The sequence below is a fragment of the Triticum urartu genome, chromosome 4A (assembly GCF_056163025.1).
Source record: "Triticum urartu cultivar PI428250 chromosome 4A, HENAU_Tu73, whole genome shotgun sequence".
Taxonomy (NCBI): Eukaryota; Viridiplantae; Streptophyta; class Magnoliopsida; order Poales; family Poaceae; genus Triticum; species Triticum urartu.
In genome coordinates, this window is record NC_141876.1 from 268,962,519 (window position 1) to 269,034,607 (window position 72,089).

A 72,089-nucleotide genomic window follows, 5' to 3' on the forward strand; every position below is an offset into this window, starting at 1 on the left:
ACAAATATGGCAGGTTACACACGGGGTGTTATAGCTTCTTTGGCGCATCATAGTTTTCATGCTTTGCATTGAACACATGTCTTTGATTTTTTGTAGGACACGGCTTGTACATGGCAAGGAAATGGTGGTGTCCAATGGAATAGATCTTGCTAAATATTGCGTATGACAGCAGATTCTTATCACAGCGAACACATGCATTCTAACCACACGTCATTCACCCTGACATAGTGCCCAAAGCTAGATAATCATGGCCGCACCAAATTATAACTGCACGCAGAAAGAAATCAACAGGTGGGCTGCTATATAGGTCTCGAGTGAGAACACCCCTCGATAACTGTTGAAGTTCCTCCACAAGAGGCTCCATGAATAAATCAAAATCCTTTCCAGGACTTTTTGGACCTGGGATGAGCAAGGCCATCATGTAGTTTGATTCTTTGGTGCAGACATTTGGTGGCATGTTGTAAGGGATAACAAGAACTGGCCACATGCTATATGTAGCGCTCTGGTGGCCAAATGGGTTGAATCCATCATAGTTAAGACAAGTCTAATGTTTCTTGGCTTAGCACCCAACTTTTTGTGTTTGTGATTGAAGCTTATCCATTCACTACCATGAGATGGATGGCTCATTACATTCTGATCTTTGTACTCCTGGCTCCTAGAATGCCACCGTACATCCTCTCTTGCTTCAACATCATGAAACAACCTCTGCAATCTTGGTATAATTGGAAAATGTCTCGGAACATTCTGAGGAATCCTCTTCACAGCATCACCATCTTTCCATCTTGATGATTTGCATTTTGGGCATTTACTTAAGTTGGCATAATCCTTTCGGAACAAAACACAATTATTCTTACAAACATGGATCATATCATATCCAATTCCAACTGCACGAAGGAAATTCTTCATTTTATTGTAGGTGTGTGGCAGCTTAGACACATCTGGGTAAGATTTGCGGGAAGCAACCAACATTGCATCGAATAATTTTTTTGGTCATCCGCTCAGACGTCTTCACCTGAAGATAGGTGACCATAGCTGAGAATACTGACAGCTTATTTCCACGGGTGACTACCATGTTGCATTGTTCCAACATGCGGGCCCACTATTTTTCTTGTTCATGTTAAAGTTCACGAAATGCGCAAGCATCTCGTAGCATTGTTTAAATGTTCGTCAAACGCACTATCTTCCTCCTCTTCCTCTTGAGCATCGGGCAGATTAAGATGGTGATCTGCTGCTTCCACATAGTCAATAACATTAACGTTCATAGGTTCACCACGATGAACCCACCTACTATATGTGACCGACATCCCATACAAGTGTAGATGATTTTGCATAGTTGACTGGGGTCTTGAAACTAAATTCATACAAATGCTACACGAGCAGACCACATCTGATTTTGGACCATCGTACTCAGCTCTAATAAAGTTCATGAAGTTTTCAACCCTCTCAACATATGCTGGGGAGAATCTTCGAGCAGAAGTTATCCAAGTCCTATCCATCTGTTAGACATACAAATTAGTTCTTCTACTAGATATTACAGTAAAAGCATATATGATTTTTTATGAAGTCCAGAGAAAAAATACCTAGGTCGATGTCTAAAGCTATGGCAAGATATTTGGACAAGGAAATCTAAGTAACGAAATATATGTAAAGCTAATTCAGCAAACAAATTGAGTGCTAAATTATGGCAGGCTATTTTAGCAACCAGTGAGGCCGAGCACATAGCCATCGAAGGCCATCTTAGCAACAAAGAGTGAGTATAAAACGGTGTCGAGCTATTTCACCTAACAGATTGGCTACTAGAATATGTCAATCTACTTCACAATACATACATGGTCCTAATACATGGCACTATGGTAGGATATTTTAGAAACTAATCGGGCATGGCATACCATCTCAACAAAGCAGATTGAGTGCAGATCAAGGCAAGGAAGCTTCTTAAGCAAAGCATATTGACTGTAAACTATTTCGGCTAGCAGTGAGATTAACAGTGTCTATCAGCTAATATTCAGTGCTACTCCGACATGCATGGGTCCTCATTCTGGAATGCGCGTACCATGGGAGAAGCTGACCGCCGTGCGTCTCCACAAGAACGTCGCCAGCAGTGGTGGCACGGCTGGAGGAGGGCAGTCTACGAGAGCATACTGTGGGAGCGAGAGGATCACCGTGCATCCCCTCGACGAACCGCGGGGCTGAAGTATCGGCGTGGTGGGGTGGCTTTGGCCGAGGGAATGGAGTGGACGGGGCAGGGGGTTTGGGTAATATTATTGGCTAGTTGGCCAAAGAGTAGTTGAATTTGGGATTTTGGGAGATTTTCACGTGGTGGGCGGGGGAGTTTGGTGCATGCTTGGTTTCTCCAAATGCGGTCCCATGTGTCTGTGAAGTGGCTGGTAAGCCGTGTGCAGGACTGACCATGTGAGGGGTGCAATGTGACCGCGACAGGCGTGCTGTGAGTGTACCACCTTTTTCCTTTCAAACTTGGTGCTTCACGCGATCCATCGATACTACTAGTAATCCGGTAATCCAAATGGCGGGGCCAGGTCTTTTCTCGCGCGATATGCTGGGAGGTTCACTTATTGGGTTTTTAGGACTTTATTTTTAGGACAAATCTTAGTTGGTTTGACATACAAAGCGAGAGAGAGATGTGAAATGCGTGAATGTGTAGCGGACGTACTATTGGAGTGACTAAGATAAATTGTGTATGTAGACCCTATGTGTTTATTTACTTCGCATGTTAGCTTTGTCTCAGGTCAAACCTTATAAACATAGATGAAGTTTATATGCACAAAAACAAATCATCATTCAATATATTTTCATACAATATATCTTCTATTATTGTGAAAGTTCATATACACCGGACGAGGTTCATGCAAACATGGTAGATTTTGATTACATTTCAAACTTTTATACGATAGAAAAAGAAAAGAAACCCAACCCTAAACCTATTCTACAGCGGTGACCGATGTCCACTTTCCTTTGTACTTCTGCATTGGCGACGACGTCCTCCATATGCCGTCTCCATGAACAGCGGTGGGGTTCAAGAGCCGTGAAGTGAAGGTGCGGTCTCCGGTGAGGAAGAGTAGAACACGGGGGACAGACTGGCTAGTTAGCTCACCATGCCCTGACGCCCCCCATGCCCTACTCATCCTCGGAGAAGTTCCCGGCCTCTCGGCGGTGTAGGTGGATGTGAGGTTGATGATGATGGACGTGGACGGTCCGTCACTTCACCTGCCACATGCGCCACCGAACTTCGGACAACAACAAGTAGGACGCGTGGATGGCGGTGCTCCCGTCATCGGCTGCCAGCGTGGCCACTGCTTGTGCGGTCGCGCCCGCGTCCGACTATGCCGGTATTGCATTGCGAGTGGCGAGTTGAGCAAGGACGGTGACCTCCAGCTTCATCCGCTCTCCTACAGAGTGTTCCCGCTCGCGGTCATGGTGGATCTGGTGCCAGGTAGGAGGATGCGTTATGGTGTGGAGTTTAGCTGGGGGTTGCCGCTTTAAGTAGCACATTCTGGTGGGGCCAAGCATCCAGGTGTGTCAATAAGTCACTGGAGTTGGTTACTCGGGCAGCGAGACTGCTTAATGACGGCATACGGACGGACGGCATGAATGCGGGCATTTGGCGCCGGATGGGAATGCACACGCGCGACGGCGCGAGGGACGGGGTTTTTTTGTGTGCCAGGGTAGTCAGTTGCGGGCATGGCAATGTTAGAGATGCACTTTCCTCACATGTGATCCCACATGTCATTGAAAAAGAAAGACGACCCGGCATGGTCTCAGGTCCTGGGGATGCAATTGGCTGCACCGTAACACTCTACGGACTCGTCGTAGCGTGCGTGCACTTCGGCGACCCGTGCATCCTCGACGAGCCAAGTGTTGATCTGCTGGTCGTGCCACAATGGTAGCGCCACCCTCGGCACCCTGAAGCTGAGCTTGTCCAACGATGATGAGCTTGTCGCTCACCACGGTCGCCGTGTCCAGAGGCGGTGCGAGAGTAGCGTCACATTGCTAGCTCCCATGACCCATATGAATGTTTGTCGGTGGCGAGGAGGTCGTGGGCTAGCTCCTCCATTGGACTAGTCTGCGCCACATCATCCCGACAGGTGTGACCCACATGTCGTTTTCCTTATTTTCCCGGCCAAATTCGAGCGTCAGTGCTTGATGACCCACAAGTATAGGGGATCAATCGTATTCCTTTCGATAAGTAAGAGTGTCGAACCCAACGAGGAGTAGAAGGAAATGACAAGTGGTTTTCAGCAAGGTATTCTCTGCAAGCACTGAAATTATAAGTAACGAGTAGTTTGATAGCAAGATAATTTGTAACGAGCAAGTAACGATAGTAGTAACAAAGGTGCGGCAAGGTAGCCCAATCCTATTGAGGCAAAGAACAGGCCAAAACGCTCTCTTATGATAATCAAAGTGTTCTTGAGGGTACACGGGAATTTCATCTGGTCACTTTCATCATGTTGGTTTGATTTGTGTTTGCTACTTTGATAATTTGATATGTGGATGGACCGGTGCTTAAGTGTTGTTCTTACTCGAACAAGCCTCCTACTTATGATTAACGCCCTCGCAAGCATCCGCAACTACGAGAAAAGTATTAAGAATAAATTCTAGCCATAGCATTGAAGTTTTGGATCCAATTGGTCCCTTACGGAATAGCGCATAAACTAAGGTTTAAGCTTCTATCACTCTCGCAACCCATCATCTAATAACTACTCGACAATGAATTCCTTTAGGCCCAAATGTGGTGAAGTGTCATGTAGTCGACGTTCACATGACACCACTAAGGGAATCACAACATACATACCATCAAAATATTGAGCACATATAAAATTCAAATGATTACTTGCAAAAAGATTTCTCCTGTGACCTCAGGAACAAAATTAACTACTCACAAATGATAATCATGCTCAAGATCAGAAGGATATTAAATAGAATAATGGGTCTGAACATATAATCTTCCACCAAATAAACCATATAGTAATCAACTACAAGATGTAATCAACACTACTAGTCACCCACAAGTACCAATCAATAGTTCTGGTACAAAGTTTGAACACAAGAGATGAACTAGGGTTTGAGAGGAGTTGGTGATGTGGAAGATGTTGACGGAGATTGCACTCCCCAAGAAGGGAGAGTTGTTGGTGATGATGATGACGATGATTTCCCCCTCCGGGAGGGGGGGTTCCCCTGGCGGAATCGCTCCGCTGGAGGGCAAAAGTGCTCCTACCCAAGTTCCGCCTCGAGATGGCGGCGCTTCGTCGTGAAAGTTCTCTCCACATTATTTCTAGGTCAAAATGACTTATATACCAGAAGATGGGCACTGGAAATGGGCTGGGCTGAGCACAACCCATCAGGTCGTGCCTGGGGGGCCTGGCGCGCCCTGGTGTCTTGTGCTCACCAGGTGGCCCCCATCCGGTAGTTATTTTCTCTAGTATTTTTCATATATTCCATAAAAAATCCTCGTGAAGTTTCAGCTTATTTGGAGTTGTGCAGAATTGGTAGCCTGACGTAGCTTTTTCAGGTCCATATTTCCAGCTGCTGGAATTCTCCCTCATTGTGTGAACCTTGCATATTATGAGGGAAAAGGCATTAGAATTACTCCAAAAAGCATTAGTATGCATAAAACATTATAAATAATAGTAGGTAAACATGATGCAAAATTGACTTATGAACTCCCCCAAGCTTAGACCTCGCTTGTCCTCAAGCGAAAACCGAAATCGAAAAACATGTCCACATGCTTAGAGAGAGAGGTGTCGATAAAAACAAAAATACGGACATAGAAGCATCATGTAAATTATTATAACAACAACAAACTTCAACATAAAACTTCTATCACTTTTATCATACACTTCTCATGAATAAGTAACAATTCATCACAACATCGAAGTATAAAGCATAAACTCTATTGGAAACCAACAAACTATGTTCTCAGTCAACTTTGCAATTACAATTCATCATCTTTTCAAGAAGGATCACGTATCGGAGTCTTTAGGCAAGTCCACATACTCAACCATCATATAGTCTTCTATGATTGCTAACACTCACCGCATACACATGAGCAAAACATTTTAATCAGACACATAAAAAGATAGGGGCTTATAGTTTGCCTCCCAACGTATTCACCTCAAGGGTGATGTCAACAATAATAACTCATGCTACCCATATCCAACTGGATATATGTGCCTAGATCTTTCCTCACCACATGATGCTGGCCAAAAGAGAAAATAAAAAGGAATAGAGAGAAGAACTTTGACTCTTGCATAAAAGTAAAAGATAGGCCCTTCGCAGAGGGAAGCGGAGGTTGTCATGCGCTTTTTGTTTGTATTCTCAACCCCTTAGTGCAAAAGAACGTCACGTTATATTGCCCCTTATGATAGCAACCTTTATTATGCAGTTTATCACTTTTATTTTTTGCCATCACAAGTTCATACAATGCTCAATTTTCTCTTACACTAAATGATCTAACACTATTAGAAACAATTTTTATTGCCTTGTTACACCGATGACAACTGACTTGAAGGATCTTACTCAATACTTAGGTAGGTATTGTGGACTCTTGAAAATAAGATTTTGGTTTAAGAGTTTTGGATTCACAAGTAGTATCTCAACATGGTGCAGAATTTTTGGCTAGCAAAGATGGGGGGCAAGCACCACATGCTGAAGGATCTATGAAAATATAACTTCTATGTGAATATGAACAAACATAAATCATTACGTTGTCTTCCTTGTCCAACATCAACAATTTTGGCATATAATATTTTGATGGGGGCTCACAATCACAAAAGATTCCCAATATAGTGTATTTGCATGTGAATCTTCTCTTCCCTTATTAATTATTTCATGAATTGCATGATTGACCAATGCTATGTTTGTCAATCTCCAATAAAATTTTCTACTTATACTTTTCCTTATGTGGTGTCATTACTTACCATAAGATTAGCATATGATCTTTTTCATTTATTTCCTTTCTTTTTTATTGAACATGAAAGTAAAGAAAAGAAATCTCCAACTAAACTTTATTATATATGTCGCACATGATTACAAAGATAGATCACTAAGCAAACTCTCGAAAAGAAAGGAATCGAAGTAAACTTTTATTCATCTAAAGCAAAGGATAACTATGGATAGAACTAAGGTAAACAAAGGCAAAAGATAGTGGAGGTGATACGACAATGGGGCACCTCCACCAAGCTTGGCACAAGCCAAGGGGAGTGCCCATACCCGATACTCAATTTTCTTTTGGTGATGAAGAAGGAGGTGGTGGTGATGATGTGGTAGTGATCTTGTCGTCGGGTTTCCATGGCAGATGCTCACCATCATAAGAAGAGGAGTGAGTCTTGCGGGTCTTGCAATTGGCAGCCAAACTCATACCTTTAAACCTTGCCTCATATTCAAAGACTTGGTTTCGAAGGTCGTAGATCTGGCTCTAGAGGAAGTTGATTTGCTCATTGAAGGATAAGATGATGTCCTTCATGGACTTGTCATCCACCTTGAGATCACGGGTGTAGTCCGCGATCATGAGGTGATTGGCATTGAGTCCACGTTCCACCATCCTCTTGCACCGGAAGACTTCTTGCTCCATAGATTCAAGCCTAGCCTCCACAGATCCAGTCCCCTTGGGGCCTTGCACATCGCGGATGTGGAGCACCCCCTCGCACATCTGGATAGCTTGAGGGTTGATGTAGGGTGGAACCCTATACGACCAATCTTTCATGAAAGGAGCGGATCCGAACTAAGAACACGAAGAACACGGGGAAGATCGGAGAGAAATCACAAGGGGAAACACTCAAGAACAAGTCCAATCACACATCCACTAGACAATCAACAAACAAGATCCACAAGGTACATGAACAACAAAGGGAAAGATACAAGGTAAGGTTCATCTCCATGAGGATGTCTTGAATCCACGAGGGGATCTTCCCGTGAGGGGTCTTGAATCCAAGGTGGATCTTCTCCGTAGAGGGGCCACGGTCTCTCTCTCGTGAAGTAGATCCGTATGGATGAGCAAAGCTCTATCTCAAATGAGCTAATCCTTTGCTAACCCCAACTAGGAGGAGGGGGAGGAGTATATATAGTCTAAGCCACGAAGGCGTAAGTGGGAAAGGGATACATGGGCCTCTGGCCTGACTCTGCACGCAGGCAGGCGCCGGATGTCCGGGCTGGGGGCCGGATGTCCGGGCGTTCGCATGAGGCCGAATGTCCGGGGCATGGGCCGGATGTCCGGCCTGGAATAGGCCATTCCAGTATTCTTTGGATAGTCGTCGCCGGATTTCTGGGGTTGGCCGCCCGATGTCCGGGCGTTGCTGAGGCGCCGGATGTCCGGGCTGGCGCCGGATGTCCGGCCACTGAAGCTCTTGGCCGTCTGTTGGTGCAGCTCCTGGGCGGCTGCACAGGCGCCAGATGTCCGGCCTCTGGCCCGGATGTCCAGCCGCTGTAGCTTCAGCAGCCCCGTCTTCTTCCGTCGTCGCTTCCAGGCTTCCCTCACGGATGGTGTAGTTGTTCCTTAGCGCTTGCACTCCTCCTTAACATCCATGACGCTCCGACAATACCTATTCATGCACGCGTGAGAAGTGTCAAGTAGTATACCATCCTCGAAGGTGTCAAGTGAGCACGTGTAAAGGAGATGATTCACCTTTGTGTATGTTAAGTAGAGGTCGCTCGTGTCACTTGCCAAACGGACTCTTGACATGGTGATGTCCATAGGATGCTCCAGATCATCTCCCCTCCCTTGGGAAAGATCTGACCTCGGATCGAAAACCAAATCACCATGGGAAAGAGATGGCTTCACCGTGTAGAAGTGGACGTTCACTAAGTACTTGTCATCTTGAAGCTCGAAATGGGAACTCTCCAATGTCGCACCGTCTTGTGAATCCTTCAAAAGGAGTAAGGACAACAAACACTTGGAAAAACAAATGTGGTTAGCGTTAGTTCAAAACCAAGCATTCGATAGGTGAGTCACCCAAAAAGTGTCATCATCATGCAAAGCATATGATGTGACAAAGGATTGTGACATGGCATCTAAGCATATCAATCGAGCACAAATAAAGATATCATGGGGACAAGCATGTAAATGTGAGGTAGTGATGCAAATATGTGTAACAAGAAAATAAACATCTACCTCAAAGTCATAGCAAGCATGGGCAAAGCGCTCAATGAAAGGTTTATGGTAGGCATAAGAAGCATTCACAACTCCAAATAAAATGAAGTGTCTAAACACATGGGTCAAGTGCAAGACAATCCAAGCATAATGTGCATGGGGTGTAGTGAATATCGTGTGGCACTCAACACAACGGAAAGATCAATTGTTCATCATGTGTGAGGCAATGAAGGCAAGCATGTAGCAATCAATGGGACATGGCATATGTGAAGTCATGACATTGTTGCAACCAAACATATGAGAGGAGCAAGCAATCCAAGAATTGGCTGCAACACACATGGCATATATATCATGATGCATGGAATGGTGGAAATGACAAGTCAAAGCAAGATCTCTAACATGTGAGCAATCAAGTTGTCCAATATGAACAAGAAGTCTCATGGTGCAAGCAACACAAGTAGTATGATCCTCAATATCCATGCTCAAGAAAGATGTCACCTTGAAGGTGTGTCCTTGTGCATTCTTCACAATGCCGAAGTGGTAGGAAAGGTGATGTAGAAGTGAGTCATGGTCGAATGTATGAGGCTCACTCTCAAGAGCTTGAATGGTCAACTCACGTGAAGCGGAAGTTGACACAAAGTCCAATTATCCTACACATGCACAAAAGAAAGCAAAGAATGTATGCGCATGGTAGATAAACATACCATCCATCATGATGGTTCTCTTCTCTTGCACATAACCATTAGAAGCACAAGTGTATCAATAATATGATGCAACAATGGCAATATTCATGCACTAGGTATATGGTGCAAAGAGGTAAGACAAGCATGCTTCACAAGAAAATTGTCAAAATCTCCAATCATATGTGAGAATGCTATGGGGGCAAACTCATGAGCAATACTATAAGCATTGTTGCACTCAATATATGTCAAATCATCTAGCATGAGTGAGGCAACATATGGATATATATATATATATATATATATGTGACAAGAAGCAATAACAATCATGTGTAAAGCATGTAGATGGTTGTCATCAACCACATGAAATGAGCAAGTATGAATCATTGGTGATGCAACATAAGCAAGCATATCAATCATGTCGTGCAAACTAGTGGAGCAAAGATGCAACACTCTAGAGGAAATCATGGCAATGATGTCATGAGAGCAAATAATAGGCATAGGCAGTGCACATGACATATCACAAGCACGAACACAAAGCAAGATCATAGTATAATCATAGGCATGGGGCACAGAGCAAACATGGCAATAACAAGCAATATCTCCACCAAGTTTGCAAATACACATACAAGTACTAGAATCAATCATCATGTGTAATGCAAAGCATGTGTAGCGACCAGATCTCAAACAGTTTGATCTCTGTGCATCAGTGTCATCCCTGGATCGGTATTGCTGACACGCACAATACTTGAGGATTTATAACAGAGTAGCAATCGCACACTTATTACATCGAATGTCTCAAAAGAGAACTTATTACAATAAATATGGCTTAAGGCCATCGAATACGATAACAGCGGAAGGCTTGGAAGATAAAGTGAGTCCATCAACTCCAACAACATCACTGAGTGAAAGACCACGACCTAAGGCACCTTACTCGTCGTCTGAAAAGTCTGCAACATAATACATTGCAGCCCGAAAATGGGTCAGCACATGGAATATGCTGGCAGTGTAACACAAGAGAGTAATGAACATAGTAAAGCTATCACTACATGCATATATGGCTGGTGGAGGCTGTATGGTTAATGTTTTGCGAAAAGCCAATTTTTCCCTACTACAAAGGAATATATTTTATTTAACTACAAAGTTGGTTGAAAAACATTCAGAATGGTAAACCTCATCTCAATCCCAATTAAAAGTAATTAATAACCCAATCAAATTATGTTTAAGAGTGATGAGATCCACATGATAATCCAAGGACTAGATACTCAAGATGTCCATAACCGGGGACACGGCTAACCATGATTAGTTTGTACACTCTACAGAGGTTTGTGCACTTTTCCCCACAAGACTCGATCTCCTCCGTTGGATTTCTCGCACTACATAATGTTTGAGAAACTGATGACCGAGACACAGTCTTTCCGAAGAGGTCCCCTTAACCGATAGATAGGTCGGTACACCTACAATCCCCTACATCTGCTAGCCCATCATGGAAAGGTTTCACACAACTTACTCAACTATGTCAGAGCCCATAATGGCATGTGGCTGCACACGGAAGTTTCCAGCATGAATAATCTTATGATCCCTTTGAGCCTGGGTGGCAGTCCATAGGAACATCACACGGTACCCCAGGATTTCCCAAATATACAGGCAATCACTGGGTTCCCCAGGTGCCTCAATCCACCCAGCTGTGTATTAAAGTTGCCACCTTAAGTTAACCGTTAATTAACAACCCACATCTGTCATGGATACTCTCAAACCCAATCCACGTCTACGAGCATAGCATGGCAATATAAGCATAACGTAGAAGTATCTCCAAAGGGTTTGATAATAAACAGGTGAATAGGTTCTACCTCATCTACTTCCCAACCCACAATTTATTCAGATCCTAACCATGCAATTTTTTAAGGGTTGAACTAATGCAACAAAACCGGGTAGTAAAGAGGTATGATCAAAGTGTTACTTGCCTTGCTGATGATCCATGAAACCTAGAGACTCGTAGTAGCACGCTTCGCACTCCGAGTACTCTATCGTAATCAAACAAGCATACAATAAGCAATCAAGCAAGGGGCATGGGTAAAACTCAAATAAGAAGATCTAACCAGAAAGTTCAACTTAAGAACTCCGGTTTGCAAAAAGAAGCAAATCAAACAAAGCAACGAAACTCAAACTACGAAAGAAACAAGCTTCGTTTACTAATCTGGACTAAAGTCAAATTTGCAGTAGCAAAAACTTGTTTAAGTCGGTTAAACAGAAAGAGGGCTTCGAGACGAAACTCTAGGCGCTTGAATCGCCTGATTCCGACAAAAGAGCGGAAAGTAAACTAAAATGAAAATCGGATCAGAAATCGTGATTGAAAATAATCGCGAAAAATCCGAGAAAAAGAAAAACTGACGAACAGGCTAACAAACGAACGCTCGCTATCTGTGACTAAACGGTGAAAACCGTTCGTTAAAACGAACTTCCGGACAAACGTCCGCTAAATAAGAAAACCGAAAAAATAGAACCGGATCTAGGGTTTCGAAAAAAAATCGATCGGTTTTCTTGCAAAAACCGAGGCGGCGGCGGCTACCACCTACGAAGTCCGGCAAGACAGCGGCGGCGGGCGGCTCCGGCGAGGTCGGGCGGCGACGGGTGGTGGTGCGAGGCGGCGGATGGCGGCTCCGGCGGCGCGGCGTGGGGCGGCGGTGGGGTCGGGTGCTAGGGTTTCGACGGCGGGCTTGATGGGCTGGCGGGCTTCGGCCGGCGTGTCTTATAAAGCCCCCCCCCCCCCCTGGGCGGAGTCCCGCTCGGGTACGGCCCGGAGTCGGTTTCTCTTCTTTAAAAAAAATATTCCGTGAAGAAAAACAAACAAAAGAAATACTAAACGGACACCAAAAATTCCGAAATAAATTTTCCCCGTCCTCTAAAAATCTACCGGACAAGGTGAACATTTATTTGGGACTCTAATGCAATTTTCAAAAACGTGTATTTTTCCTAATTCAAATAAAATAGCAATAAAATTCCAAATAAAAAATCATATTTGATTTTAATATTAAATCTCCAATATTTCTTTATTTTGAGGAAGTCATTTTATCCTCTCTCTCTTTTATTTTTATAAAAGAAATATTCAAAGATAAAATGATAAAATCAAACGATCCTCTTTTCAAAATTCGAGAAAAACTCAAATATGAAAATAACGAAATCCCCAACTCTCTCCGTAGGTCCTTGAGTTGCATAGAATTTCTAGGATCAAGCCAAAATGCAATAAAATATGATATGCAATGATGATCTAATGTATAACATTCCAAATCAAAAATTTGGGATGTTATAAACCTACCCCCCTTAAGATGAATCTCGCCCTCGAGATTCGGGTTGGCTAGAAAATAAGTGAGGGTGATCTTTCTGTAAGTCTTCCTCGCGTTCCCAGGTGGCTTCATCTTCAGGATGATGGCTCCACTGAACTTTACAGAACTTGATAACTTTGTTGCATGTAACCCGGCTGGCAAACTCGAGAATCTTGACTGGCTTCTCCTCGCAGGTCAAATCGCTATCTAACTATATTGCTTCCAGTGGCACTGTATCTCTCAGAGGGATATCAGCCATCTCTGCATGGCACTTCTTCAACTGAGAAACATGGAACTCGTCGTGAACTCCGGACAATCCTTCGGGCAATTCTAACTTGTAAGCAACTTCTCCCATACGTTCCAAAACTTTGTATGGTCCCACAAAACATGGTGCTAACTTCCCTTTAACTCCAAAACGCTTCACTCCTCGAAGTGGTGATACACGAAGATACACTCTGTCTTCGACTTCGTAAACTGTCTCCCTGCGTTTAGAATCTGCATAACTCTTTTGTCTGGATTGGGCTATCTTGAGCCTATCGTGAATCAGCTTAACCTTCTCTTCACACTCTTTAATCAAATTTGGTCCAAACAACTGTCGGTCTCCAACTTCATCCCACAACAACGGTGTCCTGCACCTCCTTCCGTACAATGCTTCGAAAGGGGCCATATTTAAACTGGATTGGTAACTGTTGTTGTAAGAGAACTCTACGTAAGGCAAATTATCGTCCCAACTAGATCCATAATCTAGTGCACAAGCTCTCAACATGTCCTCCAGAATCTGATTGACTCTCTCAGTCTGTCCATCCGTCAGCGGGTGAAAAGCTGTACTGAACTCTAGCCTGGTTCCCAAAGTTTCATGCAACTGATTCCAAAACTTTGAGGTAAACTGGGTTCCTCTATGTGATACAATTTTCCTCGGAACTCCATGCAAACATACGATCATGGTCATGTATATCTTTGCCAACTTAGCACTAGTGTAAGTGGTCTTCACTGGGATAAAATGAGCTACTTTCGTCAAATGATCGACTGCAACCCATATCGAGTCATAGCCTGTACGAGTCCTGGGTAATCCCGTGATAAAATCCATGCCTAGCTTATCCCACTTCCATTCGGGTATCGGCAATGGCTGTAGCAATCCTACTGGCTTTTGATGCTCTGCCTTCACTCTCTGACATACATCACAAACTGCTACATAGTCCGCAATATCCTTCTTCATTCCAGTCCACCAGAAACTATCCTTCAAATCCAGATACATCTTGGTATTTCCTGGGTGAATCGAATATGGCGAATCATGGGCCTCCTGTAAAAATCAGCTTCCTGATCTCCTGATCATTTGGCACATATACGTGGTCCTTAAACCATAAGGTATCATGCTCATCCTCACTAAATCCCTTGGCTTTTCCTTTGCTCATCATTTCCTTTATCTCGGCAATCTCCTTGTCTGTCCTCTGAGCTTCTCTGATCTTATCCATCAAAGTAGATTGAATCTCCAAAGCTGCTACATAACCTCTCGGAACTATTTCCAAACATAGCTCATGAAGGTCTTCTGATAACTCCTTAGGTAACTCTCTGGTCATGAGTGTGTTGACATGACTCTTGCGGCTCAACGCATCGGCTACTACGTTAGCTTTTCCGGGATGATAATGCAACTTCATATCATAATCCTTAATGAGTTCCAACCATCTCCTCTGTCTGAGATTCAACTCCTTCTGCGTGAAGATATACTTCAAACTCTTGTGATCCATGTATACTTCACAATGGTTTCCGATGAGAAAATGTCTCCAAGTTTTCAACGCATGTACTACGGCTGCTAACTCCAAATCATGCATAACATAATTCAACTCATGGGGTTTAAGTTGTCGTGACGCATATGAAACAACTCTTCCTTCCTGCATAAGCACTGCTCCAAGTCCTCGACGAGAAGCATCGCAATACACTTCATAATCCTTTCGTTGATCTGGCAGGATCAATACTAGTGATGCAACCAAGCATTTCTTCAACTCCTGAAAACTAGCCTCACATTCCTCAGTCCAGTTGAACTTAATGTCCCTCTTCAACAACTCAGTCATAGGATTTGCAATCTTCGAGAAATTCTCAATGAACCTCCGGTAGTATCCTGCGAGTCCAAGAAAACTCCGAATTTCTCCAACTGACGTGGGTGCCTCCCAATTTGTCACAGTGACGACTTTGGTGGGGTCTACCGCTATTCCTTCAATCATGAGAGCTCTATCTACCAACTCCTAGTAGTTATTGAAATTTCCCACCATCAACTGCATGCTCAGCTCATCATTCAGTCCTTCTAGGAACATTCTCCTGCTTAGTTGCATCTATAGCGACGTCATCTGGGGCATAACGTGCTAGTTTACTAAAGTCATCAACATACTGGCCAACTGTGCGTCCTCCTTGGCGTAAGTTGCGAAACTCACGCTTCTTCATGGCCATAGCTCCTGTTGATACATGGGCAGTGCAAAAAGCCTGCTGGAACTGGTCCCATGTAACAATGGCTATAGGATAGGTGACAGTGTAATTCTCCCACCATGAGGCTGCTGGTCCATCTAATCGGTGTGCGGCAAAATGCACCTTCTCAGCATCTGTGCATCCTGCAGTGGTTAACTCCCTTCCAATCTTGTGGAGCCAATCATCTGCTACTATTGGCTCAGTGCTACTGGAAAACACCGGCGGCTGCAACCTCAGAAAACAGGCTAAGTTGTCAACTTGGGGTGGTGGTGGTGGGTTGTTGTTGTTGTTGTTGTTCCCTTGGTTCTGAACTAACAACTGCATCAGGGTATTCTGCTGCTGGATCAATTGAGTGAGCTCCGGTGGAAAGGTAAATCTGGGGTCACGTCTTGGAGGCATCTGAGGGTTTAGAGGGAAGAGAATAGAATAGAATGAGGTCTAGTGAGAAAACACTACCCATATGCACATGAGACAAACACAATCATATCACGCAATCAATCAAGCAAGGGCATACAATCGGTCTAGAACTATCGTTACAGAAGTGCTCGGACTATACTATATACATGGTGGAATACTACTACTGATATGGTGGTCGACTCGAAATATTGATCGGTCGAAGACTCCATGATATCTGCTCCAGCTTCATCAACATAGTCATCATCGCTATCGTTGGGGTCCGAGTCGGTATCGTCGATGATGATGTAGTCTTCAGAACGAATCTCCTTGGGTTCATCGTCTTCTCCTCCTGGCGCGGGGTCTTCCATGAAAACTCCCAGCTTCCTTGTCAGGTCATCATTCTTCTCCACTAGTATGACGATTTCCTCCTCATAATCTTCGCGAGTAGCCTTGAGTTCTTCCTCCAGCTCCGTGATCCTTGTCACTGCCTTCTTCAGATCTACCATACATGCGCACATCTGATTCTCCTGGCGGCGAATATGCTAGTTTAACTCATGGATGAAAGCTGCAATGGGTCTATCCTTCCTGGTGCTGATCATCTCCCATTGCTCATCTCGGCGCCCACAAATCTGGTAGATAGTATCCTTAAGCTCCTTATGGTAAACTTCTCCAATGCGTCCCATGGTGATGTGGGTTGCCATACTCTTTCCTAGACTGCAGGTTGGTGCATCAAAGGAAAACTCTATGGGCTTAGTGACTGGCGTAAATGTCCTTCCTGGACCTTGAACTTGAATCATCCAGCGCTCCTCTTCTGGTAAAGTGGTGTTGTAAGTCCCGGTGAAGCTTGGTATTCCAATGTTCAGGTACTTAGTGACTTCCTTCAAGTGTCGTCCAAAAGGTGCTTCTTCATCCGGTTGTGCACACTTGTTCCTTGCGTCCGCCATCCTAAAGAGTAGAAAATGGAGAGGGGTCAGAAGTGAGGAGAGAGTAGTGATCTAGGGATTTATCTTAGTGGTCATGTCCTACAGTCAACGTGTGCTCTGATACCATCTTGTAGTGACCAGACCTCAAACAGTCTGATCTCTGTGCATCAGTGTCATCCCTGGATCGGTAATGCTGACAAACACAGTACTTGAGGATTTATAACAGAGTAGCAATCACACAATTATTACATTGAATGTCTCAAAAGAGAACTTATTACAATAAATATAGCTTAAGGCCATCTAATACGATAACAGCGGAAGGCTTGGAAGATAAAGTGAGTCCATCAACTCCAACAGCATCACTGAGTGAAAGACCACGACCTAAGGCACCTTACTCATCGTCTGAAAAGTGATGAGGACATGACTACCTTGGATACGACCAAAAATATTGCATACATGCATATTTGTCAGGTGATTTCTAATGCAAACTATTCAATAATCTATTTATGTTATCTAGAACAAAAATACTTCACACACTTTTGTGTTTTGTCTAATTGCAGGTGTATGGGACATTTGAACAATCCACATATGAAGACAAGGGAAAAGGAGAAGTTTAGGTTGTGTTCAAAAAGTCCTCTCACGTCACTTTTGGGCCAAGAGAAGATAGAGTCCAAGTCTCTCACGTTCTGGATTCAGATTCGGACTGCACAGACATACCTGACTCAAAACGCCAACAACTTTTTCATACGGACTCCGAATTGGGTGATTCTTTTTTTGTTGGAAACTAAATTTCGTGATATTTCCAACCCAATTGGATTCACCTTCAAATTCGTCCGGAGAATTGAGTTACGGACGAAACAATCTGACGTTGCAGCAGAATTCGAGTCAAACTACAAGCCCAAAGGTGTTGCATCACCTCCACTTGGGCCCATGAGCCTTGTACGACCTAGGGTTAGTTTTAGGATGCCTTGGGACATCCTCCCACCTCCTTGGCCGCCACCCCTTGCTCCTATATAAGTAGATCCATCTAGTAGCTTTTTCCTTGGGATTTGTTTAGTTAAAAGTTAGCCATTGCAACTTCGTGTACTTCGTTTGTGTCCAACGACCAGACCAAGACCGCTTACGGATCCCCACCATTATCAATACCTCATATATATTTGCAATATTCAGATTGCTTTATCATATTCTTGCTCGTTCTTCGATTGCTTGCAGGAATAGACCTTCATGGTCAGGCTGACCGTGCTTCCGGCATCGTCAGTAACCTCAGGAGATTGGTTTAGCGATTGCTAAGGCGCAACGTCGTGCACGTTTGTAGTCGGATCGTCAAAGTCGTCTCCACCAAATCGATAGATATCATCTCATCGGAAGATCGGGACACCCTCGCCTCTATCAAGTGGTATCAGTTTTCAGGTTGCTCGGTGAGAATTTCCAGTTTTCCTAGATTAGATTTATTTTCTTACCTATTGTCCAAGAAAAAGCCACAAAAAAGAGTTAGATCTATTCATCCTTGGTCCAAGCCAGTCTGAGCCTTTGCAATTTTCTTTTCATTGCTTGCATAGTTGAATTATCGGTTGCATCGTCGTGTCGAGTTGCTGGTCTTAGTGTCTAGTTCGTTTAGAGTTTAGAGTTCTGTTCACATTAGTCACGCCACCGCTGCATCATTATCTCTTCTGCTGTCCACCACCCATCCATCAATTTCCACCACGTGCTACCCACCATTCATTGTCATAATAATAGTTGAGATCGTTCACATCTTCACTTGATCCAATCTGCATCTTATCTAGTTTGTTTTGGAAAGAGGGAGAAAAAAAGAGAGAAAAAAACGAGAGAGAAAAAAGGAGAAAAAAAGTCAGAAAAAAGGAGAGAAAGAAAAAAAGTGTGAGGAAAAAAAAGAGAAGAAAAAAAAACAAAATTTGGATCTTTTTAGACTCAATCTCGTAGTTGAATTCGGATTGGAATCTGTTTTGTGCACTGTTCAGTAAAACAGGCATAACTTCATCATACGAAGTCTGTTTTGCCTCCGCGAGTACTCAAACGAAAGCTAGCGATGAGCCGCATCTAAATAGTTGAAGAAGCTAGTTAAATATTTGGCACCTCAAAATCGGCTTCTAAATAGGTCTTTTTGCCCTCCGAAGTTCATGAACACAGCTTATTCCAGTTTTTCAGGACAGTTTTCGAATTTTTTGACTCCTCATATCAACTCGGAATTGAGTGATTCCTTTTGTGTTTGAAAGCTTGAGTCAATACCATTCTTAAAAAAAACAAAAAAAATCGGCACAAACTTTTTCAAGGGGAAGTTGGAGACAAAGTTGTTGATATATCCTGCTTGGCTTTTCTTTCACATCATTATCTTTACTGCCGTTGTGATCTTCACTTATATCTTGCTGTCCAGAGCTACTTAGTATCCTTCATTGATGCTAGTTGTGCTACGACGTGACCTCATTAGTGTTCTAGGCTTGCGTCTCTAGTTCGGTCTAGCCTGGGACCAGCACAGTACCGTCGTTGAGCGTTTATTCAACATTGCATCTCTGGATTGATTATTGCTAATCTTTTGCTACCATATATAGCCAACCCAGCTCCACATATTTCTACATCGTGTATACGCATGTTTCCCTGGCAATCACTTTACACAATCTTCGGAGTTATTTGACACCGCTAGTTGCCTCTCACCACCTGCTGCATGGTAAGAACTTGTAAGATATTGATATTTGCTTTACTGTGAGCACTTTACAACCACATCCTAGTAGTTCATAGGAACATTATTCTCGAATTTTGGTTCTTGTTTCTACTAATCATGATAGGTTCCAGAGATAGAAGTTCTTGGACGATGGACACATCTTCACCATCACGAGAGTTGGGACAACACACACAAGCATATGGTCAGGTTATCTCTTTACCATCATTTGAGGGTAGATTTAATCCTGCTATTTATCTAGCTTGGGAGCTTGAAGTAGAACAAGTTTTTAGTCACCATGATTTTTCTGAACTTGAGAGAGTACGAGCTACCATTAGAGCATTTACTGGTTTTGCTTCTGTTTGGTGGAGTGTACATTGTAAGAAAAACATTGATAACCAACCCACAACTTGGAAAGTTTTGAAAGCTGTAATGAGACAACAATTTTTTCCTCCTTACTATCGTCGTGAATTGCGTCGCAAATTGGAGCAATTAAAACAAGGCAATAACACTGTTCATGCTTACTACCAAGAGTTCAAATCTTATATGCATCATTGTGACATAGAAGAATCTGAGGATGATACAATGAATAGATTTTTTGGTGGTTTGAACCATGATATTCAGGCAAGATTTCAGTATATTTCTCGTTGCATTACTGGTATGTATGTCCGTGCTTGTACCTTTGAGAGACAGATACAGGAGGATGCATTGGGTGACTACAACAACTACTATTCCAGTTCATGCTCACCATCGCCGGTTGGTTACTCCACTATTGCACCTACTAGAGCAGCCCCACCTCGGATTGTGAGCGCAATATCATCTCAAGAGTATGGTACATTGTCAATGTCCGTACCTACATCAGCTACATCTCTGCGAGGTAACAGTAAAGGTATTGATGATATAACTACACATGAGAATGAAGCATGCCTAGTTAACTTGAATGCATCATGTGTTGAGTTACCTGTTGATTTAAGCACACCACCTATTTTAGAGACTCTTGTTACTGTCATGAATGCGTCATGTGATCAAGTTTGCAACGTAATATGTTGCAGCCCGAAAACGGGTCAGCACATGGAATATGCTGGCAGTGTAACACAAGAGAGTAATGAACATAGTAAAGCTATCACCGCATGCATATATGGCTGGTGGAGGCTGTATGGTTAATGTTTTGCGAAAAGCCAATTTTTCCCTACTGCAGAGGAATATATTTTATTTAACTACAAAGTTGGTTGAAAAACATTGAGAATGGTAAACCCCATCTCAATCCCAATTAAAAGTAATTAATAACCCAATTAAATTATATTTAAGAGTGATGAGATCCACATGATAATCCAAGAACTAGATACTCAAGATGTCCATAACCGGGGACACGGCTAACCATGATTAGTTTGTACACTATGCAGAGGTTTGTGCACTTTTCCCCACAAGACTCGATCTCCTTCGTTGGATTTCTCGCACTACATAATGTTTGAGAAACTGATGACCGAGACACAGTCTTTCCGAAGAGGTCCCCTTAACCGATAGATAGGCCGGTACACCTATAATCCCCTACATCTGCTAGCCCATCATGGAAAGGTTTCACACAACTTACTCAACTATGCCAGAGCCCATAATGGCATGTGGCTGGACATGAAAGTTTCCAGCATGAATAATCTTATGATCCCTTTGAGCCTGGGTGGCAGTCCATAGGAAAATCACACGGTACCCCAGGATTTCCCAAAAATACAGGCAATCACTGGGTTCCCCAGGTGCCTCAGTCCACCCAGATGTGTATTAAAGGTGCCACCTTAAGTTAGCCATTAATTAACAACTCACATCTGTCATGGATACTCTCAAACCCAATCCACGTCCACGAGCATAGCATGGCAATATAAGCATAACGTAGAAGTCACTCCCAAGGGTTTGATAATAAACAGGTGAATAGGTTCTACCTCATCTACTTCCCAACCCACAATTTATTCAGATCCTAACCATGCAATTGTTTGAGGGTTGATCCAATGCAACAAAACTGGGTAGTAAAGAGGTATGATCAAAGTGTTACTTGCCTTGCTGATGATCCATGAAACCTAGAGACTCGTAGTAGGACGCTTCGCACTCCGGGTACTCTATCGCAATCAAACAAGCATACAATAAGCAATCAAGCAAGGGGCTTGGGTAAAACTCAAATAAGAAGATCTAACCAGAAAGTTCAACTTAAGAACTCCGGTTTGCAAAAAGAATCAAATCAAACGAAGCAACGAAACTCAAACTGCGAAAGAAACAAGCTTCCTTTACTAATATTGACTAAAGTCAAATTTTACAGTAGCAAAAACTTGTTTAAGTTGCTTAAACAGAAAGAGAGCTTCGAGGCGAAACTCTAGGCGCTTGAATCACATGATTCTGATAAACGAGCGAAAAGATAAACTAAAACGAAAATCGGATCAAAAATCACGATCGAAAATAATCGCGAAAAATCCGAGAAAAAGAAAAACTGACAAACAGGCTAACGAATGAACGTTCACTATCTGCGGCTAAACGGTGAAAACTGTTCTTTAAAACGTACTTCCTGATGAACGTCCGCTAAATAACTAAACCGAAAAAACCGAACCGGATCTAAAAAAATGGATCTAGGGTTTCGAAAAAACCGATCGGTTTTCTCGTGAAAACCGAGGCGGCGGCGGCTACCTCCGGCAAGACGGCGGCGGCGGCGGGCGGCTCCGGCGAGGTCGGGCGGTGGCGGGTGGCGGCGCGGGGCGGCGGATGGCGGCGCGGGCGGTGGGGCAGCGCGACGTGGGGCGGCGGGGGGCGGGGGGGGGGGCGGGGGTCGGGTGCTACTTTTTCGGCGGCGGGCTTGATGGGCTGCGGGGCTTTAGCCGGCGCGGCTTATAAAGCCCCCTGGGCGGAGTCCCGCTGGGGTACGGCCCGGAGTCAGTTTCTCTTTTTTTTTAATTATTCCGCGAAGAAAAACAAACAAGAGAAATACTAAACAGACTCCAAAAATCCTGAAATAAATTTTCCCCGTCCTCTAAAAATCTAGCGGACAAGGTGAACATTTATTTGGGACTCTAATGCAATTTTGAAAAATGTGTATTTTTCCTAATTCAAATAAAATAGCAATAAAATTCCGAATAAAAAATATTATTTGATTTTAATATTAAATCTCCAATATTTATTTATTTTGAGGAAGTCATTTTATCCTCTCTCTTTTATTTTTATAAAAGAAATATTCAAAGATAAAATAATAAAATCAAACGATCCTCTTTTCAAAATTCGAAAAAAACTCAAATATGAAAATAATGAAATCCCCAACTCTCTCCGTAGGTCCTTGAGTTGCGTAGAATTTCTAGGATCAAGCCAAAATGCAATAAAATATGATATGCAATGATGATCTAATGTATAACATTACAAATTGAAAATTTGGGATGTTACAGCATGGGTCACAAATGCATGACAAAGGCATAGGAATGAGCGTATCATGCAAAGTGAACATGGCAAGACGGGCATAGAGTATGAATGGACAATAACCCATAGCCAAGTGAGGGCCTTGTAGAAAAAATGCACGAAGTCTTTGCACGAGGAGAGCGGTGGGAAAGGCAATCCATGGGATCCCAAGTCATCATTGCTCTCTAGAGCTCGTTTTGTCAACTCATGGGATCGTGAGGTTGACAAGTATTCATGGGTACCTACACAAAAGAGACACAAACGAAAGAAATTGTGTGTGTGGTAAATGTACACATCATCCATCATGATGTGCATGTGCACATGAGAGTTAGCACAAGATAAGCATCGCTCAAAGAGATTGGAAGCATGGTATAGGAACATGTCATCCATCATGAAAGAATAGTTATTGTGTATAACACGATGGGGACACAAATTGAGCGTGCAAGTATGTGGCCCAACAATGGCATGGCTATTCATGGGAAACATATGGTGCACACAAGTATTGGGATCATGCAATGAATGGGATGAATCAAAATCTCCTAAAATGTATGAGGAAACTATGGGGTCTCCTCATGAGCAATATTGGAAACATCATATGGAGAAAATGGACAACATCCAAAACAATGCATATCCGAAGCTAGATGGTCATGGCATGGCATATGAGATAAATGATGCAAAGGGAGCATATCAATATCACCACAAGAAAACACAAATGCCAATAACCATGGGCTTGTCATCTATGCCATATGTGCAGATTGGGTTTATTTGAATAGCATATGCATAGTCACTATGAAGAGATTGTAAATATGACATATGATTGTGTTGGGGAACGTTGCAGAAAACAAAATATTTCCTACTCGTTTCACCAAGATCCATCTAGGAGTTCATCTAGCAACGAGCCATCGGATGCATCTACATACCTTTGTAGATGGCGTGCGGAAGCGTTCAAAGAACGGTGATGATGTAGTCGTACACGACGTGATCCAAATCACCGATGACCAAGCGCCGAACGGACGGCACCTCCGCGTTCAACACACATACGGGACGGGAGACGTCTCCTCCTTCTTGATCCAGCAAGGGAAGAGGAGAGGTTGATGAAGATCCAACAGCACGACGGCGTGGTGGTGGATGCAGGGCGTCACAGTAGCAGGGCTTCGCCTATACTACGAGGGAGAGACGTGACGGGGAGAGAGGGAGGCGCCAGGGGCTAAGGTATGAAGTCCCTCCTCTCCCCCACTATATATAGGGGTGCCACGGGGGCGCCGGCCCTAGTAGATGGCATCTACTAGGGGGGCGGCGGCCTAGGGTGGGGGGGCTTGCCCCCCAAGCAAGGGGGCGCCCCCCTTTAGGGTTTCCCCCAACCCTAGCCGCATGGGCCCTTGCGGGGTGGCGCCCCAGCCCACTATGGGCTGTGTTCCCTCCCACTTCAGCCCATGGGGCCCCCCGGGATAGGTGGCCCCACCCGGTGGACCCCCGGGACCCTTCCAGTGGTCCCGATACAATACCGGTGACCCCGAAACTTGTCCCGATGGCCGAAACAGCACTTCCTATATATAATTCTTTACCTCCGGACTATTCCGGAACTCCTCGTGACGTCCGGGATCTCATCCGGGACTCCGAACAACATTCGGGTTACTGCATATACATATCTTCACAACCCTAGCATCACCGAACCTTAAGTGTGTAGACCCTACGGGTTCGGGAGACAAGCAGACATGACCGAGGCGACTCTCCGGTCAATAACCAACAGCGGGATCTGGATACCCATGTTGGCTCCCACATGCTCCACGATGATCTCATCGGATGAACCACGATGTCGAGGATTCAATCAACCCCGTATGCAATTCCCTTTGTCAATCGATATGTTACTTGCCTGAGATTCGATCGTCGGTATCCCAATACCTCGTTCAATCTCGTTACCGGCAAGTCACTTTACTCGTACCGTAATGCATGATCCTGTGACCAGACACTTGGTCACTTTGAGCTCATTATGATGATGCATTATCGAGTGGGCCCAGTGATACCTCTCCGTCATACGGAGTGACAAATCCCAGTCTTGATCCATGTTAACCCAACAGACACTTTCGGAGATACCCGTAGTCTACCTTTATAGTCACCCAGTTACGTTGTGACGTTTGGTATACCCAAAGCACTCCTACGGTATCCGGGAGTTACACGATCTCATGGTCTAAGGAAAGATACTTTGACATTGGAAAACTCTAGCAAACGAACTATACGATCTTGTGCTATGTTTAGGATTGGGTCTTGTCCATCACATCATTCTCCTAATGATGTGATCTCGTTATCAATGACATCCAATGTCCATAGTCAGGAAACCATGACTATCCGTTGATCAACGAGCTAGTCAACTAGAGGCTTACTAGGGACATGTTGGTGTTTGTTATTCACACATGTATTACGATTTCCGGATAACACAATTATAGCATGAATAAAGACAATTATCATGAATAAGGAAATATAATAATAATGCTTTTATTATTGCCTCTAGGGCATATTTCCAACAGTCTCCCACTTGCACTAGAGTCAATAATCTAGTTACATTGTGATGAATCGAACACCCATGGAATTCTGGTGTTGATCATGTTTTGCCCTAGGGAGAGGTTTAGTCAACGGATCTGCTACATTCAGGTCTGTATGTACTTTACAAATCTCTATGTCTCCATTTTGAACATTTTCACGAATGGAGTTGAAGCGACGCTTGATGTGACTTGTCTTCTTGTGAAACCTGGGCTCCTTGGCAAGTGCAATAGCTCCAGTGTTGTCACAAAAGAGTTTGATTGGCCCCGACGCATTGGGTATGACTCCTAGGTCGGTGATGAACTCCTTCACCCATATTGCTTCATGTGCTGCCTCCGAGGCTGCCATGTACTCCGCTTCACATGTAGATCCCGCCACGACGCTCTGCTTGCAGCTGCACCAGCTCACTGCTCCACCATTCAACATATACACGTATCCGGTTTGTGACTTAGAGTCATCCAGATCTGTGTCGAAGCTAGCGTCGACATAACCCTTTATGACGAGCTCTTCGTCACCTCCATAAATGAGAAACATTTCCTTAGTCCTTTTCAGGTACTTCAGGATATTCTTGACCGCTGTCCAGTGTTCCTTGCCGGGATTACTTTGGTACCTTCCTACCAAACTTACGGCAAGGTTTACATCAGGTCTGGTACACAGCATGGCATACATAATAGAACCTATGGCTGAGGCATAGGGGATGACACTCATCTCTTATATTTCTTCTGCCGTGGTCGGACATTGAGCTGAGCTCAATTTCACACCTTGTAATACAGGTAAGAACCCCTTCTTAGAATGATCCATATTGAACTTCTTCAATATCTTATCAAGGTATGTGCTTTGTGAAAGACCTATGAGGCGTCTTGATCTATCTCTATAGATTTTGATGCCTAATATATAAGCAGCTTCTCCAAGGTCCTTCATTGAAAAACCCTTATTCAAGTAGGCCTTGATGCTGTCCAAGAGTTCTATATCATTTCCCATCAATAGTATGTCATCTACATATAATATGAGAAATGCTACAGAGCTCCCACTCACTTTCTTGTAAACGCAGGCTTCTCCATAAGTCTGCGTAAACCCAAACGCTTTGATCATCTCATCAAAGCGAATGTTCCAACTCCGAGATGCTTGCACCAGCCCATAAATCGAGCGTTGGAGCTTGCACACCTTGTCAACATTCTTAGGATCGACAAAACCTTCCGGCTGCATCATATACAATTCTTCCTTAAGGAAACCATTAAGGAATGCCGTTTTAACGTCCATTTGCCAAATTTCATAATCATAAAATGCGGCAATTGCTAACATGATTCGGACGGACTTCAGCTTCGCTACCGGTGAGAAAGTCTCATCTTAGTCAACCCCTTGAACTTGTCGATAACCCTTAGCGACAAGCCTAGCTTTATAGATGGTCACATTACCATCCGCGTCAGTCTTCCTCTTAAAGATCCATTTATTTTCTATGGCTCGCCGTTCAACGGGCAAGTCAGTCAAAGTCCATACTTCGTTTTCATACGTGGATCCTATCTCGGATTTCATGGCTTCCAGCCATTTTTCGGAATCCGGGCCCGCCATCGCTTCTTCATAGTTTGAAGGTTCACCGTTGTCTAACAACATGATTTCCAAGACAGGGTTGCCGTACCACTCTGGTGCGGAACGTGTCCTTGTGGACCTTCGAATTTCAGTAGGAGCTTGATCAGAAGTATCTTGATCATTATTATTAACTTCCTCTCTAGTCGGTGCAGGCACCTCAGGAACATTTTCTTGAGTTGCGCCATTTACCGGTTCAAGAGGTAATACTTCATCAAGCTCTACTTTCCTCCCACTTACTTCTTTCGAGAGAAACTCTTTCTCTAGAAAGGACCCATTCTTGGCAACAAAGATCTTGCCTTCGGATCTGAGGTAGAAGGTGTACCCAATAGTTTCTTTTGGGTATCCTATGAAGACGCATTTTTCCGACTTGGGTTCGAGCTTCTCAGGTTGAAGTTTCTTCACATAAGCATCGCATCCCCAAACTTTTAGAAACGACAGCTTAGGTTTCTTCCCAAACCATAATTCATACGGTGTCGTCTCAACGGATTTCGACGATGCCCTATTTAAAGTGAATGCGGCAGTCTCTAAAGCATAGCCCCAAAAAGATAGCGGTAAATCGGTAAGAGACATCATAGACCGCACCATATCCAATAGAGTGCGATTACGACGTTCGGACACACCGTTACGCTGAGGTGTTCCAGGCGGCGTGAGTTGTGAAACTATTCCACATTTTCTTAAGTGTGTGCCAAATTCGTGACTCAAGTATTCTCCTCCACGATCTGATCGTAGAAACTTGATTTTCCTGTCACGTTGATTCTCAACCTCACTCTGAAATTCCTTGAACTTTTCAAAGGTTTCAGACTTGTGTTTCATTAAGTAGACATACCCATATCTACTCAAGTCAACAGTGAGGGTGAGAACATAACGATAACCACCGCGAGCCTCAACACTCATTGGACCGCACACATCAGTATGTATGATCTCCAATAAGTTGGTTGCTCGCTCCATTGTTCCTGAGAACGGAGTCTTGGTCATTTTACCCATAAGGCATGGTTCGCATGTGTCAAATGATTCATAATCAAGAGACTCCAAAAGTCCATCTGTATGGAGCTTCTTCATGCGTTTGACACCTATGTGACCAAGGCGGCAGTCCCACAAGTATGTGGTACTATCATTATCAACCTTACATCTTTTGGTACTCACACTATGAATATGTGTAGCAATACGCTCGAGATTCATTAAGAATAAACCATTTACCATAGGAGCATGACCATAAAACATATCTCTCATATAAATGGAACAACCATTATTCTCAGATTTAAATGAGTAGCCATCTCGTATTAAATGTGATCCCGATACAATGTTCATGCTCAAAGCTGGCACTAAATAACAGTTATTGAGGTTTAAAACTAATCCCGTAGGTAAATGTAGAGGCAGCGTGCCGACGGCGATCACATCAACCTTGGAACCATTCCCGACGCGCATCGTCACCTCGTCCTTCGCCAGTCTCCGTTTATTCCGCAGCTCCTGCTGTGAGTTACAAATATGAGCAACGGCACTGGTATCAAATACCCAGGAGTCACTACGAGTACTGGTAAGGTACACATCAATTACATGTATATCACATATACCTTTCGTTTTGCCGGCCTTCTTGTCCGCTAAGTACTTGGGGCAGTTCCGTTTCCAGTGACCCTTCCCTTTGCAATAAAAGTACTCTGTCTCAGGCTTGGGTCCATTCTTTGGCTTCTTCCCGGCAGCTTGCTTGCCGGGCGCGGCAACTTCCTTGCCGTCCTTCTTGGAGTTCTTTTTACCCTTGCCTTTCTTGAACTTAGTGGTTTTATTGACCATCAACACTTGATGTTCCTTCTTGACTTCTACCTCCGCTGATTTCAGCATTGAGAACAATTCAGGAATGGTCTTTTGCATCCCCTGCATGTTGAAGTTCATCACAAAGCTCTTGTAGCTAGGTGGAAGCGACTGGAGGATTCTGTCAATGACCGCGTCATCCGGGAGATTAACTCCCAGCTGAGAGAAGCGGTTATGTAACCCAGACACAGTGAGTATGTGCTCACTGACAGAACTATTTTCCTCCATCTTACAGCTGAAGAACTTATCGGAGACTTCATATCTCTCGATCCGGGCATGAGCTTGAAAAACCATTTTCAGCTCTTCGAACATCTCATATGCTCCATGTCTCTCAAAACGCTTTTGGAGCCCCGGCTCTAAGCTGTAAAGCATGCCGCACTGAACGAGGGAGTAGTCGTCAACACGTGTCTGCCAAGCGTTCATAACGTCTTGGTTCTGTGGGACGGGTGGATCACCTAGCGGTGCTTGTAGGACATAATATTTCTTGGCAGCTATGAGGATGATCCTCAGGTTCCGGACCCAGTCCGTATAGTTGCTGCCATCGTCTTTCAGCTTGGTTTTCTCTAGGAACGCGTTGAAGTTGAGGACTACGTGGGCCATTTGATCTACAAGACATAGTGTAAAATATATTTAGACTAAGTTCATGATAATTAAGTTCATCTAATCAAATTATTAATGAACTCCCACTTAGATTAGACATCCCTCTAGTCATCTAAGTATTACATGATCCGGGTTAACTAGACCGTGTCCGATCATCACGTGAGACGGACTAGTCAACGTCGGTGAACATCTTCATGTTGATCGTATCTTCTATACGACTCATGCTCGACCTTTCGGTCTTCTGTGTTCCGAGGCCATGTCTGTACATGCTAGGCTCGTCAAGTTAACCCTAAGTGTTTTGCATGTGTTCCGAGGCCATGTCTGTACATGCTAGGCTCGTCAACACCCGTTGTATGTGAACGTAAGGATCCATCACACCCGATCATCACGGCGTGCTTAGAAACGACGAACTTTAGCAACGGTGCACAGTTAGGGGAGAACACTTCTTGAAATTGTTATGAGGGATCATCTTATTTACTACCGTCGTTCTAAGTAAACAAGATGCAAAAAACATGATAAACATCACATGCAATCAAATAATAGACGTGACATGATATGGCCAATATCACATAGCTCCTTTGATCTCCATCTTGGGGCTCCATGATCATCTTGTCACCGGCTTGACACCATGATCTCCATCATCATGATCTCCATCATCGTGTCTCCATGAAGTTGCTCGCCAACTATTACTTCTACTACTATGGCTAACGCGTTTAGCAATAAAGTAAAGTAATTTACATGGCGTTTCTCAATGACACGCAGGTCATATAAAAGAATAAAGACAACTCCTATGGCTCCTGCCGGTTGTCATACTCATCGACATGCAAGTCGTGAATCCTATTACAATAGCATGAACATCTCATACATCACATATAGATCATTCATCATTCATCACAACTTTGGCCATATCATATCACAAACCACTTGCTGCAAAAACAAGTTAGACGTCCTCTAATTGTTGTTGCAGGTTTTACGTGGCTGAATTAGGGTTCTAGCAAGAACGTCTTCTTACCTACGTTAAAGCCACAACGTGATTTGTCAACTTCTATTTACCCTTCATAAGGACCCTGTTCATCGAATCCGCTCCAACTAAAGTGGGAGAGACAGACACCCGCTAGCCACCTTATGCAACTAGTGCATGTTAGTCGATGGAACCGGTCTCACGTAAGCGTACGTGTAAGGTTGGTCCGGGCCGCTTCATCCCACAATACCGCTGAAGCAAGAAAAGACTAGTAACGGCAAGAAAGTTGACAAATCTACGCCCACAACAAATTGTGTTCTACTCGCGCAAGAAGAACTACGCATAGACCTAGCTCATGATGCCACTGTTGGGGAACGTTGCAGAAAACAAAAAATTTCCTACTCGTTTCACCAAGATCCATCTAGGAGTTCATCTAGCAACGAGCCATCGGATGCATCTACATACCTTTGTAGATGGCGTGCGGAAGCGTTCAAAGAACGGTGATGATGTAGTCGTACACGACGTGATCCAAATCACCGATGACCAAGCGCCGAACGGACGGCACCTCCGCGTTCAACACACGTACGGGACGGGAGATGTCTCCTCCTTCTTGATCCAGCAAGGGAAGAGGAGAGGTTGATGAAGATCCAGCAGCACGACGGCGTGGTGGTGGATGCAGGGCGTCACAGTAGCAGGGCTTCGCCTATACTACGAGGGAGAGACGTAACGGGGAGAGAGGGAGGCGCCAGGGGCTAAGGTATGAAGTCCCTCCTCTCCCCCACTATATATAGGGGTGCCAGGGGGGCGCCGGCCCTAGTAGATGGCATCTACTAGGGGGGGCGGCGGCCTAGGGTGGGGGGGCTTGCCCCCCAAGCAAGGGGGCGCCCCCCTTTAGGGTTTCCCCCAACCCTAGCCGCATGGGCCCTTGGGGGGTGGCGCCCCAGCCCACTATGGGCTGGGTTCCCTCCCACTTCAGCCCATGGGGCCCCCCGGGATAGGTGGCCCCACCCGGTGGACCCCCGGGACCCTTCCGGTGGTCCCGGTACAATACCGGTGACCCCGAAACTTGTCCCGATGGCCGAAACAGCACTTTCTATATATAATTATTTACCTCCGGACTATTCCGGAACTCCTCGTGACGTCCGGGATCTCATCCGGGACTCCGAACAACATTCGGGTTACTGCATATACATATCTTCACAACCCTAGCGTCACCGAACCTTAAGTGTGTAGACCCTACGGGTTCGGGAGACAAGCAGACATGACCGAGACGACTCTCCGGTCAATAACCAACAGCGGGATCTGGATACCCATGTTGGCTCCCACATGCTCCATGATGATCTCATCGGATGAACCACGATGTCGAGGATTCAATCAACCCCGTATGCAATTCCCTTTGTCAATCGATATGTTACTTGCCTGAGATTCGATCGTCGGTATCCCAATACCTCGTTCAATCTCGTTACCGGCAAGTCACTTTACTCGTACCGTAATGCATGATCCTGTGACCAAACACTTGGTCACTTTGAGCTCATTATGATGATGCATTACCGAGTGGGCCCAGTGATACCTCTCCGTCATACGGAGTGACAAATCCCAGTCTTGATCCATGTTAACCCAACAGACACTTTCGGAGATACCCGTAGTCTACCTTTATAGTCACCCAGTTACGTTGTGACGTTTGGTATACCCAAAGCACTCCTACGGTATCCGGGAGTTACACGATCTCATGGTCTAAGGAAAGATACTTTGACATTGGAAAACTCTAGCAAACGAACTATACGATCTTGTGCTATGTTTAGGATTGGGTCTTGTCCATCACATCATTCTCCTAATGATGTGATCTCGTTATCAATGACATCCAATGTCCATAGTCAGGAAACCATGACTATCCGTTGATCAACGAGCTAGTCAACTAGAGGCTTACTAGGGACATGTTGGTGTCTGTTATTCGCACATGTATTACGATTTCCGGATAACACAATTATAGCATGAATAAAGACAATTATCATGAATAAGGAAATATAATAATAATGCTTTTATTATTGCCTCTAGGGCATATTTCCAACAGATTGATCTCATGCATAGCGTATGACAAGTCAAGTGGATTGTCAAACATGATGTGACCTAAAGAATTGTCACAAGAAATCCTATGTAACATGGCAACACAACTAATTGACTCCACATGGCAATCATCAAACTCATCAAAAATGGGTAAATCATCGCATGGGGAAATCATACTAGCATCAAGCATGGAAATAGGTTGATCAACGTCATGCAAGCAATCAATGTCATGATAGTCCACTAGTGGAACAAGAGCATCACCTTCACCTATGTTACCTTTGTCATTCCACTCATGTGATGTAGGTGAGGTGGGAAAGACCAAATGGTGGCCATCTTCATCTTGATGGAACCATGTGGGGGTGCATCATATTCCACCATGGCCATCGTCTTGTCCAAAGGGAGGACGTAGTCGTCGCGAATTGGCGCATCATCATATATGGGACCTAGCAACAAATGAGAAGACACAATAGAGGTAGAGGTCAAGTTGTTAGAAATGCAAATGGCCTCACGAGACCTATCAACTATCACACCCTCTCTATGTGGTGGTTCACTCACTCCCTCAAAATAGGTGTACTCATTCTCACGTATGGTGAAGTCACTCGTCGCACTCAAGTGGTGGGGGTTGTGGCTCTCCTCACATGGGAATTGGGTCAACTCGTCATATATGGGGCTACTGGTGAAGTCACTCTCACTCTCAATATGGTGGCACAAGTCACTCAAGTCATCATACATCGTCGTGGTCGAGGTGAAATACTAAACCATGTCATTGTCGTCGCCATGGATGAAGGCCTAAGATGGCACATCATCACTCTCGCCTCCTAAGATGGAAGCATCATCCTTGCTCGTCACCATGTCGCTCGCCTCCAAAGCTTGGTCCTTGATGGTCTCCGTAGTCGTAGTCGTCGCCGCACCATCTTGAAAAATAGTCAATGCAGACTCGACATCATCAATGCCACAAAGAGGGATGGCGGTGAAATCGAACTTGGGAGCATCGTCTTGGAGCTCATTAGGGATGGGCATTGTGGTGGTACTAGCCTCATTCTCGTCTTCATGGAGCTTGGTCTTCTTGAAGTGAGCTTGGGGTGGAGAAACTTTGGCCTTCATGAGTTCTTGTTCCGCGTTGAGAGCACCAATGTAGTTGTCGTTGATGGACTTGTAGTTCTCGAGGAAGACCATCTTCGAGATGTCGTTGTGCAATCCCATCATGAAGTGGAACTTCATTGAAATGGGGTCATCCATGCCGGATCGTCGCAAGGCAATCTTCATCTTCTTGAAGTACTCGTCGATGGACTTGGATCCTTGGATGGTGTTCTCCAATTGGCGTTGAAGTTATTCCGTGTAGGTTGGAGGCACGAACTCTCGCCGCAAAGCTCGCTTCGTCTTGGGCCAACTCATTTCGTAGCACTCCGAAGGTGTGTGAAGCCACCATGTGGACTCGTAGGCCTGGAAATTCGTTGTGGAGCACTTCACTTGATCTTCGGGAGGAACTTTATGTAGCTTGAGGTAGTCATCCATTAGACGTTCCCACTCGAGATACTCCTCGGGTTCTAGAGTTCCATATAGAGGAATCTCATGGTCGATGTCGAGGTCGTGGTAGCTCATGGAAGTCGCGGACTTTAGCTTGGGGAGCTTCTCCTGAGCTTAGTCTTGAGGTGCTTGTTGGCGAAGATGCCATATATCCGAAGGTGAAGATGCCTTGAAGTCTCTTGGCGAAGATGCCAAGGGAGATGTTGAAGTCGTTGAGCGGTTGTTGGTGTTGAGCTCTTGACCTTCACGTTCATGGTGGTGATGGTGTCGATGCTGATGTGACCTTGCTGCAGATGGTAGCTTGGAAGCATGTGTACTTGAGTGTCTTGTCGAAGATGATGAAGATCTCTTGTAAGACTTGATGAGGGCTTTGATCTCATCCATTTGAGCTTGCATCTTGGTGTCAGTAGAGCTATTCGTGGCATCGAACTCGTCATTGTTGTTGTAGACCGAAGGTGAAATGACTTGCCTATCCATCACAAGACTCGAGTAGAGGTGAGTAGGAAATGAGATAAACAATACTAAGTTACCTTTTCCCAAAGTTGATGATGTATCCCGTTTCACTCGATGTGAGATGAAAGAATAGTAGAATTGGTACCAGACTTGTTCACTCACACCTACAAACTAAAGCTTATGGAGTATCTCGGTGAGGATAGTGGCAAAAAAATTTGATGCAAAATGTTAGCAAGAGTCAATAATGTTGAAAGAGATTCACAAATTCGCAAGTGGAACAAGTAGACCAATAGCAATATGTGGCACACGGAAACACACACACACGGATAGATAAATGGGGTCGTGCAACCAAGGAATGAGCACAAAATGTGGAGTCCACGGAAAACGCTCGTGTTGCACAACTCAAGAGATACGCTAGCACGATTGCTCAATAGGCGGATATGACACTTGTGCACAACCTGTAAGATGCAAAATACATAAACTTCCTATCCCAAGTATGCTATGTGTATGATGTTCCGGTGGTATGATCCAAGATGATCGGATATGACAATCTTATGCAATGTGGTATGATGCTATGGCACTTGCTTATAAGCTCTTTGTTCTTTCTCTTTTGCTTAAAAGCTTATTTTTTTTTGTATATGGCCACAATGCGAAATGCACAAACCAAGATAGCAATTGGGTATATACGGGAACAATGTTGTGACACAAGGGATGATATGATACCAATATGATATGGTATGTATCCAATGTATGGTGTAGATCACTAATGTGCACAAGTAACGTTGCTGACAATACTCAAATGTCTAGTCCCGATAGGCCAGTAACACAAAATGGGCTAGGGTTTATCAATGCAATGGCAAGTAGAATATACAATGTAGGGATACCACAATACCAAGATGATATGGAGGTTACCGTCCGCGGTGATGATGAGTGGCGGTGTTCTTGATGTAGATACCAAGATGATGGAGACTCGTCCCTAAGTAGCCGAAACACCTTAGGAAACGGAATAACCACGAACTCAAAATCTCAAACTTCAAATGTCAAATGGTGGTAGCGGGAAAGTGGTGGTGGTTGCGGAAGCTCAATGGGATTGCGGAAATGCAAAGATGGGTTTTGCGAGTAGGCAATGCAGAAATGGAGGGTAAGGTGGTGGACTATACATGTTGTCGTAGTTGGAAGCACTGTCCCTAAGTAGCCGAAACACCTTAGGAGACACAACTCACAACACAAACAAAATTGGGTTAAATTGCGATGGCGGAAGTGTATGGTGGGCAAGCCTATGCGGAAGTTATGGTGGTGGTTGATGAAGAAGTAATCATCCCTAAGAAGCCTAAACACCTTAGGAAACTCAAATCACAACTCAAACAACCTCAAATGCCATGGGAACAAAATTGGTTAGGTTGCGGAAGGCTATGTTGGTTTTGTGGAAGTTATGGTGGAAGCCCTAGGCAAAGATGCCAAAGTTCCAAAAATTTGATGGAGTCAAATGTTGGTGGTAGTATTTTGTGGGAAGGGGGATTTCAAGAGCTTCAAAACGAGCTAAAGAACGTCAAAAATGGACTCCGGATGAATTAGTTATGGTCAAAACGGTGAAACACCGAAGGCTGAAATGCTAGGGGCCGGACATTCGAGGGTGGGGGACGGATATCTGGGGGTCAGTGTCCAGAACTGTGTGGATTTTATGCTCCCGGAGCCGGATGTCCGGCTTGGGGCCCGGATGTCCGGCCCGATGATTCCAGATCGGGACTTGGACTTCGAAACTCGATTTGGGGCGGAAATTGATGATTTGGGGGGCAAAATTTGATGGATTCCGTGGATGGAAGGTGGGGAAACTTGGGGAAAAGATAGATCTACTCAATACACAACGAATCCACGGATCAAAATCAACAAAACATCATCAAAACCAACAAATCAAAAAAATTGGGGCTATTTTTGGTGGGGATTTTCGAATTTCGGACGAAATCAACAAAATAAGGCTAGAAAGCACAACGGGGAGGCTCCGAAATCATGATCAACGTGGCTCTAGATACCAAGATGATGTAGGGTGGAACCCTATACGGCCAATCTTTCACGAAAGGAGCGGATCCCAACTAAGAACACGAAGAACACGGGGGATAACAGAGAGAAATCACATGGGGAAACACTCAAGAACAAGTCCAATCACACATCCACTAGACAATCAAACAAACAAGATCCACAAGGTACATGAACAACAAAGGGAAAGATACAAGGTAAGGTTCATCTCCATGAGGATGTCTTTAATCCACGAGGGGATCTTCCCGTGAGGGGTCTTGAATCCAAGGTGGATCTTCTCCGTAGAGGAGCCACGGTCTCTCTCTCTCTCTCTCTCTCGTGAAGTAGATCCGTATGGATGAGCAAAGCTCTATCTCAAATGAGCTAATCCTTTGCTAACCCTAACTAGGAGGAGGGGGAGGAGTATATATAGTCTAAGCCACGAAGGCGTAAGTGGGAAAGGGATACATGGGCCTCTGGCCCGACTCTGCGCGGAGGCAGGTGCCGGATGTCCGGGCTGGGGGCCGGATGTCCGGACGTTCGCAGGAGGCCGGATGTCCAGGGCACGGGCCAGATGTCCAGCCTGGAATAGGCCATTCCAGTCTTCTCTGGATAGTCGTCGCCGGATTTCCGGGGTTGGCTACCGGATGTCCGGTCATTGCTGAGGCGCCGGATGTCCGGCCACTGAAGCTCTTGGTCATTTGTTGGTGCAGCTCATGGGCGGCAGCACCGGCACCGGATGTCCGGCCTCTTGCCCGGATGTCCGGCCGATGTAGCTTCAGCAACTCCGTCTTCTTTCGTCGTCGCTTCTAGGCTTCCCTCTCGGATGGTGTAGTTGTTCCTTGGCGCTTGCACTCCTCCTCAACATCCATGACGCTCCGACAATACTTATGCATCCACACGTGAGAAGTGTCAAGTAGTATACCATCCTCGAAGGGGTCAAGTGAGCATTTGTAAAGGAGATGATTCACCTTTGTGTATGTGAAGTAGAGGTCGCACGTGTCACTGGCCAAACGGACTCTTGACATGGTGATGCCCATAGGATGCTCCGCATCAAGGGTGCTGCATCACCTCCCGGAAATATGGGTTGATGACGTTCTCAAAGAACTTGTCCTTGGAGGAGGTTGAAGCAGCCATGGTGGATTAGATCTTTCAGAAAACAGAAAGGAAAAGAAAACAGGAGATTTCTCCATGATACGGAGGTCAATAGGTTCGGGGGGTATATAAACATTTTTTTATCTTGGGAAACAAGCAAACGGAAGAAAAACGGAGTTTGGAAGGTACCCGAGGTGGGCACAACCCACCTGGGTCACCAGGGTCACCTTCCTGGTAATTTCTTATTTTCCTAATTTTTTAAATATTCCAAAACTGACAAAAAATATTTTTGCGGATTTTTCGGAGTCCGTTTACTTACCGTATCATGTACCTCCTTTTTTACGATTCTGGAGTGTTCCGGAAGGTTTCTTTTATGTGTTCTTCTGGTATCATAGTTTGTATAATATTGCTTTCAACATTAATGGGTGTACCTGAGATATAATGTTCTATTCATTGTCCATTAACAACCTTCGGGTTAGTACCTTCAGCATTAATTATTTTGATAGCTCTAGATCAATAAACCTCCTCGATAACATAGGGTCCTTCCCATTTGGAGAGGAGTTTTCCTGCAAAGAATCTGAAACAAGAGTTGTACAAAAGAACATATTCTCCAACTTTGAACTCACGCTTTTTGGTTCTTTTATCATGCCATCTTTTAACTTTTTCTTTAAATAACTTGGCATTTTCATAAGCTTGGGTTCTCCATTCATCTAGTGAGCTAATATCAAATAATCTCTTTTCACCGGCAAGTTTGAAATCATAGTTGAGTTCTTTAATTGCCGAATAAGCTTTATGTTCTAACTCTAGAGGTAAATGATAATCTTTTCCATAAACCATTTTATAAGGAGACATACCCATAGGATTTTTATATGATGTTCTATAGGCCCAAAGTGCATCATCTAATTTCTTAGACCAATTCTTCCGGGACCTATTGACAGTCTTTTGTAAAATTAATTTTATTTCTCTGTTGCTAAGTTCAACTTGACCACCGGACCGAGGATGATAGGGTGATGCAATTCTATGGTTAACTTCATACTTGGCAAGCATTTTACAGAAAGCACCATGAATAAAGTGTGAACCACCATCAGTCATTAAATATCTAGGGACTCCAAACCTTGGGAAAATAAATTCTTTAAGTATTCTAATAGAGGTGTTGTGATCAGCACTACTAGTTGGAATAGCTTCTACCCACTTAGTAACATAATCAACAACAACCAAAATATGAGTATACCCATTAGAGGAAGGAAAAGGTCCCATGTAATCAAATCCCCAAACATCAAATGGTTCAACAGCAACTGAATAATTCATAGGCCTTTCTTGACGCTTACCGATATTACCTATTCTTTGAAATTCATCACAAGATAAGACAAACTTACAAGCATCCTTGAAAAGAGTAGGCCAATAAAACCCAGATTGCAATACCTTGTGAGCAGTTCTGTCACCCGCATGGTGTCCTCCATACGCTTCAGAGTGACATTTCCACAACGTCTAATAATACCATCTACTCCTTCTTTATAAAGATGTGGGTCATCCCAAAAGTAATGTCTTAAACCATAGAAGAATTTTTTTTTCTTTTGTTGGTAAGTAAAGCTAGGGGGTATGTATTTAGCAGCAATATGATTAGCATAGTCAGCATACCGAGGTGTACTATGAGAAACATTTATTGTAGCTAATTGCTCATCAGGTAAACTATCATCAATAGGTAGTGGGTAATCAAGAACATTCTCCAACCTAGAAAGGTTATCAGCTACGGCGTTCTCCGCTCCTTTTCTATCAGTGATATGCAAATCAAATTCTTGTAGCACGAGAACCCATCGAATAAGCCTAGGTTTGGCATCTTTCTTTACCAGAAGATACTTTATTGCAGCATGATCAGTGTGAACAATTACTTTTGAATCCACAATATAAGATCTAAATTTATCACAAGCAAAGACCACTACTAGAATTTTTTTCCAGTAGTAGCATAATTTATTTGTGCACTGTCTAGAGTTTTACTTGTGTAGTGAATAACATTCAGTTTCTTATCAACTCTTTGTCCTAGAACAACACAAACAGCATAATCACTAGCATCACACATAATTTTAAAATCCAAGTTCCAATCAGGTGGTTGAATAATAGGTGCCGAAATTAAGGATTTCTTGAGTATTTCGAAGGCTTCTAAAAAATCATCATCAAAAACAAAAGGAATATCCTTTTGCAAAATATTATAAAAAGTCCTAGAAATTTTAGAGAAGTATTTAATAAACCTCCTATAGAAACCAACATGACCAAGGAAACTATGAATACCTTTGATATCTTTAGGACATGGCATTTTCTCAAATGCATCAACCTTAGGCCCAGGCATGACAACTTTCGGGTTAGCCCGAACCTTCCGGTCCCCGGAACCTCCGGCCTGCCCGGACCTTTCGGCCCCCGGACGCCAGCTAAGCCCATGCCGTGTCAACTTCCTGGTTAGGCCGGACCCTGACTGGAACCTTTGGCGCCCGGAACTTCCGGCCACCCCCAGAACTTCCGGCTCTACCTGCACGCAGCGACTTGGGCCGAGGCCCGTGTACCCTTTCGCCCCTGAGACTATATATACTCTTCTCCTACCTACGTTTTAGGGTCAGCATTGTGATAGCTCATATGTGAGATAGAGCCTCGCTCATCCATCCGAATCTACTCCGTCGAGAGACCGTTACCTCCTCGGAGAAGATCTACTTGGATTCAAGACCCCTAACGGGAAAACCTCAAGACCTCCTCACGGAGAAGAACCGATTACCTATGTATCGTCCTTTCTTGGATTCGGATCATGTATCTCTTTATGTTTCGAGGATCTAGCATATGTGTGACCGTATCTTGTTGATTTGAGTGATTTCCTCTCGTGTTTCCCCTCATGTTTCCACTTGTTTTCTTCGCGGGATCCGCTCCTTTCGTGAAAGATCAGGCGTATAGGGTTCTACCCTACATCAATTGTCTTGCACTTGACCCATGTGTTTAGACATCTCATCTTATTTGGTGTTGTGAATGCTTCTTATTCCTATCGACCATTTGTCGAACGTTTTATGCATGATTGCTATGACCTTGAGGTAGATGCTTATTCTCTTGTCACACATATTTGCATCACTACCTCACATCTACATGATTGTTTCCATGATGTCCTTGATTGTGCTCAATGTAGGCGCTTACATGCCACGTCACAATCCTTTATCACACCTTATGCTATGCTTGATGACAACACTTGTCTGGTGAATCACCTCTTGAATGCTTGGTTTTGCACTAACGCTAACCACATTTGTTTTTCCAAGTGTTTGTTGTCCTTACTCCTTCTACACGGCGAATCCATCTCTTTCCCATGGTGATTTGGTTTTTGACCAAGGTTGGATGTTTCCCAAGGGGGGAGATGATGTGGAGCATCCTATGGACATCACCATGTCAAGAGTCCGTTTGGCGAGTAACACGTGCGACATCTACTTCACATACCCAAAGGTGAATCATCTTCTTTACACGTGCTCACTTGACCCCTTCGAGGATGGTATGCTACTTGACACTTCTCCCATGTGCATGCATATGTATTGTTAGAGCTTCACGGATGTCGAGGAGGAGTGCAAGTGCCAAGGAACAACTACACCATCCACGATGGAAGCCTGGAAGCGGCGACGAAAGAAGACGGAGCTGCTAAAGCTACATCGGTCCGGCATCTGGGCCAGAGGCTGGACATCCGGCGCATGTGCAACCGGCCAACAACTACACCAACAGACGGCCGAAAGTATCAGCGGCCGGACATCCAGCGCGACCCCGGACATCCGGCGCCTCAGCAACCCCCGGATATCCGACATCCCTCGCAGAAATCCAGCATCCCCAGTCCAGAGAAGAACTGGAACGACATGTTCCTAGGCCGGACATCCGGCCAATGCCCCGGACATCCAACGTCTCATGAACAGCCGGACATCTAGCCCCCAGCCCGGACATCCGGCGCCTGCCTGCGCGCAGAGCCGGGCCAGAGGCCCATGTATCCCCTCCTCACTTACCCCTTCATGGACTAGCCTATATATACTCCTTCCCCTTCATAGTTAGGGTTAGCATAGGTTTAGCTCATTTGGGATAGAGCTTTGCTCATCCATATGGATTTAGTCCATCGCGAGAGACCGCGGCCTCTACGAAGAAGATCCACCTTGGATTCAAGACCCCTTCATGGGATGACCCCTCAAGACCTCCTCACGGAGATGAAATAGTTACCATTTGTACCATCCTTTGTTGGATTTGGATCGTGTATCTCTTTGTGTTTCGAGGATCTAGCACATGTGTGATTGTTTCTTGTTGATTTGAGTGTTCCCCCTCGTTTCCCCTCATGATATCCCTCGCGTTTCCCCTCGTGTTCTTCGTGGGATCCCCTCCAAATCGTGAAAGATCGGGCATCTAGGGTTCTACCTTACATAAATATATCACTGGGAAATAATATACGGAGTTGAGCACCATGTTTAAGTAGAGATTACAGCGGGGACAAGGGGTATTACACTGCTACATAGAGGGGGAGAGAGTTGGTGTTGACGGTAGCAAGATTGTTGATGTAGATCGCCATCCCGATCCTTCCCCCGGTGGCACTCCGGCGCCACCGGGAGAGAGGGGGAGAGAGCCCCCTCCTTCTTCTTCCTTGGCCTCCCCCCTAGATGGGAGGAGGGTTTCCGCTCTGGTCCATGGCCTCCATAGCAGCGGAGGGGCAGGAGCCCCTCCAAGATTGGATCTCCCTCTCCGTTCTCTTCTGTTTCACATTCCCCAGATCTTGCCGAAAACCATTTCTTATATTACCGGAGATCCGTAACTCTGAATGCACTGAGATTTTAACACAATTTTTTGCAGATATAAGCTTCCTTGCACCCGAAATAGAGCCCCAACCGACATACGAGGTGAGTACAACCCATCACCCCGCGCTTGGAGCCTGGGGCACACCCTGGTGTCCCTTGGGCACCGTGGGCCTCCGTTTGCGTTGATTCTAGGTCCCAAATATCACATATGTTCCAAAATAATTCTCCGTAAATTTTTATCACGTCTGGACTTTGTTTGATATGGATTTTCTGCAAAACAAAAAACATGCAAAAAAATAGGAACTGGCACTGGGCACTGGGTCAATAGGTTAGTCCAATAAATCATATAAAAGTTGCCAAAAGTATGTGAAAGTTGTATAATATTGGCATGAAACAATCAAAATTATAGATACGATGCAGGCGTATCAGCATCCCCAAGCTTAATTCCTGCTTGTCCTCGAGTAGGTAAATGATAAAAAAGATATTTTATATGTGGAATGCTACCTAGCATAATCTTGATCATATATCTAATCATGGCATGAATATTAAGACATGAGTGATTCAAAGCAATAGTATATACTTTGACATAAAGACATCAATACTCAGGCATCCCAACAAACAATCATGTCTTTCAAAATATCAACGCTAAAGAAAGTTATCCCTACAAAATATATAGTCTTGTCATGATCTGTCTTCTTAACACAGAGTATTTATCATGCACAATCTCGATGACAGGCCAAGCAATTGGTTCATACTTTTTAACGCGCTTCAGCTTTTTCAACCCTCGCACAATACATGAGCACAAGCCATGGATATAGCACTATAGGTGGAATAGAATATGATGATAGGGGTAAATATAGAGAAGACAAAAAAGTAAAAAAAGTCTCACATCGACGCGGCTAACCAACGGGCTACGGAGATGCCCATCAATTGATATCAATGCGACGAGTAGGGATTGCCATGCAACGGATGCACTAAGAGCTATAAGTGTATGTGATGTAGGGTAGGAACCCTAACTGACCGATCTTTTATGAAAAGAGCGGATCATGCGATGAACACGAAGAACACGAAGAGGGAAACGAGGGAAAACACAAGAGAACACTCAAACCAACAAGTATGATCACACATGCACTAGATCCATGAACACAAAGGAAGATACAAGATCCATGATCAACTAGGGATGATACAAAGGTAGCCGGTCTTCTCCGAAAGGAGGTCTTGAGGTTCTTCTCGTAAAGGGGTCTTGAATCCGCTTGGGGAATCTTCTCCGTAGGAGGCGCAATCTCCGAGGAGAAGGTAACCAAGTGGATGAGCAAAGCTCTCACACGAAATATGAGCTAATCCTTTGCTAACCTTAGCTAGGATGAATAGGAGGTCTATTTATAGTCTTAGTGCAAATGGGGGGGGGGGCGAAAGGAGGGGGTACATGGGCTTCGGCCCCGAAACTGGACACAGCCAGGTACCGGACGTCCGCTTGGGACCGGTCGTCCGGTGTCTCATGAGCGTCCGGTCGTCCGGTGGCTTCCGGACATCCGTTGGATCTGTTCTACGATGGGGGTGCCGGACGTCCGGTCACTTCGGACTTCCAGCAATATTGGCTCGGGTGCAGTGGCGTCGGTCGTCCGGTCCAGGCCGGACGTCCGCTCGCTGGGGCTCGGCTGGGGCTTCAGGCGCCGGACGTCCAGTCCCCACCAGTCGTCCGGTGGCTAGGACTTTTCCTGTAGCTCTCCTTCTTCTCCGTCTTCACGTCCATATCCCTCTTCTTCTTCTCCTTTCTCCTTAGCTTCTCCATGATACCTGAGTATGCACAATGTGTCCATATGAGGTAGTAGCCATGTCTCATGTGCATCGAAGTGGAAATGTGAGAGGAGAGAAGTCACCTCGGTTTCGAGAGCTCTTGCACGTGCTCGTGTCATGGGTCCAAGTGGTGTCATAGGATATGTAGTTGGGTCCGTGGGGATGACCTTGGGATGCTCCGCATCATCTCCCCTCCCTTGGGGAAGATCCATCCTTGGATCAAATTCCTCATCACCATGGTAGGGAGAGAGATCTTTGACGTTGAAGATGTCACTCACGGAGTACTTGTCGCGTGGAATGTCGATCTTGTATGCGTTGTCGTTGTAGCATGCAAGCACCTTGAAGGGTCCGTCCGCTCGTGGTCGAAGTTTGTACTTGCATTCTTGAGGAAATCGGTCCTTGCGAAGTTGTAGCCACATGAGATCACCAATGTTGAAGACCATGGGGCGCTTGTTGATGTTGAGCTTGGTCGCAAGTCATTGTACTTGGTGCTCAATAGTAAGTCTTGTATCTTCATGCACCTTCTTGAGATGAGTCACACGTGCACTTGCATCCAAATTGATGCGCTCTTGGAGTGGTAGAGGAAGAATGCCCAATGGTGAAAGTGTGTTGAATCCGTAGACGACCTCGAAAGGGGACTTGCCGGTTGTTGAGTGTCTTGCTCGGTTGTAGGTGAACTCGGCGATAGGTATGCACTCTTCCCACTCCTTGATGTTCATCTTGATGAGTACTCGAAGTAGAGCGGAGAGTGTGCAGTTGGTCACGCCTGTTTGGCCGTCGGTTTGTGGATGATACGCCGTGGAGAAGAGTAGCTTGATTCCGAGCTTGGCGCAAAGGGTCTTCCAAAAGTAGCTAAAGAACTTGATGTCGTGGTCCGAAACGATCATCTTTGGCACTCCATGTAGACGTAATATCTCCCTACAAAAGATATTAGCAACATGTGACGCATCGTCTATCTTGTTGCATGGAATGAAATGTGCCATTTTAGAGAAACGGTCCACAACGACAAATACCGAATCCTTTCCATTTCTAGTCCTAGGCAAACCAAGTACGAAATCCATGCTAATGTCTTCCCATGGTTGATATGGAATTGGGAGAGGCATGTAAAGGCCATGGGATTGAGCTTTGGACTTAGCTTTGTGACATGTAGAGCATCGGTTGGTGAAGCGGTTGACGTCGCGAAACATCTTGGGCCAAAAATAGTTCTTGGAGAGCGTGGCGAAAGTCTTGACGCATCCAAAATGTCCCATTAAGCCTCCTCCATGAGATTCCTGCAAAAGCAACAAACGAAGAGAAGAATCGGGGATGCAAAGCTTGTTAGCTCTCATAAGATATCCATCTTGATGTAATAGCGTTCCCAAGTGGTATGCGTCAAACACTTGGCATAAGGAGTAGCAAAAGTAGTATCATGCTCATGCAAGTATTTTATATGTTCAAAGCCAATGACATCCAATTCAAGTTGAGTAACAAGCATGCATATGCGGCAAAGGGCATCTGCCACAATGTTTTCCTTACCTTTAGTGTACTTGATGACATAAGGAAAAGGCTCAATAAATTCACTCCATTTAGCATGACACTTGTTCAACTTGGTTTGGCCCTTAAGATACTTGAGCATTTCACGATCGGTATGAATGATAAATTCATGAGGGCGAAGATAGTGTTCCCATTCATGCAAAATGCGGACTAAAGCATATAGCTCTTTGTCATAGATGGGGTAATTGAGTTGCGCTCCGGAGAGTTTGTCACTAAAGTAAGCTATGGGGCGCTTCTCTTGCGTTAACACACCTCCTATTCCATTACCGCTAGCATCTCAATGAATCTCAAAGGGTTTGTCAAGGTTGGGTAAAGCAAGCACGGGAGCATGAGTAAGCAAATTCTTAAGCTCATTGAAAGCGGTATCTTGGGATGGTCCCCAAACAAAAGGCACATTCTTCTTGCTCAAAGCATGCAAAGGAGAAGCAATGGTGCTAAAATCTTTCACAAAGTGACGATAGAAACCCTCAAGGCCAAGAAAGCTACGCACTTGTTGCAAGTTGGTTGGTTGGGGCCAAATCTTAATTGCATTGATCTTGGACTCATCTACATGAACACCCTTAGAAGATACAACAAAACCCAAGAAAACGAGCTTGTAAACACCAAAAAGGCGTTTCTCCATATTAGCATAGAGGTTCTCTTTTCGATGAGTTTGTAAAACGGTTCAGACATGGGTGACATGCTCTTTGAGGGACTTGCTAAAAACAAGGATATCGTCGAAGTAGACCACAACAAACACACCAATGTAATGGCGAAAGACATGATTCATAAGATGCATAAAAGTACCCGGTGCTTTCGATAGACCCATAGGCATGACTAACCACTCATACAACCCAAACTTGGTTTTGAAAGCGGTTTTCCATCCATCACCCTCTTGTATGCGGATTTGATAGTAACCACTCTTAAGATCATTTTTTTAAAAGATAGTGGCACCACTAAGTTCGTCAAGCATGTCATCAAGGCGTGGAATGGGATACCTATAGCGAACGGTGATAGCATTGATAGGTCTACAATCGGAGCACATGCGAAAGCTACTGTATCGTTTTGGCACAAGAATGACCGGGACGGCACAAGGGCTCAAACTTTCATGCACATGTCCATGGTCTATGAGATGCTTTACTTGCCTTTGTATTTCTTTGGTTTCTTCGGGGATGGCATGGTAGCGAGCTTTCTTCGGAAGCGGTGCTCCGGGGATGAGGTCGATGCGGTGCTCCATGCCTCGTAGTGGACGTAGTCCCGGAGGTAGCTCGTCGGGGAAAACATCGTGAAATTCCTGCAAAAGAGAAGATAACACTAGAGAAAGAGTGTGAGAGGTGTTAGTTTGTGGTTCATTGTCCTTGCACGAAAGGACGTAGTGTATGACACTAGATGGGTTCTCACACACTCCTCTTATCTCACTTTTGGTGGCAAATAGGATTAAATTCTTCTTTTCGCTCATCGTGGAGGTGCTCGATTTGGGCTTGCGGCGCTCACTCTCTTTTTGGTGGCTCGCTCTCTCACTATTATCTCCACGATGGGTGGCTTGCTTGTCGGTGACAACCTGGCTTGGGGACATGGGACGAAGTACGTACTCCTTTCCCTTCATGTCGAAGATGTAGTGGTTCGTTCAGCCGTTGTGGATGACTTCTCTATCAAATTGCCATGGGCGTCCAAGGAGAAGGTGGCAAACAGTCATTGGAACGACGTCCCACTCCAAAGTGTCTTCATAGGCACCAATTTTGAAGGAGACTTGTACTCGATGCTAGACTTGGATAGTGCTGGAGTCGCTAAGCCATTGCACTTTGTATGGGTGTGGGTGCTTCGTCTTGGGTAATTGGAGCTTGGAGCAAAGTTCTTCACTTGCGAGATTATGACAACTCCCTCGATCGATGATGACCTTGACGGATCTTCCATTGATGCCGGCCTTGGTGTGAAAGATATGGCATCTTTGGTCTTCTTCTTGGTGATGTTGGAGAGTCAAGACCTTGGAGACAACAAGAGCAGGACTTGAATCTTCATCGCAAAAGACTTGTTCCTCGTCATCGTTCACTTGCCGGTGCATGGCGACCTGCTTGATGGCGTCAATTTCTCCTTCACTCATTGAGTCGTAAGTGCCGTCGTTGTTGAGGATCATGGTCCGCTTGTTGGTGCACTCATAGGACTTGTGGCCTCGGCCTCCACATGTGAAGCATTTGAAGGAACTCGTCTTGACGGTCTCATCGGTTGGAGTGGATGATGATGAAGCTCTCGGCTTGTAGTTGCTTGTAGTAGGAGGATGACTTGGAGTTGACGAAGCTTTCTTGGAACTCGACTTGTCGACGTTGCTTGTAGAAGGCTTGGTAGACGGTGTTGGAGTTGTTGAAGCTTGAGTGTTGGAGAAGCCGTATGGCTTGGATGAGAACTTGGCATACTTGAAATCGTCTTGCACTTGACGTTCCACTTTTGTAGCTTGATGCACTAGCTCAATGAGGTTCGAGTATGGTTGGAAGTCAGCGATCTTCGTGATAGGATGGTTGAGTCCATTCAAGAAACGTGCCATAGTTTGCTCATCATCTTCTGTGACATTGGCTCTTATCATGGCAATCTCCATCTCCTTGTAGTACTCTTCAACGCTCTTGGTTCCTTGCTTGAGTAGTTGGAGTTTCTTAAAGAGGTCACGGTTGTAGTAGGTAGGCATGAAGTGTACTCTCATGACATCCTTCATTTGTGCCCAAGTAGTGATGGGTGGTTCACCTCTAGCCTCTCGGCGCTCGATAACTGTAGCGACCCGACCCGAATGGATCAAGTCTCTGTGCTTAAGTGTCATCCCTGGATCGGTATGCTGACACACACAGTACTCGAGGATTTATAACAGAGGTAAATCACATGTATAAGTAACATAAAATACTATTACCTCAATCCAAATAGCGGAAGTAACAAGGTTGTGGATTCCCATCAACACCAACGGCAAAGTTGAGTGTAGAAATCGTAACCCTATCGTATCACTTACTCATCGTAAGATTCCTGCAACATGAGACGTTGCAGCCACAAAGGGTCAGTACATTGAATGTACTGGCAAATTCACACCATAGAGAGAAATGATGAACAATGGCTGTCACTACATGCATATTTGGTTGGTGGACAAGTTCTATGGTTATAGTTTTGCGTAAAGCCAATTTTCCTCTGCTGCAAAGGAATACATTTTAATTTACTATCATGGTGGTTGTTAAACATTGAGAATGGTTGATGGCATTCTTAATCCCAATTAAGTAACATCATTAAACCCAACAAAATTATTTAAAGTAACATGATGAGATTCATATGATAATCCAAGTACTAGATACTCAAAATGTCCATAACCGGGGACACGGCTAACCATGATTAGTTTATACACTCTGCAGAGGTTTGCGCACTTTTCCCCACAAGACTCGATCTCCTCCGTTCGATATCTCGCACTGCATGGTGTTTGAGAAACGGATGACCGAGACATAGTCTTTCAGAAGTGCTAGCACATTACGATCGGGTAGACCGTACCACCTACATCCCCTACATCTGCTAGTCTACCACTGTAAGAGTTCGCACGACTTACTCAACTATGCTAGAGCCCATAATAGCTTGTGGCTGCACACGGAAGTTTCTAGCATGAAAAATCTCATGATCCCTTTGAGCCTGGGTGGCGGTCCAAAAGAAAACAGGCAATCCTGGTCTACCCAGGTGCCTAGACAGGCAATCCTAGAATAACCAGGTGCCTCAATCCACCCAGATGTGTGTTTAAGTTGCCACCTTAAGTAAACCATTAATTAACAATCTCACATCTGTCATGAATACTCTCAAAACCCAATCCACGTCTACGAGCATAGCATGGCACTATAAGCATAACATAATAGTAACTCCCAAGGGTTTGATAATAAACAGGTAATAGGTACTACCTCATCAACTACTTCCCAATACCCACATGTTATTAATCCTACTCATGCAATGTTTGAGGGTTGTAACTAATGCATAAAAACTGGGTATGAAAAGGGATATGATCAAAGTGTGAACTTGCCTGCAATGTCGATGAAGATGATTCGCACTCAAAACTCTTGATAGTTCTACTCGTCACACTCCGGTCAATCTATCGTGAGCAAGCAATAGTAACCACACATAAGCAATCACTCAAAAGATCAAAAAGATCGAAGAAGACGATTCGGAAACATCAAAACCAAACAAATAACTCTTGCAACACAAAACAATTTCTAACAGTACCAAAATTATGTGAATTTGGCCTTATTAGAATGTTTAGGTCAAGAGCTTCGATTTGCAAAAGAATCAACTCAAACGGAGCTACGAAACTCAAGTTATGATCAAACGAAGTTTGAATACAAATCTGATCTAATTCAAATTTTAAACTTTTCAAAAACATGTTTGAGTTGGATTACTAGATAGAGGGGGTCATAATGAAGACGTGGGCGTTGGTTTCGTTGGATTTGGATAAACGAGTAAGAAGTAATGATCGGTTGAAAATCAAGGACTTATCTGTAAATAATTTCATCACAGATAGGTCCCCGGGCCAAAATTAAAAAGAAAAGGAAAAATCCTATCGAACGAACGTTCGCTACAGAAGCATATGTGATGAAAACCGTTCACTACGGAGGCCTAACCAGTGAACGTTCGCTATATAATAAAACCTAAAACAAACCAGATCTAGGGTTCAAAGAGAAAATAACGTAAGAAAACCGGGGAAACCAGTCGGTTTATTTACCGGTTCGTGACGGCGGTTTATTTATCGGTTCAGGACGTTTTTTTTCATCAAAAATCACCGCAGAGGTTGGCGACGACCGGCGGCTGGCTCCGGCGACGAGGCGAGATGCGGGCGGCGGTGGCGGCTCTGGCGTGTGGCGCGCGGCTGCGGGAGGCGGCGAGCGGCGCGGGGCAAGCCGCGGCAGGCGGCGGCGGGGCGCGGGGCGGGGAGGCAGAGCTTTGGAGCTGCGGAGCTGCGGCGACGGTGGCGAGATCCGGCGGCGGCGGCGGGGAAGAGAAGGGAAACGGGGCCCGGGGCTCCGGTATTTAAGGGCTGAGGGGAGGCGCGGCACTGACTTGGGGAAGGGGCAGGAGGAGCAGTCCTCGGCCACGACGGCGGTGGTGGCGTACGCCGGCCGGTCTCCTGCTCGGGGAAAGAGACGCGCGAGGGGCTGGGCCGCTGCTGGGCCGAAAGGCTAGTGGGCCGGTGCGGTGAGGAGCGGTGCTGGGCTTCGGCCTGGCACTGTTCTTCGGTTTTAAAAAAAACATTTTCCAGACAACATAAGAAAAATAAAACCATAAAACATAAAATACTATATAGGCATATAATATATCAAAATTTTCAGAAAAAGATTTTCTACAAGTTGAACATTTTTATAATGCCAAATAAAATCCACACAAATTTAGATAATTCAAAGAGTGCTACTGGTCTAATAAAATCCAATAAAAATCATTTTAAAAATACCAAAATGATTTCAAATTAATTTTTCTCCAATTTTCTGTTGTAGGGAATTAGGTTACCCTATTTTCCATGCATTTTGTTTCTGGAGAAAAATAATTTGAAAAAAGACTCAAATAACTCCACATTTAAAAAAATCAAAAGAACTTTGAATTTAATTCTTTGAAACTCCCAACTCATATTTCATATAATTTGAAGAAGTCCTTTTATCTTCTCTCATGAAAATCATTGAGCTGCATGAAGTTTATGAATTGAAATATTTCCAAATGAAATCCAATTATTTTCAAATACCCTTTCATTTAATTTAAATGGAAGAAGTCATATCATTTTCGCTCAAGGGTTTTGTATTTGAAAAGAATTTGAATTCATGGAGATCAGAAAGCAAATATGAAAGTTTGGGAAAGTCCTTTTATTCCCTCTCATTTAACTTTCAAAAAGTTTCGAATTCACTCACTTTCAGACAATCAATCAAACAATCAGTCAAATCTATCTATTTATTATAACATTCCAAAATTTAGAATTTTGGGATGTTACAAACCTACCACCCTTAAAATGAATCTCGTCCTCGAGATTCGGAGAGGCTAGAAAGAAATAGGTTAAGTTCGGGGTCTTCTCAAAATCCATCGATCGTCTCCGGGGTCTCGGGTGCTACCACCCTTAGAAACATTGTTACGGTCCCATCAATACTCATATACTCCATCCCTATTCTTGACAGGGCCGGTCTTCTCAAATCGTAAGGATAATTCCTTCTCTGGCTCTTTCGGTAGTGGCATAACCTTTACCACAATTCTTCTATCCTTTCATCTTGGTAAGGTTATTCCGCGACTGGGTCTTCTTACCTGACGGGTCTGGCGCCAGTACTAAACAACTAATCGATATCTCATGTGGTCAACGATTTATGGTTTCTTCTGCAGGAAATGGGTCTGGGTTGAACCTCACCGTATAACCTACGGTTGGCAAAAGCTGCCTTGTACAAGGGAAAAATTTCTTATACCATTCTACGGTTCTAACAAGGTTTAATACCGTCGTCTCTCTACTATAGGTAAGTCACTCAGATTTACCATCCCATATAGCAAGGCGAATAATAAGAGTAAGTCGGTATGGTGATCAATCCATCCCGCACCCAAATCATTACCCTGTATACGGTTTAGTGAATCTCGCATTCTAACACTCGGTCATCCTCACAAGCATTGCAGAATTTCTCTTGTCGACGAACTGCGTTCGGAATAGTCCATTGATTCTGCAAGCCAAACAAACATCTATCGTTCCTTCACAACTCTCAGGTTTTGCGTAACTCCTATAAGATCGTCTGTCGATAAAATCGTAACTTCTTTCAGAGTTTTTCCTTCAGCAAGAATGTGCTTGCTTCTTGGCAGGTCCTGGGCCTCTGGGTTATGGCCCATCTTATTACTTGTAATCCTTGAACTCATCCTCGGGGCAGCTGATCGTTATTCCAACATCCAACTTCCAGCTTCCAAGCATACTTAAATCCATCCAACTGTACTGTCTTCCTTCCTTCTATTGGCACCAAACTAGGACATGATTACTCAGACTCATCATGGAGTTTCCATTGATCCATATTTCTGACATCATACCTCCTTTATATCCAATAGTAATTTATCTATTCATCCTCATGTGATATCCCTCATACCGAGATAAAAACTTATACTTATGAAGTCCATATTCTACTTCGTGGAACATCATTGTGCTTTCCAGGGTCAAGCGTCCTTACAGGGGAAATATTGGCCATCTCTGCATGGCACTTCTTCAACCGGGGAACATAAAACACATCATGAACTCCTAACAGTCCTTCGGGTGACTCCAACTTGTTGGCCACTTCTCCCTATGCTCCAAAACTCGGTATGTCCTACAAATCTCGGGGCTAATTTTCCCTTAACTCCAATTCGTTTAACTCCTCGCAGAGGGAACACATGAAGACATGCTCTATCTCCAATTTCATAGACTACCTCCTTGCGTTTTTAAGTCTGCATAACTCTTCTGTCTGGACTGAGCTACCTTCAGTCTATCTCGAATCAACTTAACATTCTCTTCTGACTCCTTGATTACATTTGGTCCAAACAACTGACGGTCTCCAACTTTATCCTACATACTCTTGGGGTATCACACATATCGAGACAAAACTCGTATTCATTTTGTCCGAAATCCACTCAGTGGTGTATCCTTATCTTTTCCAGGGGTCAACGGTTCTTATAGGGTACTACCACCCTTAAAATGCACAAATCTTCCCTAGACCATATTTCTCATATCCTCAGAAATGATCAAAATCTTTCTTCATAGAGTAACAACTCATAAAATCCATATCAGTACCAACGATGCTAACTTTATTCACTCTCAATTGATTACAATCCCTCGCTTTTCCATTACATGTCTCAACTCAACACCTCGATATAAAAGAAAATGTTCTCACTTCTACTACTCAATTTCTTTTGTTGCAAACTCACTATCTAGCACAAGTCTCCTTCTCCTTGGGGCATTCTCTGGCAAAGTGCCCTGCTCCATTACAACTAAAACATATTACTTCTAACAAGTATCGAGGTTTCCTTTTTGGGCAATTATTGAGGTAGTGCCCTGACTCCTTGCACCTATAATAGGTGATATGACTCAGGTCCTTCCTGGAATCCAATCTGCTTCTCTTCCTGGACCTTTCCATGCCGATCATGGCTTCTATTTCTTGTGGGTCATATTCTACTTCCTCTGTTGGGAATTCTACTAGGTCCCCATTCAAACAATTTTGGGAGATGTGTCCTTCTTCTCCACATGAATAGCAAGACTTAGTGCAGGGTTTACTCGGGTCTTCTTTAGGTGTGTCCTCCACATCTTCCTTCATCACGGGTTCTTCTAAAATTTCCATAAGGGCTCCTTTCATTACTTCCTTCTTCTGCTGGATGGTTTGCTATACCATGGGGTAAATGTGACACTGAGCAGGATAGTGGGTAGTCCCTTCACACAAGAAACAAATAATCTGCCTAGTTGGGCATTCTTCAACTGGGTGACTTCCTTCACAATTAGGGCATTCATCCTTGTGTTCTTTATGGGTGTGTCCTATTTCTCCACTAATCTTGCATGCACAAGGTTTCTTCATATCCTTTCCATAAGGCTTCAACTTCTGGGACACAAACCGAGACTTTGGCAAAGTCAACTTAAATTCTTTCCAAGTGGTTACTCCTTGCCATCCATTGATGGTTTGGTACATCGTCCACCAAGTAGCAGCACCTCTTTCAAAGCACTGAAGAGCGTGATGGGTCATATCCTTTCCGACTATAGGGTTATTCTTCATGTGATCCTCCATGTTCTGAATCCATTGGTCCGTCTCCAATTGACTCATCGGTCCATAAAATATAAGCTCATCTCCATTCATCATCTATTGGGTCCATGGGTTTGGGGTGAGATAAGAGAGATAGAGAGGGATACACACAATGCAAACAACAGTTTTTGAAAAGACAGATTTTATTGTGGCTGTCAAGAAAAACATCAAACAAATGACAGCTCACAAACGTCGCATCTAATGTAGGTATATAACAGGGGTTTGGTCTTCTAAAGGTCAATAAATCTTCAACGTCTCCAAAGCTCTTCAAGCCTTGTTCATGCCTCCAATGGCTTCTTCCGATCATGCTTGTCTTTCTCAAGTTCTTTTGCTAGATCATCTCTGTTGGCGTGAAATCTCTCGTGACATCCTTTAATATTCTGGAGTTGCGTTCCAAACTTCTGGGTTTGATCATCCTTGGCATGAGCCATGGTCCTACTGTCCTTCAGTTCATGACAAATCTTCGGTATCTCGAGGTTTTGCTCCTCCAGCTTGGTTACTCTCATCTTCAGGGTCCTGAGTTCCTCATGAAATACTTCCTTTCAAATACGGCTTCTTGTGGATCCATCTTAACTTCTTGATGTAATACTCCAGATCCTGGTGATACACCGGCTAAGGTTAAAACTTCATCTTACTAATAGGTGCTCCATCGGCCTTCTTCCATCAAATCCATTCTGAAGAAATGCATCCTTAACTCAGCACGGTGACAATAGCATCAGCGGTGATGACATCATGGATAACCGTGTTTCTCCCCTTGTCATTGCCAGGAGCTATCTTCCATAGTTGATATCTCCTGCCTTAGGGTTTTCTTGACAAAACTTTGAGTTCTCATGCTCCATGCTCCATTCTTTCTCTGATACACCTTGATCTCGGGTATTGACAACTTCCATAGTCTGCCAAGTTCCATAAGGGTTGCCTTCCTAGGTCACACAAATCTGGAAATTCTTCAGAGCCTCCAATTTTCCTAGTCTTCAGAGTCTTCAACAGTTTGTAGTTTCCATTATTCAGATGCACGGAAAGTACTCGTCATTCCGAAGTGGTATTAGTTGTCCGATATGTTGTACTTCTCAGAGTGGTCTCATCAGACGAATCTTCGTGTGGTCAAAAGGGGAAAGGGGTATGGTCTCACTAAAGGGAATTTTTGAATAAGCTCAGAAGAGAAGAGAGGTAAAAGGTCTTTTTGAAAAGTAAAGTTTTAGAGAAAGATCTTTCCTATGGGCTTGCCAGTTTCTAGGGTCACGTCCTACAGTCAACATGTGCTCTGATACCCTCTTGTAGCGACCCAACCCGAATGGATCAAGTCTCTGTGCTTAAGTGTCATCCGTGGATCGATATGCTGACACACACAGTACTCGAGGATTTATAACAGAGGTAAATCACATGTATAAGTAACGTAAAATACTTTTACCTCAATCCAAATAGCGGAAGTAACAAGGTTGTGGATTCCCATCAACACCAACGGCAAAGTTGAGTGTAGAAATCGTAACCCTAACGTATCACTTACTCGTCGTAAGATTCCTGCAACATGAGACGTTGCAGCCACAAAGGGTCAGTACATTGAATGTACTGGCAAATTCACACCATAGAGAGAAATGATGAACAATGGCTATCACTACATGCATATTTGGCTGGTGGAAAAGTTCTATGGTTATAGTTTTGCGTAAAGCCAATTTTGCCCTACTGCAAAGGAATACATTTTAATTTACTATCATGGTGGTTGTTAAACATTGAGAATGGTTGACAGCATTCTCAATCCCAATTAAGTAACATCATTAAACCCAACAAAATTATTTAAAGTAACATGATGAGATTCATATGATAATCCAAGTACTAGATACTCAAAATGTCCATAACCGGGGACACGGCTAACCATGATTAGTTTATACACTCTCCAGAAGTTTTGCGCACTTTTCCCCACAAGATTCGATCTCCTCTGTTGGATATCTCGCACTGCATGGTGTTTGAGAAACGGATGACCGAGACATAGTCTTTCAGAAGTGCTAGCACCTTACGATCGGGTAGACCGAACCACCTACATCCCCTACATCTGCTAGTCTACCACTGTAAGAGTTCGCACGACTTACTCAACTATGCTAGAGCCCATAATAGCTTGTGGCTGCACACGGAAGTTTCTAGCATGAAAAATCTCATGATCCCTTTGAGCCTGGGTGGCGGTCCAAAAGAAAACAGGCAATCCTGGTCTACCCAGGTGCCTAGACAGGCAATCCTAGAATAACCAGGTGCCTCAATCCACCCAGATGTGTGTTTAAGTTGCCACCTTAAGTAAACCATTAATTAACAATCTCACATCTGTCATGAATACTCTCAAAACCCAATCCACGTCTACGAGCATAGCATGGCACTATAAGCATAACGTAACAGTAACTCCCAAGGGTTTGATAATAAACAGGTAATAGGTACTACCTCATCAACTACTTCCCAATACCCACATGTTATTAATCATACTCATGCAATGTTTGAGGGTTGTAACTAATGCATAAAAACTGGGTATGAAAAGGGATATGATCAAAGTGTGAACTTGCCTGCAATGTCGATGAAGATGATTCGCACTCAAAACTCTTGATAGTTCTACTCGTCACACTACGGTCAATCTATCGTCAGCAAGCAATAGTAACCACACATAAGCAATCACTCAAAAGATCAGAAAGATCGAAGAAGACGATTCGGAAACATCAAAACCAAACAAATAACTCTTGCAACACAAAACAATTTCTAACAGTACCAAAATTATGTGAATTTGGCCTTATTAGAATGTTTAGGTCAAGAGCTTCGATTTGCAAAAGAATCAACTCAAACGGAGCTACGAAACTCAAGTTATGATCAAACGAAGTTTGAATACAAATCTGATGTAATTCAAATTTTAAACTTTTCAAAAACATGTTTGAGTTGGATTACTGGATAGAGGGGGTCATAACGAAGACGTGGGCGTTGGTTTCGTTGGATTTGGGTAAACGAGTAAGAAGTAATGATCGTTTGAAAATCAGGGACTTATCTGTAAATAATTTCATCACAGATAGGTCCCCGGGCCGAAATTAAAAAGAAAAAGAAAAATCCTATCGAATGAACGTTCGCTACAGAAGCATATGTGATGAAAACCGTTCACTATGGAGGCCTAACCAGTGAAAGTTTGCTATATAATAAAACCTAAAACAAACCAGATCTAGGGTTCGAAGAGAAAATAACATAAGAAAACCGGGGAAACCAGTCGGTTTATTTACCGGTTCGGGACGGCGGTTTATTTATCGGTTCGGGATGTTTTTTTTCGTTGAAAACCACCGCGGAGGTTGGCGACGAGCGGCGGCTGGCTCCGGCGACGAGGCGAGACGCGGGCGGCGGTGGCGGCTCTGGCGTGTGGCGCGCGGCTGCGGGAGGCGACGAGCGGCGCGGGGCAAGGCGCGGCAGGCGGCGGCGGGGCACGGGGCGAGGAGGCGGAGCTGTGGAGCTGCAGAGCTGCGGCGGGGGTGGCGAGATCCGGCGGCGGCTCTGCGGAGCTGCGGCGGCGGGGAAGAGAAGGGAAACGGGGCCCGGGGCTCCGGTATTTAAGGGCGGAGGGGAGGCGCGGCACCGACTTGGGGAAGGGGCAGGAGGAGGAGTCCTCCTTGGCCACGACGGCGGCGGCGGCGTACGCCGGCCGGTCTCCTGCTCGGGGAGAGAGACGGCGTGAGGGCTGGGCCGCTGCTGGGCCGAAAGGCTAGTGGGCCGGTAAGGTGGGGAGCGGTGCTGGGCTTTGGCCTGGCAGTGTTCTTCGGTTTAAAAAAAGACATTTTCCACACAACATAAGAAAAATAAAACCATAAAACATAAAATACTATATAGGCATATAATATATCAAAATTTTCAGAAAAAGATTTTCTACAATTTGAACATTTTTATAATGCCAAATAAAATCCACACAAATTTAGATAATTCAAAGAGTGCTACTGGTCTAATAAAATCCAATAAAAATCATTTTAAAAATACCAAAATGATTTCAAATTAATTTTTCTCCAATTTTCTGTTGTAGGGAATCAGGTTACCCTATTTTCCATGCATTTTGTTTTTGGAGAAAAATAATTTGAAAAAAAAACTCAAATAACTCCAAATTGAAAATAAATTCAAAAGAACTTTGAATTTAATTCTTTGAAACTCCCAACTCATATTTCATATAATTTGAAGAAGTCCTTTTATCTTCTCTCGTGAAAATCATTGAGCTGCATGAAGTTTATGAATTGAAATATTTCCAAATGAAATCCAATTATTTTCAAATAGCCTTTCATTTAATTTAAATGGAAGAAGTCATATCATCTTCGCTCAAGGGTTTTGTATTTGAAAAGAATTTGAATTCATGGAGATCAGAAAGCAAATATGAAAGTTTGGGAAAGTCCTTTTATTCCCTCTCATTTAATTTTTAAAAAGTTTCGAATTCACTCACTTTCAGACAATCAATCAAACAGTCAGTCAAATCTATCTATTTATTATAACATTCCAAAATTTAGAATTTTGGGATGTTACAATAACTTGTTCCCACCAAATGAGGACATAGTCTTTGAACTCAAGGGATGCCATTGCGATCTTCTTCTCTTCTTCATAGTTGTGCAAACGGGCTATTTTGTCGACCTTCAACGCCCATGATAGGTACTCTTCGGGATCGTTGCTTCCATTGAACTTGGGCATGGTGAACTTGAGCTTGCTGTAGCGTTGCTCTTCATTGTGTTGGGGTCAGGGATGATGCCGTCCATGATGTTGATGAGGAGGGTTGTCAACCTCATGTTGCTCTTGTCGTGGAGGATTTCCATTCTCTTCATACTCTTGATGAACTTGATGTTCTTGGTGAGCTTGTGGAGGAGCTTGTCGAGCTCGAGGAAGATCGTGAGGAACTTGACGATGTACGCGAGCTTGAAATCTTCTTTCTTGAACCTCTTCACAAAGTGCTTCCTCTTGTTCACACCGATGGCGGTTGTGTGTGGCGACGGCGTTACTTGCATCTTGAAGAGCACGTTGCGCCGCAAGTGCTTGAGTTTCACGGAGTTGTTGTTCTTGACGTTGTGCCTCGGCATCTTGTGCTTCTTGGTGTAGACGCGCTCGCTCTTCCTCTTCATGTTGGTGTTGTCATTGTCTTTCTCATGCTAGCGCAAAAGCCTCTTGGGTTTGGCATTGTTGGTGCTCTTGAGAGTTGGTGTCGCGTAGAGGATTGAGGCTTGCTTGACGATCATTGCACGCGGCACGGCGTAGAGTGTTCGATGTCAGTGTAGTTGAGCCAGAGAGAGTGAAGTCGGAGTGTCGACTTGAGCGGCTCCTTCTTGATGAAGATGAAGTGGAAGAAGAGCGGTTGAGCAAGAAAGCGCGAATCTCGTCCATTCTTGCATCGTTCTCTTGCTTGTGATCGTCGAGCTTGTGGTCGAAGTAGTCCCTTGTTTGTTGCTCGGAAAGTCGCAAGTCGGTGGCGAGGTTGTCGATGCGTTCACTCATTGCTTGTTGCTCTTGATGCAAAGCACGTTGTGCACCAAAGTGGTGGCTCTTGGTGACGTAGGAGTTCATGTCGTCGTCGTGCTCAATGAAGATTGGTTTGGTAGAAGTACTTGGCGTATCCATCATTCCAAGATATAAAATGTGAGTGGTAGAAAGAGAAGAATGAATACCAAATGTACCTTGACCGAAGTTGAAAGTGGATCAATGATCACTCCAATGTGGACAAGGAAATACCACAATTGGTACCAATTCTTGTCGGTTTCTCACACCTACACAAGTAAAAGCTTATGGTGGAGCTTGGTTAGGATGGTGGCACAAAATTTGATGCAATTGTAAGTGAGCTTCAATAATTTTGGAAAAGATTCACAAGATTGCAATGCAACAAGTAGACCAAGCAACGTAATGTACACGAAAACACACACGCAAAGAGATAAGTGGGGTTGGGCAACCAAGGATGAGCCAAAATGTGGAATCCACAAAAATGCTCTTGTTGCACAACACTAGAGAGAAGCTAGCACGATTGCACGAAAGGCGGATACAAGACTTGTGCACAACCTACTAAGCAAAAATGCAACGACTTCTATCCCAAGTATGCTCTATGCAAGGTGTTTCTATGATATGATCCAAGATGATCTAATATGACAATCTTAACGTTGTATGATGCTATGGTTCTTTCTTAAAAGCTCTTTGCTTATCTTTCCCTTTTGCTTAAAAGCTTGTTTGGCTCTTTGATGTTTGAGCTCTTTTCTCATGCAATGCTTGACGAACCAAGATAGCAAGTGTGTATGCAATGACAACCTTGTGACACAAGATATGATACCAAGATACGCAACAATGATGTATGTATGCTATGGGAAGTTTGATCACTAATGTGCACAAGTCTCGTTGCCGGCAATACTCAATGGCTAGTCTCGATGGGTAAGCAACGCAAAGGAGTAACGCTATGATGGCTATCAATGTAATGGCAAGAGTGATGTCCAATACCAAGGTGAGGTTACCATTCTTGCTTGCGGTATGGTGTCAAAATGGTGGCACGAATACCAAGATGTAGTCGAGGTGGTCGTTGTTGATGACGCGTCCGTGGCAAAGATGAGCGGTGGTGATGTTGATGTCGAACCGTACCTAGATAGCCGAAACACAAAAGGATACGAAACCGCAACTCAAATTCTCAAAGCTCGAAGTGGCAACACATGTCGAAGTATGAAATGGGTAAGCAATGGTGGTGGTGTGTGGAAGTGGTGATGGTGTATAGGTGGTAGGAGTGCGTATACGGAAATGTGGGGCGGTGGTGGTGACCAAAACTAAAGAAAATTCAGTTTCGTCAGGGTACTCCGAACGTCCGGTGGTGAGCGGTCGTTCGGTCGTCGGATGTCCGGTGGCTAGTGGACGTCCGGTGCCTGGGCAAAAATCGGGCACGGGATGAACTGCACGTGTATGAGGTGGATGAGGTGAAAATCGTTGAATCCGGGCGATTTTGTGGATGGAAAGGGTGGGCAAAAGCTAGATCCACTCAAAACAAAGCAACTCCACGGATCAAGTCCAACAAAATTTCAACACACACAACAAATCACAAAAAAAATTGGGGCTAATTTTGTGGGGAATTTTCGAATTAGGGACAAAAACAAGAAAAACTAGGCTAGCAACACAATGGGGAGGCTCCGAAATCGTGATCAACCTGGCTCTTGATACCAAGATGGTGTAGGGTAGGAACCCTAACCGGCTGATCTTTCACAAAAAGGGCGGATCCCGCGATGAACACGAAGAACACGAAGAGGGAAACGAGGGAAAACACGTGGAAAACACAAGAGAACACTCAAACCAACAAGTATGATCACACATGCGCTAGATCCATGAACACAAAGGAAGATTCAAGATCCACAATCAACTAGGGACGATACAAAGGTACCCAGTCTTCTCCGAAAGGAGGTATTGAGGTTCTTCCCGTAAATGGGTTTTGAATCCGCTTGGGGGATCTTCTCCATAGGAGGCGCAATCTCTAAGAAGAAGGTAACCAAGTGGATGAGCAAAGCTCTCACACGAAATATAAGCTAATCCTTTGCTAACCCTAGCTAGGATGAATAGGATGTATATTTATAGTCTTAGTGAAAATGGGGGGGCAAAGGAGGGGGTACATGGGCTTCGGCCCCGAAGCTGGACACAGCCAGGTACCGGACGCCCGCTGGGGACATGTTGTCCAGTGTCTCATGAATGTCCGGTCGTCCGATGGCTTCCGGACATCCGTTGGATCCGTTCTGCGATGGGGGTGCCGGACGTCCAGTCACTTCGGACTTCCGCTAATATTGGCTCGGGTGCAGTGTCGCTGGTCGTCCGGTCCGAGCCGGACGTCCGCTCGCTGGGGCTCAGCTGGGGCTTCAAGCGCCGGACGTCCGGTCCCGACCGGTCGTCCGGTGGCTGGGACTTTTCCTGCAGCTCTCCTTCTTTTCCGTCTTCACATCCATCTTCCTCTTCTTCTTCTTCTTCTCCTTGCTCCTTAGCTTCTCCATGATACCTGGGTATGCACAATGTGTCCATACGAGGTAGTAGCCATGTCTCATGTGCATCGAAGTGGAAATGTGAGAGGAGAGATGTCACCTCGGTTTCGAGAGCTCTTGCACGTGCTCGTGGCATGGGTCCAAGTGGTGTCGTAGGAGATGTAGTTGGGTCCATGGGGATGACCTTGGGATGCTCCGCATCAGTATGAAAGCTCAATTTGAAAATTAAGTGGGTGTGCATCTAATCCTATAATGAAAAATTCCCACCAGTATATGGAAGTGACAACATAGGAGACTCTGCATATGAAAAACATGACGCTACTATGAAGCACAAGTGTGGAACTAGCATGCCCCTTCTCTCTTTATCTCTTTTTTTCTTTTCTTTTCTTTCTTTTCTGATGTAGGGTAGAACCCTAATCGGCTGATCTTTGACGAAAGGAGCGGATCCCGCGATGAACACGAAGTACACGAGGGGGAAAAGAGGGAAAACACAAGGGAAACACAAGAGAAACACTAAACCAACACAAGAAAGTCACACATGTGCTAGATCCTCGAATACATAGGGTTCACACGGTACACGATCAACTAAGGATGATACAAGGGTAGTCGATCTTCTCCGTGACGAGTTCTTGTATCCACGAGGGGATCTTCCCTTAGAGGGGTCTTTAATCCAAAGGGATCTTCTCCGAAGTGGCCGTGGTCTCTCACGAGGAGTTGATCCGCTGTGGATGAGCGTAGCTCTATCTCTCAAAATGAGCTAAACCAACGCTGACCCTAGAAAGTTGGACGAGGTGGAGTATATATAGTCTTAGTGCAAAAGAGGGGGCGAAGGGGTACATGGGTTGTGTCCCAACACGAAACGGTGCACAGGCGTCGGACGTCGGGGAGTCACCTGTCGTCCGGAGGCTTGCGAGGGTCCGGACGTACGGTGCCTGTCAGACGTCCATAGATTCGGCTCGGGAGGTCTTCGGTCGGACGTCCGGTCAGGGTTGATTGTCCGAGGAGCGTCGGTCGTCAGGGTGGCATCGGATGTCCGTCTGTTTTGGCTCGAGTGTGGCAGTGTCGATCATCCGGAGGAGGCCGGACGTCCGGAGCCTGGAGGCCGTCGGACGTTCGGGGTTCGTCGGTTGTCTGGAGCCTGGAGACTTTGAGCAACTCTTCTTCTTCGTCTCCGTCTTCATGTCCATCTTCCTCATATTCTTCTCCTTGCTCCTTAGCTTCTCCATGATACATGAGAATGCACAAAGTGTTTGTATGAGGTAGTAGCCATGTCTCACGTGCATCAAAGTGGAAATGTGAGAGGAGAGATGTCACCTCGGTTTCAAGGGCTCTTGCACGTGCTCGTGTCATGGGTCCAAGAGGGGTCGTAGGAGATGTAGTTGGGTCCATGGGGATGGCCTTGGGATGCTCTGCATCATCTCCCCTCCCTTGGGGAAGATCCGTCCTCGGATCAAATTCTTCATCACCATGGAAGGGAGAGAGATCTTCGACGTTGAAGATGTCGCTCACGTTGTACTTGTCGCGTGGTAGGTCGATCTTGTAAGCATTGTTGTTGTATCATGCGAGCACCTTGAAGGGTCCATCCGCTCGTGGTCGAAGCTTGGACTTGCGTTCTTGTGGAAAGTGATCCTTGCGAAGGTGTAGCCACACGAGATCACCAATTTTGAAGACAATAGGGTGCTTGTTAAAGTTGAGCTTGGACGCAAGGCGTCCAACTTGGCGCTCGATGGAGTTCCTTGTATCTTCATGCACCTTCTTGAGGTGTGCCGCCCTTGCACTAGCGTCCAAATTGATGCACTCTTGGAGTTGTAGAGGGAGAATGTCCAATGGTGACAAAGGGTTGAAGTTGTAGACGACCTCGAAGGGGGACTTGCCGGTTGTTGAGTGTCTTGCTTAGTTGTAGGCGAACTCGGCGATAGGTAGGCACTCCTCCCACTCCTTGATGTTCTTCTTGATGAGTACTCGAAGTAGAGTGGAGAGTGTGTGGTAAGTAACTTCCGTTTGGCCATCGGTTTGTTGATGATATGCCATGGAGAAAAGTAGCTTGATTCCGAGCTTGGCGGATAGGGTCTTCCAAAAGTAGCTAAGGAAATTGACATCGCGGTCCGAGACGATCGTCTTTGCCACTCCGTGTAGACGCAATATTTCCCTACAAAAGAGAGTAGCAACATGTGAAGCATGGTCTATCTTGTTGCAAGGAATGAAATGTGCCATTTTTGAGAAACGGTCCACAACGACAAATATCGAATCCTTCCCATTTCGAGTCCTAGGCAAACCAAGTACAAAGTCCATGCTAATGTCTTCCCATGGTTGATATGGAATTGGTAGAGGCATATAAAGGCCGTGGGATTGAGCTTTGGACTTAGCTTTGCGACATGTAGAGCATCGGTTGGTGTAGCGGTTGACGTCGCGAAACATCTTGGGCCAAAAGTAGTTCTTCGAGAGCGTGCCGAACGTCTTGTCTCGTCCAAAATGTCCCATTAAGCCTCCTCCATGAGATTCCTACAAAATCAACAAACGAAGAGAAGACTCGGGGATGCAAAGTTTTTTAGCTCTCATAAGATATCCATCTTTGATGTAATAGCGTTCCCAAGAGGTATGCGTCAAACACTTGGCATAAGGAGTGGCAAAGGTATGATCATGCTCATACAAGTCTTTGATATGCTCAAAACCAATGACATCCAATTCAAGTTGTGTAACAAGCATGCATAAGCGGGAAAGGGCATCCGCCACAATGTTTTCTTTACCTTTAATGTACTTGATGAGATAAGGAAAATACTCAATAAATTCACTCCATTTAGCATGACACTCGTTCAACTTGGTTTGGCCCTTAAGGTACTTGAGCGTTTCATGATCGGTATGAATGATAAACTCATGAGGGCAAAGATAGTGTTCCCATTCATGCAAAACATAGACTAAAGCATATAGCTCTTTATCATAGATGGGGTAATTGAGTTGCGCGCCGGAGAGTTTCTCACTAAAGTAAGCTATGGGCGCTTCTCTTGCGTTAACACGCCTCCTATTCCATTACCACTAGCATCGCAATGAATCTCAAAGGTTTTCTCAAAGTTGGGTAAAGCAAGCACGGGAGCATGAGTAAGCAAATTCTTAAGCTCATTGAAAGCGGTATCTTGGGATGGTCCCCAAACAAAAGGCGCATTCTTCTTGCTCAAAGCATGTAAAGGTGTAGCAATGGTGCTAAAATCCTTCACAAAGCGACGATAGAAACCCGCAAGGCCAAGAAAGCTACGCACTTGATGCAAATTGGTTGGTTGTGGCCAAGTATTAATAGCATTGATCTTGGACTCATCAACATGAACACCCTTAGAAGATACAACAAAACCCAAGAAAATGAGCTTGTCAACGCCAAAAAGGCATTTCTCGATATTAGCATAGTGGTGCTCTTTTCGAAGAGTTTGCAAAACGGTTCGAACATGGGTGACATGATCTCTAAGAGATTTGCTATAAACAAGGATATCATCAAGGTAGACCACAACAAATATACCGATGTAAGGCGAAAGACATGATTCACAAGACGCATAAAAGTACCCGATGCTTCCGATAGACCCATAGGCATGACTAACCACTCATATAAGCCAAACTTGGTCTTGAAAGCGGTTTTCCATTCATCACCCTCTTGTATGCGGATTTGATAGTAACCACTCTTAAGATCAATTTTGGAAAAGATAGTGGCACCACTAAGCTCATCAAGCATATCATCAAGGCGTGGAATGGGATACCTATAGCGAACGGTGATAGCATTTATAGGTCTACAATCGGAGCACATGCGAAAGCTACCGTCTCGTTTTGGCACAAGAATGGCCGGGACGGCACAAGGGCTCAAACTTTCACGCACATGTCCTTGGTCTATGAGATGCTTTACTTGCATTTGTATTTCTTTGGTTTCTTCGGGGTTGACGTGGTAGGGAGCTTTGTTTGGAAGCCGTGCTCCGAGGATGAGGTCGATGCGGTTCTCAATGCCTCATAGTGGAGGTAGTCCTGGAGGTAGCTCGTCGGGGAAAATATCGTGAAATTCTTGCAAAAGAGAATATAACACTAGAGGAAGAGTTTAAGAAGTGTTAGTTTGTGGTGCATTGTCCTTGCACACAAGGACGTAGTGTAGGACACCCGATGGGTTCTCACACACTCCTCTTATCTCACTTTTGGTGGCAAATAGGACTAAGTTCTTTTTTCGCTCATCGTGGAGGTGTTCGATTTAGGCTTTTGGCGCTCACTCTCTTTTTGGTGGCTCTCTCTCTCACTATGATCTCCACGATGGGTGGCTTGCTTGTCGGCGATTACTTGGCTTGGAGACATTGGACGAAGGACGTACTCCTTGCCTTTCATCTTGAAGATGTAGTGGTTCGTTCGGCCGTTGTGGATGACTCCTGTATCAAATTGCCATGGGCGTCCAAGGAGAAGATCGCAAACAGTCATTGGAACGCCGTCGCACTCCAAGGTGTCTTCGTAGGTGCCAATTTTGAAGGAGACTTGTACTCGATGCTTGACTTGGATAGTGCCGGAGTCGCTAAGCCATTGCACTTTGTATGGATGTGGATGCTTCGTCTTGGGCAATTGGAGCTTGGAGCAAAGTTCTTCACTTGCGAGGTTATGACAACTCCCTCCGTCGATGATGACCTTGACGGATCGTCCATTGATGCCGGCCTTGGTGTGGAATATGTGGCATCTTTGGTCTTCTTCTTGGTGATGTTGGAGAGTTAAGACCTTGGATAAAACAAGAGCGGGACTTGAATCTTCATCGCAAAAGACTTGTTACTCTTCATCGTTCACTTGCTGGTGCATGGCGACTTGTTTAAGAGCGTCCATTTCTCCTTCACTCATCGAAACGTAGGTGCCGTCGTCGTTGAGGATCATGGTCCTCTTGTTGGTGCATTCGTAGGACTTGTGGCCTCGGCCTCCGCATGTGAAGCATTTGAAGGAACTTGTCTTGACGGTCTCATCGGTTGGAGTGGATGAGGATGAAGCTCTCGTCTTGAATTTGCTCGTAGTAGGAGGGTGACTTGGAGTTGACGAAGCTTTCTTGGAACTCGACTTGTCGATGTTGCTTGCAGAAGGCTTGATAGACTGTGTTGGAGTCATTGAAGCTTGGTTGTTGGAGAAGCCATAGGACTTGGATGAGAACTTTGCATACTTGAAATCATCTTGCACTTGGCGTTCCACTTTGGTAGCTTGATGCACTAGCTCGATGAGGTTTCAGTATGGTAGGAAGTTGGCGATCTTCTTGATAGGATGGTTGAGTCCATTCAAGAAATGTGCCATACTTTGCTCATCATCTTCCGTGACATTGGCTCGTATCATGGCAATCTCCATCTCCTTGTAGTACTCTTCAACGCTCTTGGCTCCCTGCTTGAGTAGTTGGAGTTTCTTGAATAGGTCGCGGTTGTAGTAGGTAGGCACAAATCATGCTCTCATGACATCCTTCAATTGTGCCCAAGTAGTGATGGGTGGTTTACCTCTTGCCTCTCGGCGCTCGATAACTTGTTCCCACCAAATGAGGACATAGTCTTGGAACTCAAGGGATGCCATCGCGATCTTCTTCTCTTCGTTGTAGTTGTGCAAACGAAAGATCTTATCAACTTTCAATGCCCATGAAAGGTACTCTTCGGGATCGTTGCTTCCGTTGAACTTGGGCATGGTGAACTTGAGCTTTCCATAGCATTTCTCTCCATTGTGTTGGGGTCGGGGATGATGACGTCCATGTTGTTGATGATTTTCAAGCTCGTGTCGCTCTTGGTGAGGAGGGTTGTCAACCTCATGTTGTCCTTGCCGTGGAGGATTTCCATGCTCTTGACGAACTTGATGTTCTTGTTTAGCTTGTGGAGGGGCTTGTCGAGCTCGAGGAGGAACTTGAGGAATGTGATGGTGCATGCAAGCATGATGTCGTCGTTCATGAAGTTCTTCGTGAAATGCTTCTTCTTGTTCTCGAGCTTGTCGGCCTCGGTTGGCTACGGCTCGACTTGAATCTTGGAGGGCTTGTTGCGCCTCAACTACTTGAGCTTCACGGAGTTGTTGTTCTTGGCGTCGTGCCTCGGCATCTTGTGCAACTTGGTGTAGACGCGCTCGCTCTTCCTCTTCATGTTGGCGTTGCCGTTGCCGTTCTTGTGCTAGCGCAAAGGCCTCTTGAGTTTGACGTTGTCGGCGCTCTTGAGAGTCGATATCGCATAGAGGATTGAGGCTTGCTTGACGATCATTGCGTGCGGCACGGCGAAGAGTGTTCGATGTCGGTGTACTTGAGCCGGAGAGGGTGAAGTCGGAGTGTCGACTTGAGCAAGTCCATCTTGATGAAGACGAAGCGGAAGAAGAGTGGTTGAGCAACAAAGCGCAAATTTCGTCCATCCTTGCGACATTCTCTTGCTTGTGATCATTGAGCTTGTGGTCGAAGTAGTCCCTTGTACGTTGCTTGGAGAGTGGCAAGTCAGCGGCTAGGTTGTCGATGCATTCACTCATAGCTTGTTGCTCTTGATGCAAAGCACGTTGTGCACCAAAGAGGTGACTCTTGGTGACGTAGGAGTTCATTTTGTCGTCGTTCTCTATGAAGAGGGGATTGGTAGAAGTACTTGGCTTATCCATCATTCCAAGAAAAATGTGAGTGGTAGAAAGAGAAGAACGAATACCAAATTTACCTTGACCGAAGTTGAAAGTGGATCGATGATCACTCCAATGTAGGACAAGGAAATAGCACAATTGGTACTAGCTCTTGTCGGTTTCTCACACCTACACAAGTGGAAGCTTATGGTGGGGCTTGGTTAGGATGGTGGCACAAAATTTGATGCAATTGTAAGTGAGCTTCAATAATGTTGGAAAAGATTCGCAAGATGCAATGTAACAAGTAGACCAAGCATATAAGGTACACGGAAACACACCCGCAAAAAGATAAGTGGGGTCGTGCAACCAAGGATGAGCCAAAATGTGGAATCCACAAAAATGCTCGTGTTGCACAACACTAGAGAGACGCTAGCACGATTGCACAATAGGTGGATACAAAGAACTTGTGCACATCCTACTTAGCAAAAATGCAAGGACTTCTATCCCACGTATTCTCTATGCAAGGTGTTTCGATGATATGATCCAAGATGATCGAGTATGACAATCTTAATGTTGTATGATGCTATGGTTCTTGCTTAAAAGATCTTTGCATATCTTTCCTCTTTGCTTACAAGCTTGTTTGGCTCTTTGATGTTTGAGCTCTTTTCTCATGCAATGCTTGATGAACCAATATAGCAATTGTGTATGCGATGACAACTTTGTGACACAAGAGATGATACCAATATATGCAACAATGATGTATGTATGCTATGGGAAGTATGATCACTAATGTGCACAAGTCTCGTTGCCAGCAATACTCAATGGCTCGTCTCGTTGCCAGCAATACTCAATTGTGTATGCTATGGGTAAGCAACGCAAAGGAGTAAGGCTATGATGGATATCAATGTAATGGCAAGAGTGATATGTCCAATACCAAGACGAGGTTACCGTTATTGCGTACGGTATGGTGTCAAAATGGTGTACCGAATCAAGATGTAGTCGAAGTGGTCGTTGTTGATGTGTCTGTGGCGAAGATGAGCAGAGGTGATGTTGATGTCGACCCGTCCCTAGATAGCCAAAACACAAAAGGATACAGAACCGCAACTCAAATTCTCAAAGCTTGAAGTGGCAACACGTGTCGTAGAGCGAAATGGTCCAAATGGTGGTGGTATAAGGAAATGGTGATGGTGTATTAGTGGTAGGAGTGCGTATGCGGAGATGTGGGGCGGTGGTGGAGACTATACTGAAAAAATCAGTTTCGTCAGGGTCGGTCGGACATCCGGGCTGGGCCGGTCGTCCAGTCGTCGGACGTCCGGGCTAGGTCGGACGTCCGGTGCCTAGGCGAAAATCAGGCACGGGATGAACTTCACGTGTTCATGATGGGGATGACGAAAATGGTCAAATCCGGAGGATTTTGTGGATGGAAGTGGTGGGGAAAGGGGGGGAAAGCTAGATCCACTCAAAACAAAGCAAATCCACGGATCCAAACCAACAAAATCTCAACACACTAACAAATCACAAAAAATTGGGGCTATTTTTGTGGGGAATTTTCGAATTAGGACGAAGAACAACAAAACAAGGCTAGCAACACAACGTGGAGGCTCCGAAATCGTGATCAACGTGGCCCATGATACCAAGATGATGTAGGGTAGAACCCTAATTGGCCGATCTTTCACGAAATGAGCGGATCCCGTGATGAACACGAAAACACGAGGGGGAAAAGAGGGGAAACACAAGAGAAACACAAGAGAAACACTAAACCAACACAAGAAAGTCACACATGTGCTAGATCCTCGAATACATACGGTTCACACGGTACACGATCAACTAAGGACGATACAAGGGTAGCCGATCTTCTCTGTGAGGAGGTCTTGAATCCACGAGGGGATCTTCCCTTAGAGGGGTCTTGAATCCAAAGGGATATTCTCCGAAGAGGCCGCGGTCTCTTACGAGGAGTAGATCCGATGTGGATGAGCGTAGCTCTATCTCTCAAAATGAGCTAATTCAACGCTGACCCTAGAAAGTTGGACGAGGTGGAGTATATATAGTCTTAGTACAAAACAGGGGGGCGAAGGGGTACATGGTCTGTGGCCCAACACGAAACGGTGCACAGGCATCGGACGTCCGGGAGTCACCAGTCGTCCGGAGGCTCGCGAGGGTCCGGACATCCGGTGCCTGTCAACGTCCGTAGATTCTGCTCGGGTGGTCTTCGGTCGGACATCCGGTCGGGGTCGGACGTTCGAGGAGCGTCGGTCGTCCGGGTGGCGTCGGATGTCCGTCTGTTTTGGCTCGGGTGTGGCAGTGTCGGTCATCCGGAGGAGGCCGGACGTCCAGAGCCTAGAGGCCGTCGGACAGCCGGGGTTCGTCGGTCGTCCGGAGCCTGGAGACTTTGAGCAGTTGTTCTTCTTCGTCTCCGTCTTCACGTCCATCTTCCTCTTCTTCTCCTTTCTCCTTAGCTTCTCCATGATACGTGAGAATGCACAAAGTGTCTGTATGAGGTAGTAGCCATGTCTCATGTACATCAAAGTGGAAATGTGAGAGGAGAGATGTCACCTCGGTTTCAGGGGATCCTGCACATGCTCGTGTCATGGGTCCAAGAGGGGTCGTAGGAGATGTAGTTGGGTCCATGGGGATGGCCTTGGGATACTCCGCATCATTTTCTTTCTATTTTCTTTCTTTTTCCTTTTTTCTTCTTTTTTCTTCTTTTTATTTTTTCTCTCATTGTCCGGAGTCTCATCCTGACTTGTGGCGGAATCATAGTCTCCATCATCCTTTCCTCACTGGGGCAATGCTCTAAAAATGAATAATTGATGATCATCACAATTCTATTTACTTACCACTCGGTACCTACAACAAAGTATGACTCTATATGAATGCCTCTGGCAATGTACCAGGATGTGCAATGATCTAGCGTAACATGTATGAAAAATGTTGAATGGTGGTTGAGCCACAAATCCTATGTCAGCTATATGATAATGCAAAGCAATATGACAATGAATGCTCAAGTTATCAAGATGGAAGCGGTGGAAGTTGCATGGCAATATATCTCGGATTGGCTATGGAAAGGCCATAATAGGTAGATATGGTGGCTGTTTTGAGGAAGA